This window comes from Coffea arabica, chromosome 1c (assembly GCF_036785885.1).
Source record: "Coffea arabica cultivar ET-39 chromosome 1c, Coffea Arabica ET-39 HiFi, whole genome shotgun sequence".
In the NCBI taxonomy this organism is placed as follows: Eukaryota; Viridiplantae; Streptophyta; class Magnoliopsida; order Gentianales; family Rubiaceae; genus Coffea; species Coffea arabica.
Window position 1 is genome coordinate 51578055 of NC_092310.1, and position 65112 is coordinate 51643166.

Sequence of the window (65112 nt, forward strand, 5' to 3'; positions counted from 1 at the left end):
ATATACATGAGTTTTAAAAAAAGTTATTCATGCACATGATCAATGAGAGATGAAAAAATTTATTTTATAAACTGTGAGGGATGGAAGAATTTATTTTGTCAAATATGTTGAACGAAAAAATTCATTTTATGAAATGTAAGGGACGAAAAAACTGGTACGTGTGTAATTATTGAAGGTCCAGATAGAGTGTCGCTAATACTGTTTATTTTTCTACCTTATAGCTTATTTTTTGTCTCACTAATTGATCTCATTAATAGCGTAGTGCCTGTATAAGACTTGCTTTTTGATTGATTATTTTAACTGATTATAGATTCTAATGAGTTTTTCCGACGTTTTTTTGTTACTTTTATATTCTGATTATAGATTTTTTAATGACCAAAAAAGCGTAAAAATTTATAATCACTTAGAGTAGTTTGTACTGACTCTGATTCTCCATAATCAGTTATTTTGTAAAATTTGAAGCAACTGTGAACAATGCCATAATGATTTCTTTAAAATTTTGTGATGAATCATGACCCGTAAATGAACTTCCCAACTAAATTATTGAGATCTTAATACCGTTTATCTTTCCTCAACCACTTTTCCTTTATTTCCCTTCCTCATATCAACTAGTAACCAAGAAATATACGCTTGGGATTCCCCTAACCGAACGTATTACAAATGCAGTCGTTATCACGTTCATAACTCGGTTCATGTGCCATATGACTTCAGCGTTCAGAAGGAAGCATACAGTATCTTGCAGGAATTTTCAGCCCACAAACACCTTGGGTACGACGATGACAGTGATGGGTCCTCCTGCGGACGGTTTCGAAGAATACGTATATCAGCAAAATCTGTAGATCAAATCCTGCAGGCGCCACCGCTAGCAATTAAGCAGTTGAGCCAGCTCTTGAATTGCTTCTTGCAATAGACGTTTCGTAGCTCTCAAGGCAATAGGCCAACATGAGCCCCCTTCGATTGCCCTTCCACTCATGGCAATGGAAAAGGTTATTTTCTTCAATAAATTTGCACAAATAGCAAACATTTAATTAAACATGATAAAATAACGATAAAATAAGTTTTACAGTAATATGTCTTTCATTCAGATGAATTGTTGTAATCTCATAGACCTATGCATGATGAAAATAGTTTGAAGAACCGTTAAAATTAGAGAAAAACAATCAAAAAACCTAGAGAATCAATAGTAAGCGAAATCAAAAGTAACAAATGAATTCAACCCAAGAGCCCATGAAAACAAAAATAGAGTTAGTGAAATGCCTTCAACTATCAAAATAATTTTGCATAACAGTTTGACACAACAGCGAGATAAAATTGCAAAATCCCTTTACAACAAGCTACGATGTGGAACTTTTCAGATAGAAAGAAGGGAGAAAAAAAAAATAAGAAAGCAATATGTGAAACCATTAGCTCATTTATTTACAGTTTGGTCGCATGTCGTAGTCACAAAATCAATCAGTTTTCTTCACATAAATTGCCAAATCTGTGGCTACTCTATCTTTTAGTTTTAGTCAGTGACTATATATATTTCTCTCCATTTTCTTGATTCCGGAACAGTACTGGCCGCTTGGACAGTTGTACTTTCAGGGCATCAGACTCGCGGTCTTATCATCTTTGATTGTTCACATCACATGTGCCTTGGCAGCTTGGCTTGCATACACGGCTGCTGGACCATTGCAACATCACATACACTCAAAATTGCTAATAATTTATCGATTGAATCTATTGCTTTAGAAAGTTCTTTGAAGAGTTTCTAATCCATGGACGATTAAAAAAAAATAAAGTTCATTTATGGAGTAAAAGTTCTTTAACCCAAACCTGAAGTACCATTTTATTTCAGCAATTGACTAATCCATAGTAATTTAGGACTTGGATCGGTAAAATAAAAGTTATAAATAGGTTCCTCTTCATCTCTATGCATATGTCTCCTTGCAAAATAGACAAACAAATGCAAGAATAACAACAACGTGTAGTTAATCGCTTCGGTTGTGTTTGAATAGCATTTTCCATGGATTTTTCGTTAGAAAATTACTGTAGCGATTTGATGTATGTGAGGTAAAAAGGTGATAAGGAAATGTGTTCACGAAAAACAAGGCCATTTATCTGCGGAGTTAGAAGCGAATATGAACAGTGAATAAAGCACACATGGTGTAGATGTTCAAATTCCAATTTTTCCTCCTCCTTGATTAAGCAACCATGGCCGCCTTCTTTCGACATGAATTCTAGTGGTAAGCCTATTTTGTCAAGTTTATATGTTACTATGAGATAAGGAAAATTGAGGTAAATTGAGGTAAAGTACTAAAAAAATGCTTACGTGGCAAGACTTGGGAAAAAAATGAGGCGTGAGTACATTTGCTGGATTATTTAACCTGTCCAAACATCCTAAGGCGCATTATCAGTAATTTATTCAGATTAGAGCAATCCAAACGCACTCATTATATTATTTACATTCCCATTTTTGTTAATCACATTTTGACTATCATTTTAATCATATAATTTTTATTCGTTAGACTAGATAATAAAACTTAATCACACGCTCGTTATCATTTTAATCGTATAATTTTTATTCATAAGATTATATAATAAAACAAATGGTGGGAGTGCAAATAACAAAAAAAAAAAAAAAAGAAGCGTACATATGTTTTGGACAAGAAAATTGCGTTGTTTTCTTTCATGTTGCTATCAAAACAGCCAGCTATTCATAACGGTGACAATTCCTACCACAATTACACAATATCTCATCCAAATCAAATTTTCCTCGCAATTTTAGTTGCAAAAGCCAGTTTTCACTTGATAAAGAAGACATGGTACTATCTTCTCCGAATCAAAATTTTCTTCCAACAGTCAATTTTCACTCCGTAGAGAACCAACGACTTTTCGAAGTTCATCCATATAAATAAAAATAAAATAAATACGTGCTAGTTTGTGAAAGGTTGGCTAAAACATTCAAGTAGACTCCTTGGTACTACGTAGGAAGACAAGAAACAAGAAACAAGAAATCATGGACAACTCTTGCCCCTCTTCCTTCCTCCCACGTAGTACTACTAACTGCTAATTCACCCCACTCCATTACGAACAGAAGATTTTACTATCATCTTACAAAACCCCAAAACCTGGAGCCGGTGGTCCGCTAACTGCTGCTGCTGCTGCTAGTTTTGTCCACTTCTCTCTGCACATATACACAAGATTCAAGTAAGATCAAGACATATAGCTAATAGCCTCCATGCCCCCACCCCTGGTTTGTAGGCCCCATGCATGCATCCGCCAAACCCTTCATCTTCCCTCTCCCTCCTTTCTAGCTCACATCAAAATCAAATTAAGTACTCCCAAGATTTTTTTTATTTTTTGTCCTACTACCCTCTCATACTAAAAACTCAAGAAAGAATCTTTCACTGAAATTCATAAACCCACCCCCCCCCCCCTTATCCCATCCTCTCCATCCTTATCTTTCACTTGTCACTCTTTTCCGAAAAATCCCATCTTCCATTTCACCAGGTACTTCACAAAAACCATAAGAAAAACAAGGAGGACTGTTTTTTTTTCGTTTATCACAACATGAAGAATACTAGTCCAGATATTACTCGGAACGGAAGAAGACTACTGCAGCAAGTTCCTGCAGTAGCATCAGGAGGTTTACATGGCTCTGATTTATCACCAGACCCCATTTTCGAACCCATAAACGCCTCTCCTTCAGATGCAACAAGTGTTAAAAGAAATCCCAGGCACCCCACTACACCGTTCGACTCATCAATGGCCTTAACAATCTTAGTCCTCCTAACAGCGCTCTTCTTCATGGGCTTCTTCTCAATCTACATCCGGCGTTTTGCTGAAGAAGACTCCACCGACCTCAGCCGCCGCCGGAGACACCCTCCGCGGTTGCGTGATGGCAATAATCAGAAGAACGGTGGTGTGGATCCTGCCACCATCAAGTCATTGCCACTTGTTTCTTACCGTGGGGGCGCCAAGCAGCTGATCACGGACTGTCCAATCTGCTTGAGTGAATTCGAGGAGACGGAAATTGTTAAATTAATCCCGCATTGTGCACACGTGTTCCACCCGGAGTGCATCGACAGGTGGCTGGGCTCACACGTGTCATGTCCACTGTGCAGGTCGACTCAGTTACTTGAGGTGGTCGATGATCATCAGGAGGTTCGATTGGCCGTGGAGGAGGAAGAGCATGGTAATGGAGGGAGTGAGCTGGGTGGAAGATCGACGGTTGATGATTGTGACACGTGTAGTAATCCTGGAATGAGAAGGGTCTGTAGTTGCACGAGCGTGGGCGATCGACTTGTTTTGCACAGAAGCATGAGTTTTTGATGATGATGATGATGACGATGATGTAAAAGGTCGATACTATAGATAGACACATTGGAAAGGAGGAAATAGAGAAAAAGGAGGGGTTTTCTTTCCCTTTTCCTTTTTCCTTTTTTTTTTTTTTTTTGTTGGCGTGGAGAGGAGGGGGGTGGGGTGGGGTTGGGGGAATAAAATAAAATAGGCTATTCTTTTGTAAATTTCTTGTATACCACTCAAAAATGACTTCATTAATTGCGTATCAAAGGGTTCTTTTTTTTTTTTTTTTTTTTGAGTGTTCGTATCAAAGGGTTCTTAGTTATTTTATTTTTGTTATAGTAGTGTTGTGCGGTGAATTCTGGATACAGCCTCCAATTCTACAGAAATCTGATTTGATTGATTGCCTAATGGTGTGCTATGGCAGCTGCTGGACTCAATTATTCCTTCCAGTCTCAGTAGCATTTAATTTTAAGGGTAATTTTTTTGTTGAACAACACCAATCGTCCCTAGTTTCATTCATACTAATCTACTACTAGTATGTTTATTTTTAACATGAACAGGCGTGGCATTTATACTTTTTTATCTTGTCTTGTGAACTTTAAAGTGTGATTAAGTTCGATTTTTTTTTTTTTTTTTTACCCATACTTTGGTTTTACAAGATGACCGAGATTGGATTTGCTAGTCGAGTCAAGTGGGAATGGACCTTTTCCTTCTGAGCAACACACGTAAAGAGTAAAGTCGCAGATCCAAACGACGGCCGGTGGCCACTACTAAACCATTTAAGGTTTGATAGATGGGAGGCAAGGTTTGTGGGGTGAAAGGCAAGCGTTCAAATCTTGCCTCCCACCGATTGTCACATTAAGTGACTTCTTAGAGATTTAGTCTTTACAGACTCACCTGATCCAGTTGAATCCTCCTTAGATTAGAATAATGCAGAATATTATTAAAAAAAAAAAAAAAAAACCCTTTACAGTTGGTTGGGAAGAAAATGTAGTGAAAGCTAAAGTTGTTCAGCATAAAAGAAGATCAGCTCTTAACCAATTGTTCCTCAAATTCAGGTGCTCATTTTCAACCACTTGAAACAGACCGTACAACAAGACAATTCTATTCACCAAACAACGGAAAGGAAAAGGCATGAATTGGGGTAACCATTACACTCAGGCATGTTCAAGACGCAACTAACAAGATAATTGAGGAAATGAAAAGGTATCCACAGCCCACAAGATTCTGTTATTAGATGCAAACGTCATACCAATCCTCTTGAAATTGTCCTGGAATACACAACTGTGTTCTAAGTTATCTGAATGAGAAGCCTAATCTTGGTTAAAAAGAAAAGCTAGTTTTTCCGGTTATGGAGCTCTACTATTCTGGTGGTTATCGACAACCAGAATGTAAAATATTCTGTACTCGAAGGTTCCTGAAAACAGAACAAAATGATGGCCATCTTCATTCAAACAAATAAATAATTCAATTACACAGAGCAAACCAGGGTTTTGGTCTCTGGGGTGTTAGAATACTGGTACAATGTAAACCATTCAGCAATAGTCATCAGAAAACAGTCTCCATGAATCTACAGCTGCATGAGGGTGGAGGATCCAGGTTTCTGCTTTTACTGGTATTACCAAGACTAATAAAACTGCTGCTGAATGGTGTACGATCTGGGGTTCTCAATGAGATCATTAACATGGAAGTCAAGTCAGGCTTCTTTTCAGCAACTACTTTGGGACAGGCCACCTATTTCAAGCATCAAAATAACTTAATACTGATAAAGCCATCACAAAAACTCAATGACTTTCCTCCCTAGAAACTAGTTGGCTGGTGTATGAACTGGATCGAAGTCCACCTTTGGAGGTAACATCTACCTGAAATAATGACAAACAAGTTGTTCTTGCTTATTTTTAGTTTGTATAATGACAAGGGTACAAAATACATCTTCAGTCATCTGCTAAACAAACTAAAAGAAGGAAAAAGTTATAGACTTGCTATATATGGGATTGATGATTTACCTGGTGAGACTACAAGAAGAAGAAAATTGAAAAGTCTACAGCTTGTTGGCATTATGTCCTATTTCAATTTGCATTCTATTTATTCTTGAGATTTTTTTTTTCTTCGGTTTCCCATTTATTTGGCACTCCTTCCATTACTGGACAGAATATGCTCGGACCATCTCAATCACTGGTGCCTGGCACATTGGACACTTCTCTTTTCCCTGGACCAATTTCTCTGCACATCTTGAACATGTGCACATGTGTCCGCACCTATATGGATGGATTCAGTAAGCAAAGAAGTGTCAGGATGCAAAAGGAAAAATACAGTTCCTATCTTTGTCAGAAGATCATCCTAGATGAAATTATAAAAATACTAATTTGGAGGTTAATTTGAATAGATGCTGCAATAACACCCAGAGATCATGGTGGGTCACCTGTACAGCAAGGAATCAATGTTTTGTTCACAACACATGCAGCAAATTCCTTTCCTCACAAAATCCCATTTGGAATCATCCTTATGTTGTGCATCCTTGCAAGTATCTACTTCCAAGTAATGAAATCAGCAACGTTGAACCACATTTGTCATATAAAGAGAAGGTAAAGGAATAAACTAAAAACTCAGGACACTTGATAGCAAGAGACACCACACGCACTCTGATGTTACCATTAATGATCTCTAACCTAAATCCTTTACCTGCTGAAACAGCTGACCTATTCAAAGCTGCAGAAACTTCTTGCCGAACTGAGCGTTGCAGTTCAAGTTGCATATCCATGCATGCCTCTAGCATCCTCTGCATATTGTCCATGCGCTGTTGAAGCCTAACCATGTCAAGCCTCAATTCATTAATGATCTCCCACTCCTGCTGTACACGGGCAAAAATAGGTTCAAGTTAGACCAAGCTGATTCCAGGGCAAGTTAAATCTTCAGTGTTAGCGCCCCATAAATGTCGGCATTCAGTACATCTTTTCCATATCTTAAGAACTAACTTTGTGATATAAAAAATGTTATTAAGGCTAGATGTGCACACATGCAAGTGAATGGTAATAAACTGGAAAAATGTACAAGATCGAGCCAAAAGCATTCTGTACATGAGTACTGGCTGATATGACAACTGCAACGGATGAAAAAAATGACATCAAGTGCATACAATTCACATAATAGATCAATATGACATCCACAAGAGTTCAGTTACTAAACAAATGGACCTTGTAACTCTAAGTTGACAAGTTTAAGAACCAAGCAGAGGTATGCGTGCGCTCACAATTCCTAACTGATGATGAGGGCTGTTGTGAGACCAATTTAGTCTATGCAAATCCTGATCCCAGACTGGCTGAGAAGCTGTGTCCGAAGCTGAGATTCTATCAACACCACCTGATAATACACCATCCTGTACCTGATCATCATTCTGCTGTTCCTGATCTTGCTCAATGAAGGCAGGTGAAGATGATGCTCCATCTGCCTCCCAGTCCATAGAAGCATTGCCTTGACGTTCCACGTATGACTGTATCAGCTGGTCAAGGCTTGCTCTGAAACCGCTCCGAAGAAGACTAGACACACGTCTCCTGAATCACAAGTAAACAGATAAATACGAAAGAACCCTTTGAGAATCCATCACTTTGAAGAATTTTCCTAAATGTCAATGAGACTCTCACCTGCTAAGAAGTTCTCTTAGCTCCATACTGTAAACATTATCATCCTCTGGAAAATAAAATGCATCAACCCTGCCACTAGAACCACCGACTCCCTGCCCTGAAGGCACATCTAACCAACTATCTATAGCCTCTTGTAAACCATCATCATGCCAATCTTCATTTGGTTCCTGAGTATTATGGTGATCTCTAAAATCATTATCTGGTCTTTCCTGATCCCACTGATGGGCAATGTTTTCTTCCCACGTTTCAGTAAGCCCTTCTTCATTACCATGTGCCCATTCATCGGCTTCAGTACTGGTTGGTTGTTGCCATTCAATTTGTTCATGATCCAAAAACAATTCCTGCTCCGCTTCAACTTGAGCTGAAGTTTCTTGCCAATTGGAATCTTCAGCTGCATTGGGCTCCCTATCTTCCACTTGACCAGTTATCTCGCGTACATCACTTGCCCCACCGTTTGGTGCATTTTGTTCTTGAACAATTTCATCAGTATCTACCAAATAATCATGCACACTGGTTTCAATCTCCGAAGTTTCACATAGCAATGGATTAGCTTGGACATCAGTCCTCAAGTTCCCAGAAACATCATTCTCCCCGCCTTGTTCCCTAGGCATGTAGTCAACATTGTTTAACAACTCTTGTCCTTCATCACCATGTCCTTCAGCTTCTTCGATAACAGAATGCTGCTGATTTATGTAACCAATAGAGGGAAAATCATTCCTCTCACTTTCCTCATCAGACGGCTCAAAGAGATCATAGATGTCCTCTAGCACCTCTTGCTCCTCATCTGATTCTAATTGACCATTTCTAGTATGGACCTCACTAGAAGAAGCATCTTCAGACTGATGATTGTTTGATGAACCACGAACAGAGTTGTCCAATCTGGACAGAAACCCTTCTCTGTTTCACAGACATGAGGTTAAGGTCTTTATAACTTATAACTGAAATTGGCTAAACTTCCTTGGAAGTAATTACAAGAAATATCTAGGCTACAAAGAAAACTCAGTACAACTTTCCATAACCATGCTAGATTTTTTCCACTTAAATATAGGACTTGACAAGTCAAATAGCAGCATATTCCAAAGTTTGTGACCAAAAAGAATAAAGGAAAAAAAAAAAGAAATAACGCTAGATACTGCTCAACAACTAAATAGTGGTAGAAAAGTAAGTCAGGGGCTTATGGAATTTGGAATTGGACTAGATTTTTGTGTCAAATTTCTAAATTTATCTTAGGTTGATGAATAGTCTTCATTTCAGCTGAACGCTCAATGTCTCCAATGGCAATATCTTTATGGTGGGTAACGTAACATGAACCACACTTTGGGGTTCTTCATGAACAACATGTGTGTAGGAGAATAAAATTTGACAGTGTCTCTTGTTGCTGGTTAACTTTGGTGTTGAAAAAAAGCAGTAAACAACCAAATTTTTTTCCAGAGGAACAAAGGGCAGGCTGATTAAAAGATCACACCAACTGCATCTACCAAAGGAGAGGAAATTACATTTTGAAATCCCAAGAAACAGGAAGATAACAATACATAAAGCATCAAGAACAGCAAGAACAGGTAAGTAAACTATTGTTAGCTAATACACAAAAGATGCACTGACAAGAGCAGGAATGTGACAAAGTAAGTTCCTTACTTATATACTTGTTTGAAGTCCAATTACCTTAAATCAGAAACAGTATTTCTCTGCCTCAACAAACCCAGTTCACTTGCTGCTCTGGAACTCTGTCTTTCATCACGACTCGTGCTTTCATTTCTCAAGAACCTGCCCCTGAGCAATGACTGCAAAAGTTTACTATTATTAGCACAGGCAAAGCTGAATAGTCATTTTGTCTAAATCATCTTTCTGGTGTTATGAACAGTTCCTCCTACATATTATCTAATGAAGGACCTCAAACACATTAATAGTTCAGTTGTAAGAATTAAATCAATGGAAGTCCTCAAAGTGACACTTAACCTGAATACGACTGCGATGAGTAAAGCTAGATACAGGCCTATGATCCAACAATTCTTCAATTTCTCTTTTCCGTTCACTCTGTGCTCGGGCAAGCAAATCAAGAAGAGCCTGCCTGCCACATAACCTTCGGATGGCCTTTCGCTCACAAATTTCACCATGATTTACCAGCAAGCCATCACGCACTAGCTCAATCTGAGGACCAATTTCAGAAGCTCCTTCATCCGTAGGAGAATCATAATTGCCTCTCTGTTGGCAGTTCACTTGCACCCACTCCATAATGATTCTAACCCTTTCGCGCTCATTTTCACCCAGCCACTGTGCCCTTGAATGATTATTTGTATGTGAACCATTGGGTGGATGGCTCTTTGCACCGCTGTTCATCCATTCACGGAATATTTGTCTTACACGTTCCCGTTCTACTTCTCCAAGATCTGCTGACTGCTCTGATACAAGACTATTGCTGTCATCATGCTCATTTTCAGAACCAATATGGCTCTGTGAACAAGTGCCATATTCATTCTGAACATAACTGGCCTCCAAGCTCTCATTGCCATTAATGCTTTCTGGTCCGTCTGACAGAAAGGTACTCACAGAGTCAGTATTTGACCGGTCACTCCTTTGGTGCTGAATCCTCTCTCCAAGTCTCGCATTGGGATGATTCACCGCATGCTCACCCTCAAGCTCCCGCCACATTTGCAGGAGAGAGGATGCCCGGGTGCTCTGCCTGCTTTGTTCACCCCATTGCCTTGACTGTGAAGAATGAGACTCCCTAAGAAATGAAGAATCAAACACAGAAACATTGTGTAAATCTGCAACAGCCATTGTACAGTCACAAATCAGAAATTTCAATTCTCAACCATGATAGTCATCACCCTGGATCTAAGACACCAGCCATCTTCTCATAATGCTTCCAAAAATTGTCTTGTTATCACAAGAACTCTCTTGAAACTTTGAACTCATCAATCGCCATCATCACCACAGTAGAAATGACAAGTTCAACTGATGCAAAAACAGAGGAACTTCAATACCTGCAAAAACTCAATACAGTTGAATCAAAAATCAAAACATTTTGAATTATAGTAAAACAAGTTAGACTAACATCAGTACCTCCATCCCTTCCAACAAGTAACTTAAAGATATGATTTCCGGAAGAGAGAGAAAATTTCATCTGCATACAGATCCTTCTTTTTCTTTGAAAAGCAAATCCCACCACCAGAAAGATAAAGCAAAACCTCTAACCATTGAACCATTCAAAATTGGAAAGGAAGAAAACATAACCTTGACCCAACAAGACTCACTGTTTCCATCAGAAAACCACTCTATCCATCAGAACAAATCATATTTTAACTCAAAACTTGGATTAAAGAACAGAGGAAAAAATCATGCCCGTGAATATACATGACACGTTAACAATTGACGACATACTCCATTAATATCTCATCTCAGGAATCTAAACTTAAAGAACACTCAAGCCCATTTGCATTTAGATCAAAGCGAATCAGATAAATGCACTAATCATTACTGAAACAAAAAGAAATAACCTTAAAAGATCGTTAAAAAAATTAAAAGACAAGAGCACATTATTCTTTTGTACGCAAGACTAAAAACAAGCTCACCTTTTTCTTTCTTTGCAGCTTGTGAAACCCCAGCTCAATGCTTTAACAAAAGGGTCACACGAATCAACCCTTGATGGCCAAAACAGTTACGTATAAGCAATTGTGAGCATTTCTTCTCGAGAGAAACGAGGCGGTGGGTTAGGGGAGAGACGGAGGTGGGATTTATGAAAATAATAAATGAGGGCACGTCACCGTTCTTCTGATGAAATCTAAGTGGTAATTTCTGAAAAGATCCCTCACGTTTGCATTTATTCTTTTTCCATCCGTTATATTTGGCACGATAGATTTTGGCTCCGAACATATGCAACATATAACGATTTGCCCCACACCATTTTTATGAAAATCCTTGTCCGCTAGGGCTGCAAACGAATCGAGCCGCTCGCGAGCCGCTCGCGAGCGGCTCGAGTCAAGCTCGAGTCGAGCTCGAGATTAATCGAGCTCGAGTCGAGCTCAAGCCAGCTCGAGTCAAACTCGAGCTCGAACTCGAGCTCAGAATATTAAGCTCGTTAGCTCGCGAGCCGGCTCGCGAGCTTGAGTATATATATTTATATATATTTTTTATTTTTATTTAATAATAAAATTACGTATATTATATATAAATATATTTTAATTTTTTATTTTCATAGTGAAATTACGTATATATCTTTAATATTTTATTATTTATTCAGAAAAAATTATTATTTTTTTTATTTTTTTAAAAATAAAATAATTTTTTTTTATTTTTTTCGAGCTCGAGCTCGAACTCGAGCTCGGCTCGACTTGATTCGAGTCGAGCTCGAGCTCGAAAATTGCCAGCTCGTCGAGCTCGAGCTCGAGCTCGAGCTTGGTAAAATTTAGTCGAGGCTCGGCTCGATTAGCTCAAAACTCGACTCGCCTCGGCTCGTTTGCAGCCCTATTGTCCGCACATCTAGTAATATTATTAATCTATTAGTAAACCAAGAGAAAAATTAGAACGGTATACGACTTTTTCTACATTAGTAAAGTGATTATACTTTTGGTAGAAGATATAGAAAAAAAGTTATATACTAATATATGATAACGGAATGTTTTTTTCTTTTTAAGAAAAAGATTTCAATTGTAATATTTGTACAATCTATTTAGTAGTATGTGGTATATATGAATGCCATCTTTTCAAGCAAACAAAATTTTAGTATTACAAGATTTGGAATCGCATGACAAAACTAATTATTGAATCAAATTTAAAGGTGCAAAATAATGAATATGACATCGAAGATATGTGCTTATGCACAATACTAGAAGATTTTTGCTCGAAGAATAAAAGTACTAATGCAATACACTTACAGAGGAGGAAATAAGTATGACAAATGAAAAAGTTAAATCCAATAACACGTGAACCTAATCTTTGTTGGATTATCTCCTTATCTTTCAACTGATTGTTGTTACCAAATACATCTCATTTAAATTTTTTTTTGTAAATATTTTATTCTCTTTCTACCAGCAAAAACAAAAGAAAATGAAAGTACTATGTGATGACATGAGGGAACTAAAATGCATCTTTTTAAATGTCAAGGCCAAGAAGGTAAAACTACAAACATGAGAGACTATTGCTGCAAATTTCCCGAAGAAGTGTCCAAGTCTTACCCGGTAATTTTGCCTTAACTCTAACGTTTAAACTTTTGTTGTCGTCCAATAAGGTGGTTTACACAGGGGATGACGCGTGTTAATTGTCGTTTTCACTCAACGAGATTATGAAACTTCCTGCCCCCAACAACGAGAGTCTTGAATTTAACGGTAAGTTGAGGGGCGAGGCGGTAGCTACAGTTCAGTGACCTCCCACGCTGTCGTTTTAATGCGGTAGGTGAAATTGTATGACACTCGAAGAAGAAGGGACTTGGAAGTTGGAAGGCTTGTTTGGCCGAATGGCTTTTATAAATTCTTTTTGTTTTCAGGCATTTAGATGTATTCAGCAATGAATGATCATTTTCCTTTTCTTTTTTTTTTTTTTGGTCTGTTGGTGATTATTAGTGGTATTTGGAGTATTGTATTTTGGATGTTTCTAGACAACTGTAGTAGAACAACAGGGGAAATATTGACTTTATAGTGAAATTATGATAGCCACGAGATTGACAGAGATTTTTTGCTGCTAAATCATCCAATCTTACGCCTTATTTGGAATGCAATTTTTCTTCAAATAAAATTTTATGATTTTCATGAACACATATTGTAATTATCTTTTTAAATCACATACATCAAATTATTACGATACAATTTTTCACAAAAATTTCAAAAAATAGCAATCCAAACAAGTTCCGTTGGCCTTGTTTGGGTTGCTATTTTTTAAAAAAAAAAATTACGTTTCATGTGAATACATTTTTTAAATGCCTTTTTACTTTACAGACATTAAATCCCTATAATATATTTCTGTATAAAAAAATCCAGAAAATAGGAATCCAAACGGGTTTGGACCTCCTACACTAAAGTCTTTGGCTAATTTTTTTTTTTTTTTTCTATTTTTGAGCTTAGGTTTATGCAAAGTTATTAGCCTCCTAGTTATTAATCCTATAATAAGTATATTAGGAAATTCCCGTAGCTATCGTCTTCATCATGATACAGTCCACAGGCATTTGAAAATTGTACCTTTTCCTATTAACGGCTAGGACGCATGTAACCTAAAAGCAACAGCCATTATTGACATCTATGCTCTGGGACTCAAAGCCGGTTGTAATTTATTAGGTTGTTAATACGCACATCTGAACACCTTTTTCCACTTACAATTCGAAATGGTTAGCAATTGATTAAGTGATTAAATCCATGTAATGTTCTACTAATCTCTAAGGACTTCTAATCATGCACAAGTCACATGAACAAGACCAAATTTTCCTTAAAACAATGATCAAGAAAGTAGGAGGAGTCATTTGTTGTGATCTGCACTGCATGTTCATTTCATCATATGACTTGGGAAAACAATCCGTTGACTAAAGATGAAGCACTAAATATCAATCCGGTCATGATCCTCTCTATTCTATACGTTGTATAATTGGATGAAAGAATTTTAAGGGGCACTGTCCCTTCAATCAACGACACATTGCTCCTTATCTAAAGGGCGTTAAAGTTAAAGACAGCCACAGTCCCACAACTTGAATAGGAGAAGACTCGTACCTAATCCATACTAATGCTATTGAGAAGTGTGATGCCCTGTATTTGGGGCACAATTAACTGCCTTAATGGGCATAATTGCATGACTTAAGGTTTGTTTTACAGCCCTAAAAAAATATTTAATGTTAGTCAATGTTTGTTCGTTCCAATTTTGCCTTCGTGTATGTGATTTTGTTTGAAACTCGTGCTTTTTTCCGTGGAATCATGTTCCAATTGTCTGTGGTCACCTGGACAACATCTCAAGGAAGAACGAGGTGATGGCGTCACTGTAATGGTTAGCCTGTTTATGGTTTTCTTTCATATCCACGGTCATCAATAAGTTGTACTTAACCATCAAATATCTCTCCTTTAATTTTTCGAGCAAATTATCCGGATGGCCACACTGAACTTTTAGAATCGTCGAGCTTTGATTGCTGAATTATTAAAAATCTGATTTTAGTCACTGAACTATCTAAAATTTAGATTTCGGATCATTTCGTTAGATTTGATCGCTAACTATGCCAGATCTGAGTTCCGTCGCATTATTCACGAGACCCAAAGAAAGAGACATAGTTAACGAATAAAATTTGACGGAATGACCTGAAGTTTAAATTTCAAATAGTTCAGTGATCAAAATCAGACTTTTAATAGCTTAGTGATCAAAACTCAACGATTCCAAAAGTTTAGTGACCATCCTGATAATTTGCTCTAATTTTTTTACGCCCATGGTTGAGCTGAATCATATAATAGTTACCCCAAGTTTCCCTTTTTGTGGCCACTTTCAAAGGACGACTAACTCATTAGAGAATTACTTATTCACGTGAGATGTAACAAATTCTTGTGAAATTTGTCTGACTGGTTAAACCAAAAAAAAAAAAAAAAAAACTGTGGGAGACATTAGTCCTGAATTTTGTCAATTAAATTTAACAAACCAACGCCATAATTCAGAGCCTCAGTTGATTTTGCAGCTATTTGGACTAGTACGTAGCACTAATCACCGTCAACCATTCGATTCAACAACTAAATTAATAAGGTGAGAATTCGGGCCGCTCATGTGCTTGAAACTTCTCGCAGGCTTCACTTTTGATCAAGTCCAGTTTACCTAAGCAATGAGACTCGTCAACAACCTTCTCGCCTGACAATCCAATATATGTTGACAGCCACGTACAATTTCTTGACATTGACTCACGATTCGTCCCACCAAACTAATTATTCGGTTCCAGAAAATACAGGCAGTTTCCTTTCACATTTGGTCCCTAATAAAAGATGCAATGCAGATATTTTACTTGAGACATGTATGTTCTGGAGCTAGGATCCTGCCCGAGCGCTTTTTGCAGAGATATTTTGTTGGTGGGGGTCGAGGAAGGAAGCAGATGTGTTGTTGTTTAAGATGAGCATTACAATTGCATTGTTGTAGTTCTTGTGTTCGGATTCGAGGGCTGTCTTGTCGGTTGTCAGGTTCAATATGTCAACTTGAGACAATGCACGTTAGGCAAAATGGGAAATTGATCAGAGGAAAACATTTTCTACAAAAATTAATTTGGAATCTCACTCTCGCCATATTCATTCGCCTTTTGCTAAACGTCCGACAGAGCCACCTATAACCTGGCTCCATTGGCCCAATTTTGGTAGTTTTGAGGCTAATACGTGTTTTATGTGGAGAACAGAGACACACACACACACACACACACACACATATATATATATATATATATATATATATTACAAAAACTTGCCGAGAAGAGTTTGGTTTAATGTTGATAAGATTGAGGTCCCAATAATTAGAGGCGGTAGGTTCAAGTTTCATGTAGTATGAGTTTATTCCAACTATAAGTTAGTCTTCATCTCACTCTTTGTAGATCATTAGTTGAATGTTAGTTGTTTTGATCCCAACAATTTCTAACAAATATATTACAAGGATAATATTAAGGGAAAATGACATGTTTCATCCCTCACATTTCGTAAAAATATTATGTTCATCCCTCACTTTTAAAATGAAGCAAATTCATTCCTGACATTTAAAAATTAAAGTTATTATATTCCTGAACCTAATTTTCAATCTGAATCAAACCACCCAATAAATAAATTTCGAAAATAGAATTAATAGATCATTCGGTCAATTTCATCATATTCACATGACATTTATTAAACAAAAAAAATAAAAATTATAACATAAAAGGCCATTCTTTATCTTGGAATAGTAGAGTTTTTTTTTTTGGTAAATCTTTTCATACACCGTTAGTATGCCTGCTTGCGAATCTAGATGTATATCATACATATAAAATGTGGTGTTTAAATTTAAATTAAAATGATATGGCGGTACATAAAACCGTCAGTGTATACAATGATAATGTAGAAAAGATTAATCTTTCTTTTTTATGTTATAATTTTTTATTTTTTATTTTTAGGTTAATTAAATTTCACATGAATATCAAATTGAGTTAACCAAGTGATCTACCAATTACCCCCCCTCGAAATTTGTAATCAGGTTGATTGGTGGTTTGACTCAGATTGAAATTTGGGTTCAGGATGTAATAGTTTTAGTTTTTAAATGTCAATGACGAAATTGGTTCATTTTAAAAGTGAGGGACGAAAAGAATATTTTTGTGAAATGTGAAGGATGAAACCGATCATTTTTCCTAATATTAATTAGTCTATTTCAAGTCATAAATTGCATCAGCAACCATTGCTAAGAGACATCCCGCTATATATATATTTAGTCATTTGAAAGTTAAGTTTCTTTGATTAATAATAATAAAAAAAGAGGTATATTTTGTACTCTATTTGTGTATCCCTTCTAAGTACTCTATTTCATTTGGTATTTCGTAGGTATGAATAAAAGATTGCTCTCCCACGACCCCGTTTTCATGGTTTAGGCTGCTCCCATTTCACTCGCCGCTACTACAAGAATCGCTTTTGCTTTCTTTTCCTCTAGCTACTAAAATGTTTCAGTTTAATTATAATCCATATCTTTTGATCCAACTATGTGGGTGATCTGTAATCAGGTTTTAACAAAAAGAAGGAAATAATTTGCTCCATTTCACCACTAAAGTTTTTTTGATTGATAAAGGAATCCAGAACTGCTACTCGAGAGTGTACATTAGGTAAATCCTGCCCTGTACAATAGTCCTTCGCGCTAAAGTTTGTTTGCCACTAAACTTTATTGGCTGTTTTGTTGAATCGTACCTCATAACCACTCATCTATCGACCAAAACATCTGAGCAAGCTGGAAGGATATATAGTCAGTAGTCAGACGCTTCTCAAATACAAAACGTTAATTCCAAACCAAAATAGAACAAAAGGGCAAAGGTTAGAAAATCAAAAAGGAACATTTTGATATCAGAGTTGAATATGGCACCAATGTACATTCAAACCAGGCTGCGAATGGTACATTAACAAAACGAACAAAATAGATACACTATGGGATTAACCAAATATAACAAATGACACCGAAGAAAACCAAACGATCAAAAAATGGAAAAAAAAAATAAACAAACCTCAATTCAAGAATAACATAAGACTTCAGAATCAGGGGCTGGGTATTAAGTTACTATATATATATTACAAATCAATATCACAGAAGGTCCTCTCGAAATTCCTGGATGAAGAGAAATGAACCACAAGAGGGCCACATAAAAGCCTTAAGGTACGATGAGATTTAATTGCTCCAACCTTGAACCTTATCTTCGCCTTCACTCGAACCTCAACTTCGATCTCCCCGGTACTTCTTTCCATCCTCAGGTTTCTTGCAGTCCCTGGAAACAGGCCAGCGTTAGTGGCGACAAGATCTAGCCCCAGATGAGTCACATTTCGTCGAGGCTGATAAAAGGGCTGGACATTGTTGAATGCAACAGTCGAATCATCGTATAAAACTCTGGTCTCAATTCTGTCATAGTAAATTGAGACCTTGCTGTTGGGGTTGTACGCTCTCAGCTCAAAATTGAAGGTGGCATTGAGATGATCATCGGTTAAATTGTAGTTATGAATTGAGCCAGACTCAATTGTATAGACAAGCTTTCGAGGCTTGACTGCTAACCAAATGACGATCACAGCTATGCCTACAAGGAGAATCAGAGCTAGTAAGATCATAGCAATGATTCTGAGTAGCGTTGAATGGGCGGGCGAGGCAGCAATTTGTCCGGGTGCTCGTGAATTGGCCATTTGCAAATTTGGTCGCGCAAGAAGAAATGCTCCTATGCAGGGGCTTGTGCTCTGGAGATGTCAGTTGTTTTATACAGATGAAAAGGTTGAGAATGTTTGCTTGGAGAAGCTACAGCAATCATCTTCTATCTGGTATTAAATTATCTTCTTTCCTCTATTCCAGGGGAGAAAGGTAAAGTGGATATGATGCCTCCATTACCTCTTCTTTTCCTTTTTACACTTTTTTCACTTTACATTTCTTGCTTGAAAATGAAGGTATCCTGCAACTGCAGATTCCAATTTGCATGAACTGGACATGAATGTGCTTGTCTTGCATAGCTGAAAAAGGCATCATAAGCTACCAATCAACTGCATTTGAGGGACTATCTTTGACGAGAATGTTGGTATCTTCATATCTCAGCTGGAAAGTTCTTGCTTAAACTCCAAGATGTTCGAATGTATCATGCGATTATTTTGCTAATCCTAGATGGTCTGTGCTTAGTAAAAAGCATTTACATCACAGGTTTAACTACTCCAAAATGGGCATTTTTTTTTAATATATCTTAAATAGGGGCCTGAACAACTGAGCTTCCCGAACCAGTAATTCTATTTGGAACATCACAAAAAGTTGCCATTGTTAGAACAGATTTCGGATATCAGAAAATGGTTAGGATATGTTGCAACATTTCATACTTATGAGCTTATACACCACTTGAGAAGAGAAAAAATTTGAAGAAAAAAAATGGCAGTCGAAACAGATAAACTAGGAAGTAAAATTCTTTGGGCTGCATCAAGGCATCGACAAACTGGCGCAAGAGCTTCCTTCGCCAATTATGATATGATGACAGGGGCTCTCATTCTTGTGGGAACATCGCACTTTGATTTCAAGAAACAGTTTTTACCCAAATTGGTCAATTTGGTGCAGTTATACATGATCACATTGCTTTAATTAGACAAACTTCAAAATAGCACATCCAACAAAATTGCGCCAAATTGAGAAATCAGGTGGAAAAAAATCCGGGATCTAAAAAATTAGTTGGATAATGGAAATTAAAGCAAGTTACTAGCCCGAGACACTAACTTAGCCACGAGTAAAAGGAATTATTGTAGTCATTAAGGCTTAAAATTGATGATCTAGCAATTTAGGACCAATTTAGCTTCGTCATAATTGTAAGAGCTCCTAACCTAAAAGATAAGGAAGAAAACCCTCTTTAATGATAGCCCTTGATTCCTTAATTGGCAACTAAATGAAGCCTAAAAAACCCATGAATAAACGATAAGAAAGAAAGGAGGCCTAAACTTTAGGATGCACGTAAAAGTAAACAACCATGTTAAATGATCATTATCTAATGGATATGAAAGCCGCACTCAGGTGCTTTGCTTCGGTCATTGGGGCAGGACGGTCACCAGAAAGATTGTCCTTGCACAATTTATGGCCAAGATTTGATCACAAAAAAATGTATAGTTCAAATTACGTCTTGTACCTCAATTTTCACTACGTGTGTAAGGCCTACAAAATTTTGTTCTAAAATTATACATTGTGCAAATAGAATTACGCCCGCGTGCAAATAAAATGCACAAAACCGCTGCCTGCCCGTGGTCCTGATTCAAGTATAGACGAACTCTTGAAATAAACGTGAGATATATCATATGTGGGTGGAAGCAAGCAAGCAAGCATGGGAGTAGGAACTGACACTTGAGACTATACATGCCACACCAGAAATTCTAACCCTCTATGTGTCCGTGCATGGATATAGCTAGGGTGTTCATTGGTCGGTAATCAAGAGTTTGGTAAAAAATATTTCGAGAATTTGGCAATCAGTTTGTCAAGACTAATGCTTGATTAATGTCCAAACTTTAGTTTGGCAAACTGGACATTGATAATTAGATTTTGGTTCAGTACGTAATATCCCAAATGCTAATAGTAAGTTAAAATATTTTAATATTTTCTAAAGAAAATAATATCCCATATGTTTTTTCCAACAAAATTCAATTAAAAAAAAAAAGCACCAGTACAACAGTCATTAACTCATCATCACATTAAGTAAAGAAAAAATAAAAAGTCTTAAGAAACAAATACTAACGACTAATTGGAGTACTTATTAGTCAATAACTAAACTAATCAGTAAATCTGTCAGTAGTAATTATATGTGTGTATGTAACTAGTTAGAAGTCACTAGTCAATAGCTAAGTAATTATTAATTACTAATTAGTATTTAGTAATATGTATGGATATAACTAATATATATATATATATATATATATAAATATAGAGAGAGAGAGAGAGAGAGTAAAATTTTGAAAATTCGACCTATAATCAGTAATATATTTTTAAAATCCATTTCCGAACCATTTTATCAAACAATTAAATTGGATGTATTTCGATTTTATCAAATTCTAAATTGCCGAAATCCCAAAATCCAATCTAGATTGTATTGGCCGATTTTTCAATTTTTTCCGAAATTTGAACACCCTAGATATAAGGGACTTTTTTAATTTTCATGAGGAAAAGAAAGACATTGTTATGCACTTTGCTTGATTGATTGTCACAATTCGATCACACTTCCATCCTTTTTGAGGGTTAGAATTTTAAATTTGCTTTTAAGTATGTGCTGGACTCAGAAATTTTAGGTTCAAAAAAAAAAAAATTCATTCTCTCTTCCTGGGAGGTAGAACCAATCTACTAGAAAAGAAAAACTTCGACTTGATTGTTTATTCTGAACTGTTAAGATCAACAGCCCTTGAATCTGGTAGGATTTTGTTTGGTGTGGTGGTGTAGGATTATCGTATTTAATACATATTTTCATAAACATCTGTATATATAAAGCATGAGTATTTTTTGGTGTTAGAATTTTCTATCATTTAATAGATTATCTAACATACGCACCATTCTTCTTTAAACTTTTACAATCTATTTCCCCTTATTTCTCTTACCCGCACTCCCTTCTTTCTCTCAATAATATGTGGTATAACTTCCTCCAAACTACCACTAATTTGTACAAAGTTTTCTCACCCCTTAATTTGTACTTGATGTAGGAGAAATACAAGCCAAATTAGTGAGCTCAAAGTCAATACAACTGCACCAAACCATAGTTGCATCTCCCTGTGTCCATATTACACAACCGGCTGACTTTTTGGAGCTCTGTGGTACGTTGATGTAGAAGAAATTTTATAGTACTTATTGATCCTTTTTGCCATATGCCCATCATATTGCGTTACCCATTTTTTTCCTCTGCCGGTAAAGCAAGTTATCATCTTCTAAGTCAATTGAATATTTAATTTACCTTAGGCTTAAAATCAGTAGCAGAAGAATTTAGCTGGTGTGATTCCCATGATCTCTATGCGATTTTCTTCCCTTCCCTTGGTTGTTTGTTCCCTCTTTACTTTGAGACTGATTTGAAAAAGCCACCCTCAGGAGGTGTAATAACACTACTATGATATCCAGAGTAGAATCCTACCAAATTGACAAGCCAAATTACATCATTTGGATTTGCAAAGAATATTATGACATTAGAATTGCACTGGATGCTGAACTCAGATCACTAGAATTAGGCATTGTTCTCATCACCAAATTCTGGGGTTTTGGGCTTAAGTCATCTTCCAACTCATATGGGACAGCTCAGGCACATGACGCATCAAATTTCTCTTCTTTTGTTTGAAATCTATTTGACAATTAAATTTCCATGTCTGGGAATTTACTTGTGTATACACTCAATTGCCTTATTTGACATACTTTTTTTTCTTGTTGAAGAGGCGATGCATATAGCAAGAAAAAGAGAGGAGCAACTAAAAAAAGTAAGTTGGTGAGACGTAAACTTAGTGCTATTGGTGGATTTTCCACAAGACGTCCTCTATAGCTATGAATTCCTTGATTGGGACACTTGTTATGAATTAGAAGCTGACCAATATTTTTCACGCCTGATTTTCAACAATTAATTCCATCTGTATTGAACCATTAAGTATCACAATTCCTAGCATTTGTGAATTACTTCAAGATCGTTTCTTATAATTTTAGCAGAAAAACAAATTTCAACTCATCAAATATTTATCCTTATTTGTTAAAAAAATGTATAAATTACAGCGAAAATACATAAAAACAGATGAAAGAAGTTTAAAAATCACGAATTGAGGCCCTCATTTATCATCGTTCCCAAGCAAGAAATGTCACCTTGTGCAGCAGAGACTGTAATTGTCGAAATTCAAGCCTGACAAAGATTAATTGTGCAAACCTAAGTCAGCAATCCCAAACACAACAAGTACATTAATTCTTCAACTATTCTCCTTAACACAAACAAATATCCCGAAATTTGCATATGGATGCTAGATAATTAAAACAGAGGGTGACCTGTGGAATTTCCAGTTGTTACAAGCTAGGAGGAGGGAAAAAAATTGTGGGCAGGCAAAAGCAAATGTAGTACGTGCTAAAAAAAGCGAAAAAGTGTAGGAATCAAATGTGGAGCAATGGAAGTGGTCGCGCATATCCCTTGGAAGATGCCATCCTTAGGAAAACCGTGGCAGAAGGAAGCATATTCTACCTACACTATAAGCTTCTCCACATGCACATATGAGATATAAATTGACCTTTAAACTATAACACTAACTATTACTCTCCTCAGCTAGCAACCCTTTTCAGTTGCATAAGATTTTTCTGTATCCCTGGCTAGCTCTTTTATATATATATATATACACACACACACATACAGATGTTACTTTTGCTTTTACGATCAAAAAATCCCTGCTGCTGCTGGGCTGTGCCTGGCAGCAGTTACAGGACTGCTTGTACTTTTTAGGCCATCGAGTCTTGATCGCTGTTGAATGGGAGAAATGGGATGATCAGTTGGTTTGAAGATTTCTTCTTTTCTTCCTCAGGGCAACTTCAATCCTTTGGCATTTTCTTCTCTCCTGCTTTCATCTTGCTGTGTAATATTCCGTTGGCTTTAAAGGGTCTTGGGAATATGATGATGGCAAGTTTGATTCAACTTGTTTTGCTATGAATATCACGTCTTAAATTCCTAATGTTGTTTCTTCTGTTCTCGTAGTGGTGTGTGAAATAAAAGATCACTGTATTAACTATTATGGTGATTGAACATATGGGTTTTCCCACAATATTCCAGGCTATGTATGTATTTGCAATATGATTAGCAGTACAACATCTTGTTTCTGGCTTGTACGTTGCATCTTTGGTTCTGTACTATATTCCTTATATTTCTTTATCTCTTTGTATTTGTCAAAGAAGTTGAAGCCAATAGCATATGAATGGCACACATCTTAGTGATATATATGGTAGGGCAATGCAGATTTGCTGTTGGACAAACCAATCCAAATGAGCAGTTGTGGCACTACGAATCTCCACCTTCGGACATGGATAATTTGAACCCCACTTAATTGGCATCCTAAGAGCACATCATGCCTTTACATGTATGTGAACATTAATAAAGTTTGCATGATAATTGGCTAATAAGGAAAAGATCATTGATTGTCATTATCTCCACCAAAACTGTCAGCTGTCTGTCCCTTTTAAATGGCTTGGCCCTGTTTACTTGTCATCCAACAGTTCAAATGGTATTGTGGATGAAGCCCTGATTTGTTGTTTTCAAGAAGGGAGGAGAACAGGATTCTACTTTTCCAGGATATAAAAGTAATGATAATAATTTTCTTTTAAAGCTTTTATAGTTATAACCATCTGATATCATATTTTGTCAAGGTACAACAACTCGCTAATCATCAATATCAACGGACTGGCCGAGGAATTCAAAGTTTTTATGTTCATCATCCAAGTAATCTGAGTTCTGTTCTACCTACTTCAAGGCTTCAAATCCCATCAATCTTTGACTTCTTGGTACTATGACTGAAATTTTTTACGTCATTTTCTGTTACATACTCTCTTGTCCATTAAATCAAAAACGTGGAAAACCAAATTGATTGGATTGCTTCAATTTTATGCCAAGGAAAAAAAAAGTTAGTCGCCATATCCGCTCCACATATATAAGGGAACAGTCTAATAATTTTCGCCTACAGGATGACAAATTATATTTGATTTCACGGTTCCAGTCATCAAGGAGTAGGTAGAAAATTACTATTGATACTCTTTGAAAAAAAAAGTTATATTTGATAAAAAAAAAATTATCAATTTTGATAGGGTATCTTGATTCTCCTTTCTTACTAGTCCATAAATTATCGTAATGAACACCAAAGGCCATAAAAATTAAGCCCTCTCTCACCTTATCTGATATGCAAAGGGAATCCCACATTTTTTTTCTAAGATAATGCCTGAACAGACTGTTAAGCGGTAAATCTCAATGTGTTAGAAAGAAAAGGAGCGAGGCCTAACAAAGTTTTGCATCCTCAAAATGATCTGGACTTTAGCTATATAAATAGGCGTGAGCTTAAACGCACTCGGCCCACAGAAAAGCCCAAAGCAGAGAGCCTTACGACCCCAAGTCCTATGCACCTAGGCCTGTCAACGGATCGGGTCCGGGTCAAAATTCATAATTTCGGACCCGACATATCAAATCGGATTCGAATTCGACCCATTTATTCGACGGGTCTTATACTCTATATTTCGGATTCGGGTCTACCCGAAAAAATTTATAAAAATTTACAATTTTTAATAAAAATGAGAAAATAATATATTTGTACACTAATTTTTAACTAATACAAAAAAAATCAAATAAGAAAATAAATCAAATTGACTTTACTCAAATACATCACCCTAATCAAATTATATTGATAAATATATATATTTTTTAAATTATTAATCCATTTATATTCGAATCCGGATCTAATACGGATGGGAATACTATATTCCGTATCCGACCTATTTTTTGTTTGATCTAACAGATCCGAATCCGGGTCCGGATCTAGATCCGAATCGTTGACAGGATGCACCTCCCCAAATTTTTGCTATTGGTGGATTATCACAAATCCCCTGGGATGGGGCCCATTGAATCGGAGCCGCGAAGATACAGTTCAGTTGACGCCCAAAAAACCAAAATTAAGAATTTCAAAATTGTGAGATCGATATTGAGGTTTAACTCCTAACGGTGTGTATATACCAAAATGCCCATCATAGTTCTTTTAACATCCAAGTTGTTCATTTAATGGAGAACTCAAATTTACAGCCTTGCATCGTTTGCCCCTCCTCATCACGTTATTTGCTTGTTTGCACGTTAAATGTTTTATTTACAACTAGTGGCTAAGGTATACACCGTGTGTGTATATTATAGAAGAAAATAATGAGTAAATAAATTTTGAAAAGACAAAGAATATCAAATTAATTAAAGGAACAAAGGGGTGAGAAAACTTTGTGCAACTTCCAGTTATCATTTTTTTTTTTTTTAAATATTGTATGAGTGTCAAGAGTTAGTGATAGTTTAGAAGAAATTATACTAAATACCATTGAGACGAAAAATGGAGATTCGGGATGAGAATGAAGAGAAAGTGTGCTGTAAAAGTTTAAAAGAAGAAGTGTTTGTTAGGCAGTCTATTAAATGACAAAATGTTTAACATTAAAAGTGCTCACACTTTATATATAAGGAGATGTGCCATTCTTTTTCTAGTTAATCTAATAGAACACAAGGAAACTTACTACTACTCATTAAAAAAACAAAATAAGCACATTGAAAGTTCAAATTTTCTTTATAATTTATATTTTGTTACTTGTTTTTTCCTTAATCGTTATTTCGTTTCTTTCTTATATTTTATCATCAAACAATACACAAGCTCACTATTAAATATGCACGAATCAATTTGAATGTGATGTATATGTTTAGGAAATTGATGAAAAGTTGAGAGAAAATGAATAGGGAAATAATGCCACATGATAGAGATAGTATAGCGACATCCAATGAAGAAGTAAAGTAAAAATATTTTTAAAATAGAAAAAATCGTTCAAAACGTCCCTCACGTTTTGTAAAATAGTTTTTTTCGTCCCTTACAAATTCACATTGGTCAAATTTGGTCCCTACTTAGATTTTCGACTAGTTTTTTGTCAAAATCCACCACGTGTCTTATACGTGATCATTTTTTAAGAGGTAAAATTATCAAATCAAAATTTACATAATCCGATCCATAGTCCCTCAAATTTTACAAAATAAAATTTTTTGTCGCTTACATTTTACAAAATGAATTATTTCATCTCTCATATTTTTACAAAATGAATTTTTTCATCCCTCATTGATCATGTGTACAAATAATTTTAAAAAAACTTATATATATATATATCTATTTGATTTCACATGAACAATACAAATAGCATATAATATATTTTTATTTGATTTCACCTAAACGTACTGTTCAAGTGAAATTAAATAGATATATATAGGGGTTTAAGATATTAATTTTTTACTCATGTTCATTTTCTTTTATTCAAAAATTGAAAACAAAGAAGAAATTTAATCCTAAACATTATCAAATATTTATATCAAATTAAATTTCGATAGAAAAAAAAAAGAAAAGTATGCCAAAAAGAAGTAAATGATTGCCACTTTTAAATTTTAAAACAATTACAAAGTAAATAATTCAACTATTGTTCTTAAAGGTGGCGAGTAGAAATTTCAAATTTAAATTGTAATTTGTTAGCATGACTATAAAATTTAAATTAGGACCGATTAATTAGATGATCTTATTACATAATTCAATAAATAAATTATTACCAAAAGAGAAAATGCTACAAATATTGAATCAATTCACATTGTGAAATCAAATAGATATATATATATATATATATATATATGAGTTTAAAATAAAATTGTTTGTTTTAAGCCCCCATGTATATATCTTTTGAATAACATATGTACGGCTACAATTAGTCTACTTAGGTGAAATCAAATAGAAATATATTATATGTTATTTGTTCTGTTTAGGCAAAATCAAATAGATATACATGGGTTTAAAAAAAATTATTCATGCACGTGGTCAATGAGTGATGAAAAAATTCATTTTGTGACATGTAAAAGAAGAAAAAATTCATTTTATGAAATGTAAATGATGAAACAATTCTTTTTGTAAAATATAAGGGATTATAAATCGGATTATGTAAAATTTGAACAATTTTGCTCCTAAAAAATGATTACATGCAACGCATGTAGTGAATTTCGACCAAAAACTAATCCAAAATCTAAACACGGACTACATTTGACCAATGTGAATTTATAAATGACATAAAATTATACTTTTAAAAATAATGGATGAAAAAAGTCATTTTACAAAATGTGATGGACGTTTTGAACGGTTTTCCTTTTAAAATATATATATATATAGGTAAAAAACAATATAAATACCATTCAATTTTTGTTTTCAAATAATAAAATTAACATTCAAGAAGTTGAATGTAATATTAAGCTGGATTAGGTAGTGTTTTCTTAAATTAAGTGTATCTTTTAATCTAACAGTCATCAAGTTTTATTATATTTAATCTAATGGTCAATCTGGATAGGTCCTAATTTGGATATGGATTAGGTATGGATCATAGAAAATCAAATCTTACCTAAATTCATGACTCTATTATAGGGTTTGGGCTTGGGTTTGATAAATTAAACTTAAATCGTACCTAAGTATATTGAGCCGGGGTTGGATTTGGATAAGACTCGACCCATTAAAATACGTAATCATAATTAATTGGGTTTTACCACTTAACTTAATCATACTTTTAAACTTTTCACTAATTAAAATTGGTATTATGCAAATTTTTACTCTTGTATAGATCATCATATGCACCTAAAAGTTACTAAGGTTAAAAAATTTATGACAAGAAAATTAAACTTTGAAAATAAAAGCGAAAAACTTGATTGGTTCTCTTTCCCTTACATATATAAAACGATTTGAAGTGTCAAAAGTTTTTTCTCATTATATCTGTAGTTGTTAAAACTAATGTATTTGAGTAGCGATAGCTTGATCATCATATGCACCTAAAAGTTACTAAGGCTAAAAAATTTCTGATAATAAAATTAAACTTTGAAAGTAAAAGCAAAAAACTTGATTGGTTCTTTTTCCGTTACACATAAAAAGCGATTTGAAGTGTTAAAAGTTTTTGGTCATTATACCTTTAATCGTCAAAACCGATGTATTTGAGTAGCAACGGCTTTTCAATTCATATAATTAAACCGGATGGTTCATTCATCTAGTGGTTCAATCAAATTCTACTAAGTTTATATATATACTTAATTAGGGTATCTTATTTCTTCTCCGCTCGGTCAATTGTTGTCTCCGGCGCAGCTTTCTCTTTATCCCAACATTTCCTACTTGTTTAGGTGAGTTTTAACTTTAAAAAAAATGTAATTTTCATTTCAAAATCAACTATGGAAGATTTGGTTGAAATCATGTTTAATTCTATACCCTATTTTGCAGGATTTTCATTTTTATATACTATTTATTTCGAGATCAAAGGTTGTGATAATATTTTTCTCTGATCAGCCAAGCGTCAACGAAGAATTTTAGGTAATCCAAACTTACTATTGATTTGTATTTTTAAATGATTTTTGGGTTTGATTTCTATTTAATTTGCAAAATTTGTCTATTTGGGTCTGATCAGTCAAACGTTATCTTTGAACAACGAAGACGTTTAGATAATCTAATCTTACTCCTGGTTTGTAGTTTTTAAATGATTTTTAGATTTGATTTCTATTTAATTTGCAAGATTTGCCTATTTGGGTATAGGAAATTGCATATAGAGGCAAATCTACAATTTAGATATAGAAAAAATCTAACTTTGATATAATTTCTTATGTTTTGATTTATTAGATCTATCATCTTGGCTATTTTTAGACATAGAGATTTTTTTTAAAATGTTAGATGACTATTAGTTAGGTGTAATATCTTAGATATTTATGGACCTAATAAGAAATTTGAGAACATTTATTTGGTAAAATTTATTAAAATTCTGTTTTTTTTTAAATTTGTGATCAAAAGAATTTTATCAAATAAATTATTTAAATATGATTTGCTATGTAATTTTCAATTTTTAAATAGAAAATAGGTATACATAACATGTACACGCATGTATACACGCTTACTTATATAATGATGTATGTATGCATTTTCATAGATATATAAGTGTGTAAATCTTATTTGTATATAAATGCATGTATGTTTGCAAAATTCATAAAAACGGGTTATAGATCAATTATATATTCTTAATTGATTTATTACAAGTGCTAGTCTTCATGTTAATTCGATTAGGTTGAAAAATTAAGAAAAAAAGTCTTTTCCCTATATTTTATCAAGAGTAATGAGTAGGCAAACATCATTATTACTATTATTTTAAATTGAGGTATTCTTTAACTTTGTATAACTTTTATATGAAGAATTTCTCTTAAAACTATTTTTTAAACTAACTTTGATCTAATAACTTTGGTTATTTATTAAATATCGAATAAATACAAGGAAATTAGTTTACTCCCTTTTTCATGAGAACATTTTTTTATTTAATATTAAAAAACTTTAAAGTAAAGAAATATAATTATATGCATGTCTTATGTTGCAAATTAATATAATAGTATTTCTGTTAAAACTTATGAAACTATTGGATTTTCAAGTGATATCTATCCTATATTTTCAAATTTCACAAAATTAAAACTTGATTCATCGATTTTTTTTGGTCAATCGTCATTTATTTCTAATTTACAGGGGAAATCCAATTGGATCTAGGGGGGCCGGTGGAGATTGAACCATCACCAGATCAGACGGGTATACTACGCACCCATTTGAATTTTTTAAGAAGCCACTTAATATGGTAATTGGTCAAAGGCAAGGGTTTCACCAAGTTTTAAATAGTTTAGTGGTAGCCATGAACCCAAAGGCCGGTAGTTTGACTCATTGATACTTGTTACGATTGATATAGACACAAACATTTTATTGGGTCCATGACACAAATATGTTTGGAATCTCCAAAAAAAATAACTAAAAAAATGATACAAGAACCTAATTAAACAAATATTAAAATCCGCTGTCAAAAGAAGAAAAATAGACCTAGATCCACTTCCGGCGTTAACCAAACATAAGGGACTGTGTGTTAAATTCTCTAAGAATTTCCCCACAGGGGTATTTATGGAATATTACAAAACCAAAAGTTATTTATGTGTGGGTGACTCTTCTGCTTCTCTCTCCTCTCTGTCTGTAAAATCTCCAATTAAATCTCAACGTATTTGATTGGAGTATTTTTCCTCGTTTCAATTCCTTAAAAAACCCTAAACTCTTCAATCCTTGTCTATCCTTTCTTAAATCCATTTTTTTTAAAATTTTATTCTGAAGTACACTTCATATGTTTGATAATATTAAGGAAGTATGTAAGAAATAGATACCTCATCTGTATCGAAATTGAATCCGAAGCTTGGAAGTTAAGAAAATTTGTTTTTTGAATACGTTTTTTGAACGGTTTTCTGGGTTTTGCTGCAATTTATGAAAGTTGAAGAGGGTTGTCTTTTGATTCTGACCATGTTACTTGTCTGTGGTGGTTTTGATTTGATTTGGTGACTAAATTAATTGGTGGGAGACATCAGGTATTGCTGCTGCAATGGCGAACGGGAATGGCAATGGTGATGGGAATGCGAATGGGATTGAGAGCGGTGAAACTGTGGTGTCTTCCATCAGGGCTGGAATGAAAAGGGAGTTTGCTATGATGATGAAGGCACAAGCTGAATGCGGGATTATTCTGGGGAAGAGAAGAGTTACCAGGTCTCAGAATAGCCCTTTGATTAGCAAGTCAGACGGGAACATTGATAAGCATAATATCAACAAGAAGAATAAGAAAGAGGAAAAAAAGGAAGTAGCTGAAGAGGAGAAGAAGGTGGAGTTGGTAGTCGTTGAGGAAGAGGAGGTTAAAAGTGATATTCTGGATGGAAACAGTGATGACGAGAAGAAAAAGAACATGGTACATGATGAATTGGAGAAAGAAGGGAGTGATATGGGAAAAGTCTTGGGTGAGGAAGGGGATAATGAAGGCGCTATGACTAAGGAACCTAAGGATGGGACCGTGGAATCTGTGAATGAAGACTCGGTGGAGATAGCAGAGGAGGAAAATGTCAAGGTGGATTCCTCTTGTGCTGCTGAAGTAGTCGGCATTGCAATGGATGTCGAAACTGAAGCTACAGTCAAGGCGGATTCCCCTTATGCTGCTGAAGTAGTCGGCATTGCGATGGATGTCCAAACTGGAGCTGCAGCCAAAATGGCAGCACCTGTGGCAAAGACTTATTTCAGGCGGTTCACTAAGTCGGGATTGAAACCGAAGGCGGAGGCTCTTGACCCGAAGACGGAGGGGCCTATGGCCCCGAGGGTGGAAGAGGCTCTGGAGGTTGTGGAGCCACCGCAAGTGGAGGCAGAGAAGCCGACAGAAAATGTTCTGCCTACCACGTCCAAACTCGAAATTAAGATGTCTAAGAAGACGCCAACGAAACTGAAAGAGCTTCTTGAGACCGGTTTCCTAGAGGGATTACGTGTGCGTTACATCCGTGGCTCAAGGGTAATTTTCATAGAACTCCTTTTAAATTTACTTGCAATTTGCAGTACAATGATGGATTGATACTTAACTGAATTTTGTTCTCCTTTTAACTTTCAGGGGAGTAAAGCTGGTGGAACATGTCTTAGCGGTGTTATTAAGGGGTCTGGAGTGTTGTGCTACTGTCGAGACTGCAATGGGAGCCAGGTAAGTGTTTTGATTGCGATGGGTATTGAGGTGATCTGGTGATCTGAAATGATGCATCTATTTAATTACTGGTTTTCTTTGATATTGTAGGTTGTGACGCCTAATCAATTTGAGTTGCATGCCGGAAGTGGAAATAAGCGCCCGCCAGAGTACATATACTTGGAGAATGGGAAATCCCTTCGAGACATACTGAATATCTGCAAGGACGCACCTGCTGAATCCTTGGAGCTCGCCGTTCAGAGTGCAATTGGTCAGGCGAGACCTACCTTTTGCCTGGGCTGCAAAGGTGATTGGAGTACAGTTTATTCATAAACATCAGTTTTTGCTGCATCATTTTCAGGAAATTTTAATGTGTTGTTTTCTTATAACACGTTCCAGCATTTATGCATCAAGCTGCCCCTGATGGACCTATGCTTTGTGCATCTTGCGTTGCTTTGAGAGAATCAGAAAACAAGACCACTGAATTAACTGATACAAATTCCAGGTATTCTTGTAAACTTTTGCGTTTTTGGCTGGTGAACAGATTTATTTTCTTACATTTCTGCAATCTGCATGTCCTTGAAATTCTACCCGTTGATATTTTTGCTTGTACTTTTGTCTACTGTTATGCTACCTGTATTTCAATGGTTGAGAATTATAGAGGTTGGTGCTTTATTATTTGGTCAAACATTTGCTAACAAACAAACCATTTTTTGCTTTATACATTATTACCACGACAGGAAGTCAACATACTTGGTAAGATGTAAATAAATAAGCTGGCTGCATCAGTTGGATGGCTTTAACCAGCTAACGAACAAGAGAAACAGAATGACAGAAACACCATGTTCTGCATAGCCTCTTATGGTGGCAATTTTATTTGTATGGCTGGAAAACCTTCTTAGGTTACACTTGAGGACAATAAGCTAGTGTTACCCTGCCGTGTGATAGTGGTGTATGGCAAGTTTGTTGTTTTCCCATGTCAGAAATTTGACAGTCAGTAGATGCATGTGGTATTCTTGAAGTTGTGCATGTGGTTATTTTTCATGTCAGATGACACAGCATGAAAGCAAAATAAATTAAGTTTTGTCCTACATACTACATGGTTATTTTTCTAGGCTGCATAGTAAACTAGACAGAATCAGTTTCACTCCTCATTTTCTTATGATAGTTGGCATTTTTCTCTCTGTTATTTCAGGCCCTCATTACCTGTCTCCAATATAAAGTCAGCTTCTAAAACATCCTCAAGTAGTCGTCCTCGAAATACGACCCAAGGGAGACTCACTAGAAAGTAAGTGTCTTTTTTTTTAATTTTTAATTTTTATAATAATTTCACTCTGGTATATTGTAGCATAATTGCTAACTATTTTGTTAAAAAATTTGGAAAACAAAAAATTTGGAAGATGGTTTGTGGTATACACGTCCTTTATTCCCCCATTTTGGCGTGTTCTTTAGTTCTTTTGTATTTTCATTTTCTTTCTCATTCTTCCTGCATAGGGATTTGCGACTGCACAAGTTGGTCTTTGGGCAAGCTGGTCCTGCTGATGGTACTCGATTAAGCTACTATGCGAAGGGGAAGGTATATGCAACTATCAGTTAGCATTTCATTGAGTAATTTAGTTTAGTGGAAAAAAATTAATTGTGTTGTTTCTAGAGATTTATCATGCACATATTTTGCAATTTCACAAATTTTTGGAGAACAATTTGACTACTTTCTGTTTAAATATTGATTTTTTCTGACTTAGTTCTTGTTGGACAGCTTCTGGGTTCAGGCTATAAGTCAGGAAGTGGAATCTTCTGCTACTGTTGCAATCGAGTGGTAAGTGATTTTTTTTTATAAATAAAGTGTAAGTGGGAGGTCTTGAACCCTGGACCTGTCACTTACACTCTCTCCCCCCATTTCACCCAACCCATCCCTCCCCCCAATCAGGTGGGAAGTTTATTTCTCATCTTCCATATTTTATATTTTATTTTTTAGGAATATTTACATTTCAATCATCATGAACAGGTCAGTCCTTCACAGTTTGAGGCTCATGCTGGTTGTGCTTCTCGCCGTAAGCCGTGAGTGCTTAATACATTTCTCGCCGTAAGCTTGTCTAGCTGGACATTTTGCCACTGCAATTTATGTTGCTTCATTGGATTGAGTTTTTACAATTTTTTTTACAATATTACATGATTGAATTGGCTGATCATCATCTGTTTTCTTGAATTTCGAAAAGGAAAAATCCTTGTTAACTTGAGTGATCATGTATCTGGCAGTTACCTCCAAATTTACACACCTGATGGGGTATCCCTCCACGAGTGGTCTCTAGCAATTAAAAAAAACATACAGTTATCTACAGATGACAGTGATGATGTCTGTTCAATTTGCCAAGGCATGGGGGAGCTTTTGTGCTGTGACATGTGCCCTAGAGCTTTTCACAAAGGTGAACATCTAGTTCCAGTATGCAAAGATTTTTTCCCTCCTGCACTTTTCTTTTAGCTAATATATCTTTCTGATCAAGTTAGTTCAATCATTTTGAGCCTCTTACCCTTTTTTCCTTGGTTAGATGGAATAAACTGGCTAAATGTACAAAGCCTGACAGAAGTTTTGATCTGTTATCATATTTTGACATTGTAAAGATAATCTTAACTCAAGATGAACATACCTCCCATTCCCCTCCTCTTAGGCACACACTCCATGGTTGTCTTAATAACTAGCATCCGTATTCTCTTTTTCACTAGATAAGTTATTCATTTGTTTCTTTGGTTTCTGTTGCAGAGTGTGTTAATCTTCCAAGCATCCCCAAGGATAATTGGTACTGTAGATATTGTTTGAATATGATTGAAAAGGAGAAATTTGTGGAGCACAATGCCAATGCAGTAGCTGCTGGAAGGGTTGCTGGGATCGATCCAGTGGAGGAAGTAAAAAAGCGATGTGTCCGTATTGTTGGAGTTTTGGAGCCAGAAGTTGGTGGATGCATCCTTTGCAGGTTTTCACTGCATCTTTTCTTTTTTAGTCAAAAACAGTGTTTTAAACTGCAAAGTATTACTGTATCTTTCCATTTAACTTTTGTGTCTCTAAAGGGTTTGGGCTAAAAAATTTTGTTTCCTGTTTGTCAAGGGCCTAAACTAGAACTGGATTAGTTTGATGGATAACCAAAAATAATACATCTTGTTGGTTGTGAAGCTCGCTCTTTGCATTTTCAGTTCTGAAAAACCTGAACTACTGACTTTGGAGAGCACTCTGCCAGACTGGTCCTTAATGCTCATCGACTAACTTGCTTGTGTTCTAACTATCAAGTGAATTGGATATGTATACATTAGACTGACATTGCAGATGCTGGATTTCTTATTCATGATGTCTTTGAATTGTTGATTGAAATCAAGGACATAAAGTTGTCATGTGTGCAATGTGAATTTGCCTTTTCTGCTGATTTTAGGAATTTATTTAGATTCTTTCTTGTAAAGTTGCAAAAAGATTCTGCTTAAAGACTTCCAAAGGCTGGTTACGTAAGGCATTTATCTTTGGCTCCCCAGAAAATTGTGAAAGATTTTTTTTTTTTTTTTTTTGGATTTTTGGAAAAAAGGGTAAAAGAAACGGGCAGTCCTGTGCCCCTAATGCACTGTTAATATAGATAATCAACTATCATCAGCCTTTCACTCTTCTGATTCCCTTATCGTCCTGCCCAAAAATTTTAAATAGAAAAATAAACACCTCCAATCATGCTCCTCTTTCCCCAACATAAATGAAAATGATATTATTTGCTCATTGGTGCATGCAGGGGTCATGATTTCAGCAGTTCAGATTTCGGTCCTCGTACAGTTATTCTCTGTGATCAGGTACCTGTAGCCTATTTTCTTTTATAATATTTTTTCCTTTATTGTTTATATCATATATCAATACTTTTATATGCCTACAACTGATGACTGCTTTTTCTTTTTTCAGTGTGAAAAGGAGTACCATGTTGGATGTTTGAAGGAGCATGGACTGGATGACCTAAAGGTTTGCAGATTATTTGTCATCTTTACAGCAATAATCTAGTTTGTTTTTTTGGCATCTATATATGCTTTACAGCAATAATCTTCTCATGATAGGCTGCCAAAAATGTGCCTTGCCTCCTTTAAAGCAACATAACATATCTCAAAAATTTCAGTTTCTCCGCAATTCCATATTCTCTGCCAAACTTGTGCAAATTCTGTGATGTTTGTAGTCTAACTATTCCTTCTTTTGTCCTTCCATATCTCCTAGGTCGATAAATATGCAAATAATTTTTGCAAACTAAGTCAATAAAGCTGCTTAATTTTCATCTGACATTTTTGTACAAACTAATTTTTATACATGCCAGGACATATATTTATGTGAACATATTTATCTAAATAGTTCTATGCATATTATTGCATTTTATGCTTGTACATCTGTCTTGATAAATAAGACTCATCATTAACTGCCTTATTTACTAGCACAGCATGGGGAATATCATTTTTACTTATCATTCAAGTTAGTATAACTGTGCATAATTTTCAAGTTCGGAAGATTGTCTCAAGCCTTGTTGTCTTCACTTTATTACTGTACCATGGTTAAAGGTTTCCCTTTTCTTTTCTTCAAACTTTAAATTGTGGGAATCTTAAATTTAAAACCAAAAAGAGTGTAGAAAGCAATTTGCACAATATAAGTTAGTATACCTGACAGTGGAATGAACTTTTCATGATAAATAAATGTAGTAGAAATTAAGATGAAACGAGAGTAAACTTATTACTACCTGTTATGCTCGTGCAATATAGACTACCATGTGATCATTAAGTTCTAGTTGTGCAAAATAACCTTTTCAAGTACATTTGGGAACTGGAAAGAGATATAAGTTATTTACTGGGTGTGGTGCTAAATGTTTGCATATTTCATGATTGCTTTGCACTGACAGTTTTCCCGCATGTTACAGGAGTTGCCTAATGAGAATTGGTTCTGTTCCAAAGAATGCAGCAGTATTCATTCTGCGCTTCAGCAGCTTATTAGTGATGGCGATAAGGAGCTTCCTTATTTTCTGTTAAGTATGATACAGCAGAAGCGTGAAGATCAGGGTGCAGAGGATAAAATTTCGTGGAGACTTCTTCTAGGGAAAGCGGCTTCTGAAGAAAATAGGAAGTGGTTGTCTGGTGCTGTTTCAGTTTTTCATGTGAGTACAGATATCCCTGGTATTTGATAATTGATATAGTTTACAGATGTGAAATTTAATTTTTTTTTTCTCTTTTAGGCTCATTTTCATTTCTAGTGATAGATAATCATGACTCTGGCAAAACTATCATCAGATAACTTCCACTAAGAGAATGTATACACTACTTACCAGTAAAAATATCCAAAACCAGGAGCCTTGAGAGGACTTCGCCATATCAGTCGATTCTTTTTAAGCAAGAGTCCCATGACCACTATTTGTTTATAAACTTGGATTGCAGCAGACATTCTCGTAAAAAGAATTTGTTCTGTTAAAGAGCGTCGTAAATCTGTGTTAAATCAATGTCTTGAAAATTTAGTTCTTTCAGAAAGTAGTATCTTCCAAGCATCTTTGATGTTGACATCTAAAACTGATGCATCATTGAGGATACCATTTTGTCTGCTGAAGTTGTCATGTGTTTTTAACTGTATATGCTGGTGATCCTGTGCGGGTTTCAGACAATCTTATGTCACATTTTCAATCTTGCATTGTGCTATAGGACCGTTTTGATCCCATTGGAGATTCCAACAAAGGCCATGATCTCATCCCTGTCATGGTCTATGGGTAAGTAACAATTGCTTTAATACATAATTATGGTGTCTTTTTTTGTGCTGTAATTTGGAGATAAGTTTTTGCTACTTATGGTGCTGTGCAGGAGAAGCAATAGAGATCAAGATTTTGCAGGGATGTACTGTGCTGTGCTAACAGTGAAGTATGTTTCTTTCTAAAAGACTCTTTCTCTCGGACGTCTTATTTAATTCCTACGCTAATGTTTTTTGATTGTGCAGCTCTACAGTGGTGTCTGCTGGAATCTTTCGTGTATTTGGACAGGACGTGGCGGAAGTCCCACTAGTTGCAACGAGTACTGCCTTTCAAGGCAAGGCAAGTTCAGTGAAGTATTTAGTGAATTTTACACATATAGCCTGCTGACTTCATTGAAGTCTTTTTTGTGGATCTATTGATATAAATTCAATTTTTGTCTCTTCAGGGATACTTTCAGTCGCTATTTTTTTGTATTGAAAACCTGCTGGCGTCTCTGAATGTAAGGGACCTGGTGCTTCCTGCTGCCCCTGAAGCAGAATGCATTTGGAAGAACAAATTTGGCTTGCAAAAGATAAGGGCGGAGCAGGTATGTCTTCTTCTGCTGTTGTAGTTCTATTCTTTTCCTTTTGGTTAAAGAAAGTTGCAAATTTCATTTAACTGTGTAATCTTTTGCCTCCCAGCTGAAGCAATTCAAAAAGGACTATCAGATGATGATATTCCAAGGAACGACAGTCCTGCATAGGAGCGTGGCCAGGGTTGGGATTTCTCCAGACTGAAGAATGTATGATTTTGTGTAAAGACAGTTTTAGTTATCAGGGCCCTTGATAGTGTAAATAGTTCAAAGTTGATTTTGGTAGATGTACAGAATGGAGCAGTATCAAGTCTGCTCCTATACAGAAACTGTAGTTTGTATTTGCGTTAGCGAACTTTTTGGTATAGAATCGAACAGGGTTGGAAAAAAAAAAAAACTTCAGTGATGATGTCTATAGTCGATAGGCACATAGTTTATAGGTTTAGATTATGGAATCTTTATATTTAAATTAAGAAACAGAGAAAGATTTCAAATAGTTCAGAATTTTGACAGTCATTTGATCATGCTGTATCAGCTCCAATTTTGCCAAACCTCTGGAGATGTATATATCATATGATTTTTGTTCCTGTCGGTCAATTCTTTTGATGCAATATCTGCATAATGCTTGAACAGATTTTGGGTATGACATATTTGGATTGTAAGTTATTTGGAATATTTTTACTGCAGCACTTTTCGTGACGTGATGTATGTGAGATAAAAAGGTAATTGGGAAGATAAAAAAGTGTATTGGAAATTATAATGATGATGTAAGCAAATAAAATTGAGGAAATAATACTCAATCCAAACAAACCCATAATTTGTTCTGATTTGAGCTTATACCATAATAGATGTAAAAACTATTATTGATTGCGCAAGTTGTGTTGTTTTGTAGGAAACAAATGTTATACTACTACTGCTACTAATATCTTCTTCGAAAAAAATGCTAGAAATCAAACAAGTGTTGCAGCAAATTGAGGAAATTGTTATAATTATAAGACACTAATTACTGCTAAAACGTTGTCGTGGGAACAAGGGGTCCAAACAGTCATCAGAAAAATTGTTCGGAACGATTTTGTGTAAAATGCACAAGATGTAACTCAATTTACATATGATGTAATTCACTTTGCACAATGTATAATTATAGAACAAAATTTTATAAAACTCACACGTAATATGAAAAATAATATACAAGATAAAATATAAGTTTCATATATTTTTTAATCAAATTTTGTATATTTTTTTAATCAAATTTTGACCATCAACCTTTCGAAACATTGCCTTTCCTTCATCCTTGTGGTGGGTTGGTTTATTCAGCACTGTAACAAGCACACAAACCACACACAAAAAGCACGCACCAGAGCGGGAAAAGCATTTTAAGATTTGAAATTCAAATTCCAAAATCATATTCTGTAATTTTCTTCCTACCTGAAATAGTGTCAAAAAAAATTAATAGTATATATTTGCTTAATCCGTAAATTCCCAATTCCGCCCTCCCAGTCTCAACCCATCAGAAAGGCAGAAACCTATCCAGTCTCTCACTCTCTAGTCTCTACTACACTTTCCTTATTTCCCACTATTTTCGTATCCATTTTCTCCCTCTCTTTATTTCTGGTTCTCGCTCGCCCGGGAAGGTATGCTCGATTTGAACCAATTATGCTTCATATTTATCTTTTTTTTTTCGTTTTTTCCGCCTTCAGTAATTGTTTTGTGGTTTATAGATCAATTTAAGCAGTTGATTTTGTGTTTTCCGACGATCGGAAAGTGAAAAATGGGACAGATCCAATATTCCGAGAAGTACTTCGATGATACATACGAGTACAGGTGAAGAATCATTTTTAAGTAATTATTATCCGTTATATGTGTTCCATTTTTTTTTTTCAGAAATGAATGAAGTTTCTGAATTGATTTTTTTTTTTATTGTGATGATAATTAAGGCATGTGGTTCTTCCTCCTGAAGTGGCGAAGTTGCTTCCCAAGAATCGGCTTCTCTCTGAAGTATGAAGTTTTTATGTTTAGCTTCTATATTTACTTATTAACTTAGGGTTTTGGTGTTTACCTTTCCCCCCTAAAATTTTACATATTTTCCCTGTTAGTCACTTGCGATAAATTAGGTGCTCTTTTTTGTTTTTTAAATTAATAATCGATCTATGGAAATGAATTATGTGAACTTTTTGGTATGGGGAAAAATGATTGTACTTCAGAGATGAAAATGTAGGTTCTCCTAATGCTAGATCGAAGTATGATATTTTTTGTAATTTTAATTCATTATATAACGAGAATTTGAAAATCGTCTCTCTAAGCTTCTATGCAAATCTCAATTCAGTTGTATACTTGGAAATTATATTTACATTTCTGAGCTTATACTCGCTGATGAAAGCCCAGAACTTGGAGCAGTTGGTTTTCCTGATGAATCAAGATGTTAAGTTGCAGTCTGTCTTAGAATTATGCTTTACTCAAATGACATTAATACTGTTGTTTCTGTTGTTATTGGTCTCTATATTGCTTGTTTGAAATTGAATGGCTTTACGGGTTTCTGGACTTCAATCAAGATTAGTATCTAATTCCTTTCTTTTTTTCCCCATTTCGTGTTGCTACTAGAATGAATGGAGGGCAATTGGGGTCCAGCAGAGCCGAGGGTGGGTCCATTACGCTATCCACCGACCAGAGCCACACATCATGCTCTTCAGGAGGCCACTCAACTATCAGCAGCAGCAGGAGAATCAGGCTCAGCAGGGTGTGGTTGCTAAGTGAACAACTGCTGCTGTTGTTCCTTTGCATCGTTGAATACTTGCCTTCATTTCCTCTAGAAATGAGCCTATGGCTATATAAAATGCTATCATCTTCTTACTGTGTTGTTCCAGAAGTTGTTTAGACATGTTGGAAATGTAAACTCTAGTAGTATTACTTTATACTCTTAAATGTGGATTCTTGGATGTTGAAACCTCGTTTTAATGTCTTTAACGTCTTTCTTTTTTTGGTTAACATCTTTAGTAGTTGGAAAGTACTTAATACTGGTATTTGGATGTTGTACTGAAGTTTGATTCCAAATGTACTGCTTTGCGTACTTTGGATGACACCAGTCACCACAAACCCATTGGGGCTTCGCTGAACTGTGGTGCGTTGTTGCTTTGTCGTGTTTTTGTGTTTTCTGGTGTTGTTCCTCTGTTGATCTATCATAACATGCTTTGTCTTTTTGGTCAGTTGAATTTTTTTCTCCTTTGAGTGTAAATTCATTTGTGTGCACAGATGGATAGGTCCAAAAGGTTCTCTATTACTATTTACCTTACATTAGCACTTGCATTTTTGGGGTTTGGGTCCAAAAATCTTCACGGAGAACTATTATATTTAACTTCTTTGTTGAAGAGACTTTGTAATGTATCCACTTCGATGGTGATTAAACAAAAAACAGGCCTGATAGATTTTTCTGAATTCCATGGGCGTTAAGAAAGTGCTCTAGCAAGAAGCTGCAGTTGGATACTTTTCCTGCAATACAATAGTTGTTATACCTTCATTTGCTCTTGTTGTCTTACTCTGCTTTTGTTGTGCTTTTCTTCCTCTGTTTGGTTGCTGATGCAAAGGAATGTTGAATACACTCGACCTCCAAATGAGCTATTCTTAACCCGCAAACACATCGGATTGGAATTCTTTTAATTTGTTTTTAACCCGAAAATATATAGGATTGGGATTCCTTTAATTTGGGTAGACTATTGTGATTTCTTGTGTAGAATCGGTGGTTGGTTTTACCTTATTTCTGCTGGATGGAATCAACTGATATGCCTGGGTATGTTTATGGCAAAACATACGGTAAGTGCCATTTTTCGGAATGGTAATAGATTGCGAAATAATTAGGTGCCAGTTTTCACCACAAAAGAGGGGAAAAAAAAAAGATGCTATAATAAAGTCGAGACTAAGGGAGTAAGTCAATTGCTGCAAAAAATATCAGATTCATTTTTTCATGCGATCTCTTTTACAACCGCTTGCCAAATATACTTTTTAATAGACAAAGTACAACAGATGCATTTTTTATAACCTTAGGCCAGATAGTAAAATTAAAAACAAATATTTTTAACACGAGAAGTTCAGAACTTAAATGGAATATTTGTCATGAAATTCAGTCATTATGATTATTCAGATTGCAACAAAATCAAGCAAAGGAACTACAATAAAACAAGAAAATTTTGTCCTTTATTAATTAGAACTCTTTAACGAGCTGACGCCTAGGGGTGCTAGCAAGTCAACTTACGAGCAGCTTGATCAAAAGCTTGACTCGAGCTCGAGCTACTCGTTAAATTTAACGAGTCGAGTTCGAGCTTAAGAAATAAATACTCGAGTGCTCGTCGAGCTTAATCGAGCTTTCATATTTTATTTATATTATATATTATATATTTTAAAAAAAATTATAGATTTATTTCAAAACTCGAGCTCGAGCTCGAGTAGCTCGGGCTTGATATTTACTCGAGCTCGAGTTTAGTTTTATTTCATCGAGTCGAGCTCGAGTCCAAATTTTTTTACTCGATCGAGCTCGAGCTCGAGTAGCATAAATTTTGATCGAGCTCGAGCTCGACTCGGCTCGATAGCACCTCTTCTGACGCCTACAAATTTGTTAAATGCGGTTGGCAAAAGCCAGAGGAAAAAAAATAAGTAAATAAAAGGCTGGCAAAAGGAGACGAGGAAACGTTGGAATATTTGGGTGGGTCGGGTCAAAGAGGCGAGGGAGCAATTCTTGTTAATCGGGCCCCAAACATTTAACAATAAGGAATGTGGATTCAAGATTTTGACAGCGGCTGAGTCCTAGCGACCGTCACCGGCGAAACGACGTCATTCAACACCTTCGATTCTAACTCCAATTAAGTTTCCAGGTAAATTAATCTTTGCAAACACAAAATATATCGAAAATCTGGATTTTTCATAGCGTAATTGAATGTAATGATTTCTTCTAGTTGATCCAAACGAAATTGTTGAAGGTAATAATTGAAATTAGGGATACAGGGATGTCGTGAATAGCTAGCTAGCTCCTGATTGGCTTTTCCCGTTTGCTTTTCATTTTCAGTGGGTGGTTTTTGACTGTTGCTAAGGGAACTAGTAGTTCCTCCCAACATGATGTCGATTACTATTAGAACCTTAAGACATTAGACCTTATTGAAGATGTTTAAATGTGGGCACTAGAACGAGGGTCTTGCTGAAGGAGACAGATGGTTTCTGGATAGGAAATTTTTATTGTCTGTTGCTGCGTCTGATGATGGTTGTTGTTGGGATCATGGTTTTTCGCTTGCTGTAGCGTCAATCCGTGTTTCTAGCTACTTTATGTTGGATAAATGCAGCTTTGATCGGATGTGATCTGACATTTCCTGATAACTAGGTTCCGCTAGTTATTTTGCTCTGTCCAATAAGATTGCAAATAATGGTAGTTATAGGCAACAAGCATATCTGATGAAAGATGGCAGTCTGTTCTTTTACTTACATTTAGTACACTATTTTTATCATGTACCCTTTTAAGGGATGTTTGCTAGGTGGAAATACCATTTTGAGTTGCCCTTTTTTTTTGTGTGCATTATCTGTCAATTCTGTTGGTATGTGTATTTGGATGATCGTAGATAATATCGAGCATTAATTTTTACTTGGAGAATTTGATACTAAGGTTCACGAGTTATTGTCTGCTTAACCACGAACACTCTTTTAAGTTTGCTAGATTTACAGAAATCAGAGTCATTTTGAGTTTTCCGGGGTGCCCTTTTCTTATGTTTTGCCTCTTTTTTGCTTTTGTCTCTGTTATTCCCTTGTGCTTGTCTGGTCAAGGGCAAATAGTTATGTGTACAAACTGCCATTTGATGGAGTTCTGTGCTGTATTTGTTTGACAATCATGTTGAAGTACGCCCTTGAGTCTCCATTTCAATGGAATAATGGCATCATGGTAACATCTTTGCATTGATGTAGCCTCTTAACTTTCTTGTTCCCCTTACATAAATAGACTGCAGTATAGTTCCTGAAATATCTTTGCATTGACATGACCTCAAACTTTCTTGTTCATCTTACAGCTACTTTCTTTGAACTGCAGATCTTTTTAATTTCAGTCTGGGAGCAATTTGCTTTGTTAGTGTTCTTTTGCTAATAGCTTCAAATATTCTAGGATAGAAAGCAAAAATAACCATGGTGACTCGAAAGATGTTGTACCCCTAGGTGAGATCCTCAAGTTTTGGTTCATCAATTTGCCTCTAGATTTGCGGCACAAACTTTATACCCTGAAAATTTTGAAGGTTTTATGCAATTCATTGAGGACGGGATTTGCTAGTTGACCTGTTTATGCATGTTTCTCACTTTTTAGAACCTTACCAAAGTTAGTTATTGCTTTGGTATTTTCTTGTTTCTTTGCAGGTTGCTCTTTTTCACTTCTGCAACCTTGATGTCCCGGAAGCGAAATGCCGTTGTTGCTACAGGCCTAGTGGTTTTTGCTGCTGCAGGATTAGCATTTCCCTTTTTCATGGCGTAAGAAATATCACTGCCTATATAAGAAAATTAACATGTTGTAAATACCAAGAAAATCGCTTTTGCAGTATGAGTAATACTAGCTAATTCTGCTGCTGATTTGCTGGTTGACCTGTATTCCTGTTTCATACCCAGATCTAGATCATCGAAGATGAAACCTGTTATTGATTCATCAAAGCCTCTACCACCTCAGGCAACCTTCCGTGGACCGTATATCAACACCGGATCGCGCGACATTGGACCTGATCATCAATCTTACCCGAAGAAATAATATGTTTTGTGGGCCTTTTACTATTTTGAGTAGAAAGCTGTTATTTTCAGGTGATGAAAAGGCTACTTCTTCCATTGATGGAGAAATGTATTTGCATTTTTGCAAGATGTATACATTTATTAAGGGGCCCTTCTTCTGTCTCTGTGTCACCAGAATCTTGGAAGTGGGGAGCAAATTGACCACATTATGGATTCTGTTGATAATTATTTGTCGCCTTTAGACTTACTTGTACGATCTTGTAATAAAATGGTGATTGGTGAGTATTTACTATTTAGTGTTTACTAACACAATTTAAAATTTTTAGAGTAAAACTAAAAAAAGATCATTTTTTAAAAATAAGGTCCAACCAATTTCTCTTTGCCTGGAAGATTTTTAAAAAAATGAAAAAAATTTGTAATGCCTTTAGCTTTATAATTTAATTAGACTTTATGACGGTGAGCAAATTATGATAAAATGCCTTGTTTGGATAGCCATTTTTTGCCGGAAAATTGCGTCGTTTTTCGTGATCATATTTTTCTATTACATTTTTTTCTCACATACATCAAATCGTTACAATAATTTTTTTTATAAAAAATTCTAAAAAATGCAATCCAAACACAACTAAACACATTGATGTGACAAATTTGTGGCCAATTGCTATACAATATGATTGTAAACAAACCATACGTGATGAAACACGTTTATCACCACAGCTACAAAGAAGAAAAATCATACAAAAATTAACATCTATAGTTTACTATAAAGATAAAAGTACAAATTTGATAATTTTATTTACTTCTTACTAAGTCAGTTTAACATTATTGATGAGACTCTCGGTCTGTCATTGTTTCCCGAGAGATAGAAGTAATTACAATCGTCATCCCACCTAAAATTCGAGAAATTAGTTGAGAGTTAAAATAAAATTTCGGAATTCTACAACAAATGGTTAAAAATAATATTATGGGAAGAATACTCGAGTTTTTTTTATTCAAACTCGACTCGATTATTTTATCAAATTGATTGAACTTGATCAATTCCACATTTTTTTTTTATCAAGTGATCAATTCCACATTTAAATCAACCTTTTGACCAAATTACTCGCAAATCCAAAATTAATAACTGGGTCAATTTACACCCCTGCCTACCTGTGTTGAAACCAAAAAAAAAAAAAAAATTGACACAGCCACTCATACCAGATGCTTTTATTATTATTATTTTTTAATAACAAGAGAAGGATAAAATTTATGAAACCACGAGGGAAAAGGACAATTCGAACTCGCAGATGGCTAAATCCTGGGTCGAGATGGCTGCTTGCGGATGCAACTCTGGCCCTTTTCACATCTTACACCTAATTTACCAAAATCAGGCGCGTTAGAAAATGGCCAAAAACAATTATCCAGTTAGGAGGGGTTGGCAGTGAATTCTGCGGTGCATGTGTAAAACCGTTGAAACAGTTGAATCAATGCCATCTCTGTAAACCACATTTTGCAATTCTCCTTCTGGAGAAAAAGCATATGGTTCTAGAATACTCATCATCACTGATGAAAAAAAAGCCTTGCACGCAAAGGCTCCTTCCTTGGCCTTTCTTAGTCATCCCCCGTAGCACACTGGGCAGTGCTTTCAACCATTTCCAAACCCGCATACAAATTTTCTGTATTTAGGACTCTTTGAGCGAGTTAATTAACCAACCAGAATAAAGAATGGATTCTTTACTCCTTTTCCCAGCACCATTTTCCACAGTTCCTTCTGCCACCAGGAGCTGTCAACCTTCCCGTACATCTTTATATCCAATCCTAAATAAGCCTGTGTTTCATGGTAAAAAGGGGAGGTTTCTTCCACCTTTAAAAGTTGCAGCTCCACCAAACCCAGCAATAACGTCTCCCCAAGAAGACGAAATAGAAGAAGCCCGGGGTCAAGAAACCGGAATTGGACTTGAAACCCAAGATTCAGAAGAGGATTCTTCTACAAAATTCTCCTGGAGAGACCACTGGTATCCTGTCTCTCTTGTGGAGGACCTCGACTCAAGTGTGCCTACTCCATTTCAACTCCTCAATCGTGACCTTGTGCTCTGGTTCGATCAATCCAATTCCCAGTGGGTTGCTTTTGATGACAAATGCCCACATCGCCTAGCCCCTCTATCTGTAAGTTGAAATTTTATGAAAAGTCAGCTTTTTGAGGATCAATTGTGGCGAAATTTTAGATTTTTATGATGTTTGAGTACTTGAGGATTTTGTTTGTTTGGTTGTAGGAAGGGAGGTTAGATGAGAATGGGCACTTGCAGTGCTCCTATCATGGATGGTCCTTTGATGGTTGCGGGTCATGTACAAGGATCCCTCAGGCTGCATCAGAGGGTCCTGAGGCTCGGGCAGTGAAGTCTCCTAAAGCTTGTGCTACTAGGTTCCCTACTTTGGTCTCTCAAGGACTTCTCTTCGTTTGGCCTGATGAGAATGGGTGGGACAGAGCTAGTGCCACTAAGCCCCCCATGTAAGGCCCTGTCTCGACACTGCATTTATATGCATATTAGCAGTATACGTTTGTTTAGGTTATTAAATATTCTAACGAATAGCCACATGGATTGACTAATATAATAAAATTTGTGTACTGCAGTTTGCTGGGTACGTTGTGGATTAGAGTTTGCATAATTTATTCCGTGTTCTCATTTTTTAATTGGTCATGGTTTGTATAGGTTGCCGGCTGATTTTGATAAACCTGAGTTTGCAACGGTGACAATTCAGCGTGATTTGTTCTATGGCTATGATACTCTCATGGAGAATGTTTCTGATCCTTCCCACATTGATTTTGCACACCATAAGGTGCTTATCGTTGACTTCAGCAATTATTTCTTTAACTTATGAGTAATATCAGAGAACTGACGGATTCATCAGCTAAGAAATACTTACAGGAGCTTCACTGATGTTTATAAGATGAAGCCCTAGTTTGACTAACTAGTTTCCTACATACCGTGCTTAATGGCCTTCTGACTATGCTAAACCAAATTAGTGGCATCTTAAGATGATTCTCTTCAGTTCAATGTATCAGATTCACAGACATCCAAGAATCATCAGTGTCAGTGTATGGTTTTCACTCTTCTCTGCCAAAACAACAGTCTTCAAGCACCCATCTTGCACCCTTACAGATTTAGGTGTTGCATGACTGAATCTTACTTGAAACACTTGTCAATCAAAGTTATGTAGCTCGATATAGGATACTATTGACATATGATGTATATATTTCTCAAGGAAACGGAAATTGCAATCCATAACATGTTACTGCCTTAGTTTCAGGCTTCATCAGCAACTTTGATAATGAGTCTAATTTCTTCTTAATGCATGGCTATGAAGAACTTACCTTGGAGTTTAGTAAAAATACTGAATCCTGCAAGCATTTTTCTGATGTTAAATGTCATTCATATCTGTCATCTACATCTACTGTCATGGTCAAGAGAAATGTCAATCTATGAGCTAGTTTTTAAAGATGTCAAAGTATTTTTTCTTCTTATTGGCCCTTTAGTTGCAATATAATGCTTTGATTTTCAATTTATCATAGCTGTGGTACAGTTCTTCATTTGTTGACAAATTTGTGAGGTCATTATTCATATTGTCCTGAGCGTCTTTGGCATAAGAAATATATCTAAGTAGAATGGTAGATAGAGGATCCGTGCACTGAAATTGGTGCCTCTTGTTGTTTGATTGCTTAAACATTTTGATGGATGATCACTGATTAAGAAGCATTTTCAGTGATACCTTTGGTGAATGTTACTGTAGAAATATATATATGTGTGTGTGTGTGTGTGTGTGTGTGTGTGTATGCTTGTCATTCTATACTACTTTCAGACCCACTTCACTAACAAATATATTCTGGCATTACTTGTAACATATCACGAGAATCTCTATCACCCTATGTGCTGAAATCATTTTTCAGGTTACTGGGAGGAGGGACAGAGCCAAACCCTTGACATTCAAGATGAAGTCTTCTGGGCCTTGGGGTTTTGCTGGTGCAAATGATGATAATCCCATAATCAGTGCTCAATTTGTTGCACCCTGTTACTATATGAATAAGTAAGCTCATGACTCTCGTCTAAATAGCTGAACTTTCATATGCAGCCTAACTGATTTTTGGGTCCCCTACACATAGAATCCTTTTAGGCTGAGATTTCAGAATTATGTGTATGTCTTAGGAGACAAAGGTTTTCTCCTAAGAGTGCCTATCCGCCAATCTGCCACTGAGGCGCTAGGATTTCTCGGTTACCTGAAATATCAAAAAATTATTCAGATGAGGCACTACGAACTCATTATCACCACAGCACTTAGTATTACTGCAATTTGTATTTGGTCGTGCGTGGCCCTTGTGCATGTTACTGCCGGTATGAGGATATGAAAGCGCATTATTTTCAGCTGCCATTTATCTGTTCTTCTGCTGTCATTTTCCAGAATTGAGATTGACACCAGTCTTCCAATTGTGGGTGATCAAAAATGGGTAATATGGATTTGTTCCTTCAATGTACCAATGGCTCCTGGGAAGACCCGGTCAATTGTTTGTAGTGCTCGAAACTTTTTCCAGTTCACAGTACCAGGGCCTGCCTGGTGGCAGGTAATGATGCTTACCTGTTCTTTTTAAACCAGAGTTCTAGAACCACAGCTGTAGCATAGGCATAAAAGTTTTCCTCAAGCGTGTGCATTGTCTTCATATAATACCTCCATGCATTGTTTATCACTAAATTAATTAATCTCCATACAATTATGGAAGATAGAGGTAGCTGGCAGTTAAGAAGATGAATTAGCATTCAGAAACAGAAGGGACATGTTTACGAAGACTGTTAGTTTTGAAGAAACATATTAGCATTCATCTTGGGCCATTCTTTATTGAAATGCTAAAGCACTAACTTGTTTTCCTTTTCCCAATTTAGTCTCCTGAGGCAAAGGTAAAGGAAAGACCTTTCTGTTCTATTTCTCCATTTTCTTCTTTCCTTTGCCTCTAAAAAGCACTAGTATCAGACTGGGGACAAGGGGAGGGGAGTGATGGAACTTTAGAGAGAGAGAGAGAGAGGCCACAATAGACCATGTAAAAAGACTACTAAAAGGGCAAAACTACAATATTCTGCCAAAGAATGGGACTGACATGGAAGTGTTGCAAATGGTAAAGACCAAGTTTAAGGAAATGACGTTCTGTAAATCATGTTCAGAAACTTGGACCACATTGGCTACCTGAATCTAAGACAAGTCAAGAACAAACTGAGAATCCTTTAGATTGTTGCATGCAAATTTTTGGTCATGCTATCTTATTCAACGCTGAATATTATATTTGTTGGAAATTTTTGGTGTTGAGTAATATGAGCATCTCCTCTCCTCTTTGTGTTTCCTATTGATGCGTTAAAGATCATCCACAACTGTGACACTTCCTAGTATATTACACCTTCAACATTCCTACTGTAACTATTAGAGCTATCTTGGTGAATTTCTCAAGTGATGCACTCCTCTATCTTCTTGGATATTGAGCTTGCTTCATTTCTGACCTGCAAAAACAGCTGGTTCCCAGATGGCATGAGCATTGGACGTCAAATAAGGTGTATGATGGAGATATGATTGTACTTCAGGGTCAAGAAAAGACCTTTCTTTCGAAGTCCAAGGAAGGTTCTGCTGATATTAACAGGGAATACTCAAAATTCACATTTACTCCTACACAAGCTGATCGTTTTGTCTTAGCATTTCGGAATTGGTTGAGACGGCATGGAAACAGCCAACCTGAGTGGTTTGGTGCCACTGACCAGCAACCATTACCATCCACTGTCTTATCCAAACACCAGGTACTGGAATTAATCTTTGGAATATCTATATGTTGTGAATTTGTACAGGAGATAGACGCCTTCGCTTATCTGGGATGGTGTTATATTGGTGAGGTGGATTTCTGTTAAGTTGGGGTTTCAAGGACATGTTTTCTGCTAGTGATACCTTGATGCATCTGGTCTGCGGCGTGTTGTTAATAGAAGGAACGGAATTAGGCTTGATTGGCATGTGACGCCTTTCATCTGATAGATTAGGTCTTTCATGTGGCTGTGAGCTCCAGTCAGATTTCCATGCAACCTGTGTTGTTGCTCATCCTAAGTTACTTTCTCTTGTGCTGGATTTTGTGTCTCAGATGTTGGACAGATACGAGCAGCACACCTTGAAATGTTCATCTTGTAAGCGAGCCCACGACACATTCCAAACTTTGCAGAAGGTTTTCGTTGGCCTTGCTGTTATCTTCTGTTCGACAGCCGGGATCCCTCCAGACATGAAACTGCGAGTTGTTTTGGGTGGACTTGCGATTTTAAGTGCCGCATTGGTGTATGCGCTGAATGAGCTGCAGAAGAATTTTGTTTTTGTTGATTATGTACATGCAAATATTGACTAAACTGCTACATTACCTGTCAGGATAGTATCATATACAGTTGTATAGGTAATTAAACTACAGTTTGCAATTACAGAGCCTAGGATGGCAATTAGATCCTGAACCAAAGACTTTTGGAACAGAACTACTACGCATTAGGAAATGTAGGGATTAATGCATATATTCCAGTTTTTCCTGCTTTATGACACTAAAATATCAAAGGGTCCCCTCTTTCCTGTTTCTGTTCTTTTTCCCTGGCAATGATCCTATTGTACTCTGTTATGCTCGATTCATCTGAGTTTCCATTTTCTGATTTTCTTTTTCTTCTACTTGATGGGCTCTTATAATATCAAAGATCGAATTTCAAGGGCATCTTTAAAATTCCGATGTAGTCTCCCGCAATACATAGTTGAATGGGTATATAACTATTGGTATAGAAAATCTTAGAAAATCTTATAATCTAAATTTTCAGAAAGTTTATTTTGCCTACACGATTCAACTACAATCTTACCAGAAGAAATCAAACACAAATATTAAGAATCATCAAAACAAGACACTATCACTAAACATTAGACGACGATAATTAACCATGAAAGAACTGAGATACAAGAACTTGGTCATCTCCATTCATTAAGCAGATCCAAAAACAGCCCATTACGTACAATCAAAAACCCACTGCCTAAATCAAGAACTACTAGTAGTTGAATGGAGTTTACTTTCTTTACAGCCACGAATACAACCCTAAATTCTAAAACCCGAACCTAAATCATGAACCACTTGTAGTAAACTTGGTAACAGCCTTAGTCCCTTCAGAAACAGCATGCTTGGCCAACTCCCCGGGCAAAACCAACCTCACCGCCGTCTGAATCTCCCTCGACGTGATGGTCGGCTTCTTGTTATACCTCGCCAGCCTCGAAGACTCCTGAGCCAACTTCTCAAAGATATCGTTGATGAAGCTATTCATTATCCCCATTGCCTTGCTCGAGATCCCGATATCCGGATGAACTTGCTTCAGCACCTTAAAGATGTACATCTTGTATGTCTCGGTACCCTTCTTTGCCCTCTTCTTCTTCTTGTCTCCGGCTGCCGCTGCGGCTGCTCCAGCATCTTTTGGGAGCTTTTTGCCTGCTTTTGGCTTCTTTTCTGCCGCCGGAGACTTCTCTGCTGCTGCTGGCTTTTTCTCGGCGGGTTTCTTCTCTGCCTTTGCGGCCATTTTTTGGAGGGATCTTTCGGGAACTTGCTTTTGAATTTGGGTTTGACTGACTTGGGGAAAGGAGTGGCCGTGGCTTTATATAAAAATGGGCAGGTGGAATTTGATTGGTGGATAGGAATTGACAAGGATTGTAAATTAGGACCGTTGACTAAAGATGGATATTGACGGTTGAGATTGACCTACCATGTTCCTCATGTTCACGGGGATTGTGGATCTGGACCGTTCGTGATGGGAAGAATAGAGGGAGGAGATTTGCTTTATTCTACGACGTAACAATTGAAATTCATCGCGAAGAATAAATCGACAAATGCTGAATTGTTTAATCCTTGGCCATTTAGAGAGACATGAATTGCTTCAAAAAAAAAAAAAAAAAAAAAAAAGGAGACATGAATGAATATGTTTATGCTAGTGATATGCAAGAAACAAATTATCCTTCAAAGTAGAAATTATGATGAAATATTTTACTCCCTCCGTCCCACTTTGATAGTTTTGTTTTCCTTTTTTTTATCCCAAATTGTAGTTCACTTTTCAATTGAAGAATGTAGTTGTCTTTTAATTTTTCTAAAATATCCTTATTTAATATAAGTTGTTATTATTATAAACTATCTTTATTTAATATAGATTGTTAGTAGTATTGAATATAACCTACTCCATTTAATGCATTTACATTTTTCAAAACATATTGATATATGAAAAGCCAACTTTATTTAATGCAAGGGTATTTTAAAAAAATAGCAATTTAAATTTGTTTTTCCAACAAAGTTAACTACTTTTTATTAAATTGTGTGAAAAAAAAATCAGTACGATCAAAATGGGACAGAGGGAGTATGAAAAAGCAAATGTATGGTGAAGCTCCTCCTATAACCTAGATGGATTACAAAAACAAAACAAAAAGAAAATCCGTTAAAATAAAAAAGAAAATCTTTCCCAAATAGCATTTGCTTTATAAGTAAATATTTTCAATTTTTAAACAATTTTACTGAAGCCTCAAAAATCAAGTTCAAGTGGCCAGAAATACATTAGTGCCACTGATTTATTTATCTTTTTGTATGATCAATACATTTTTTAATTATTTTTTTATTTCACACACGTTACATCGAAGGAGTGTTTAGTATAACTAGTATTTTTTTTAAAAAAATTATTCTAAATAACACACTCGAAATTTCTACAACCTGGAAATTGGAATTGATATTTGATAAATCTGTCATCAATAAAGAGGTCAGATACTTGAACAGACTCGTCTGTAGACTTGCTTTATCTTCTTCTCTAGGAATTAAAAGGGCATGACCTATGGAAAACGTGAAGGATCGAGTATCAAGGTGATTTTCTTATCTCGAACGTTAATGAGTTCTGCTTTTCCACTTCCAGTGTAGCGACGGTTTGTTCTCCAATGGAATACACCAAAATTTGGACATTAAAATAACAGGTGATGACTAAAGTATACAAATTTTAATCGGCATACACATAACTGTAGTACTACCATGAAATAAAGATGGAAAGCAAGCTTCTAAATTGCTTCCAAAAAAAGAAAGAAAACTTCGCAAGTTCGGGTTCCCAATTCCCGTTACATTTTAATGATTTTTCTTCTTTTTTTTTTTTTGGATAATGTTATTTGCACTCCCACTATCCCATTTTTATTTTGATAAGACTATATTATCCCTGTCCTAATTTCTTCTCCTACCCCATCTTGTGTTTTTTTTTTCTGCAACAATAGAATTTGTATTGATAAACAAAAAATGTACACTTATATGAGTAAAGACTCAAGTGATTCCATACAAAAGTGCTAGACACGTTGAGGATTGATCCATTCCTAATCTTAAAAGATGCCTAAAGCATAATCACTAATCAATTTACCCCTATCTTGTGTTCGCATACAGGGAAGTTGAACACAATCGTCGCACGTGTCCAAAAGATCAAAAAATTTAACTTTTACTTCTCTTTTCCTAAATCTACATAACTGTTTTTTAATTTATTTTGTATATTCTCATTCAAATTTGCAGATTTTGATGAGCACAATTGAGGTTCCATTGCATCATCTGGATACCTTATACTGTTATGCTTTTTTTGAAATATACTAGAAAGCTCCGTTCCCACTATGGTGGCTATATGAGCTATTCATTGTTGAATTTTTGAAGTATTAGTATCCTATTTATAAAACATCGTAGTTATACTTAGTTTTTTTTTTTTTGTCATATTTGAAGTTTGGAGTTTTTTATTTGTTTATTTTTTTGAACTTGAAGTTTGGAATCTGTTCATATTACATTACTAGATTGATATTTGGCATCATATAATTTCGTAAAGTTTTATAGAAAAATACATAATACATATTAGTAACAATTTTAAATTAGCCATTATAATGTGTAATGGAATAATTAATTGATTTTGGAACGTAAGAGAAAATTTAATAAAGTTAACTCATAGGTAAGGAGAAGAAATTAGAGAGGGAATAATATGGTTTCATCAAAATAAAAATGGGATAATGGAAGTGCAAATAACATAACCTTTTTTTTTTTGGCAAAAAAAATTTGGGTGGGTTCGACTTCATTCACCATAATAGTTCAGAACATGTCTCAGAAACTATAAGTCACTTATATAGACATTATTACATATCACTTACTAACATAGTGCTCATTTCGTATGCTGGTCTTTCTTCCATGACTAAGAAGCCCTATTGGTCTCTATCCATCTTTTTAAGTTAATAAAGTAAATGGTGAGCTTCCTATGTGGGGACTAGCCTGGGATCTGAAGTTTTGTAGAAAAATAAATTGGAGCGATTTGAAGTTTATAAAATAAAAAAGTGATTTGAAAACATGTTCAACATAATCTCAAAACATTTTCGAGGAAAAATTGCAATCCAAAAGTGTGTGACTGTTATGTTTGATTACTATAAGATTTAGTTAACGAATAGCAGCAGCAGCAGCAGCAGGTAGTGCATAATTGACGAAAGATGATGCGGAAATGCAACCAAAAGGCCGACAATCTTGAGAAGCCAAAACCAGCAAATCTTGAAAGAGAGAACAATTTTCACCACGCTGTTTATAGTTTAGTAGGACTAGTTCTTCGGTATTGCATCCAAAAAAAAAAAAGGATTAATCCTGGACTGGAGTTAATGAATTCCAAATTATATTACTACATAGTACTACAGAACATTCATAATTACTCAGCAAATTTTAAAGGTCATTCTTGAAATGTTGCCTGCATACGAAGTACTAAGCCAGCAGTAACCGTCAATAGACATAACTGTCAACATGTGAAGAAATTATAGACTAGATTTTTGATGAGATAAGCACCTGCTAGGACGCAGTTTATGATAATGCTGTTTTTACAAGTTATTGACCCTTCAGGAACTAAGATATCAACTGCCCGTGAAACGACTACTTGAAGGTAGGGATCAATTGACATTCCACCTAGCTGACCCCAAAAAAAAAAAAAAAAAAAAAAAAAATCCCAGCATATGCGTGAAGCTTCAGAAACATGACTGCTTTTGGATTTTGATGTAAATTTCTCGCCCAATTCTTAGTCGATGACGCTAGGGAACAAGATATAAAAATGTTGAATTCCCTTCTCCGATGATCAAGAAAAAGTTAGTCACGTTCGATTTTTATTCCGACTCAATGTCGATATATAGATTGAAATAACTACAGTTTAATCTAGTAATGATTCTGGCCTGCATGGCAGGAACTTATTTCTGTTGGTTCCTGAATATTTCTGGAGTTCTGCTCCGCAGTAGCTGTATCGATCATCATGGTCAATATTCCATTAAACAATATAAGAAGAGGTCCTGGCCACTTGAACAGTATATGTATGAAGGCAACGATTTATCTGTAACTACCTCTGATACATTGACATCATATGTAGCCGATTCATCTATCAATACATCAACGATTAAAAAATTTACAAGGAAAAGGAAGAAAAAATAAGAAAAGGAGAGGGCAAATTTTTTATTACAACATTACCTATCATCTAGTTGCATTTGTGCAGCATTCTGATCAGCTTTCCCCATCTTTGCCAAAGAACTAATAGCCGGGGTATGTCCCACGAACAAAGCAACATGTCCCATGAGCTTATCTTTCCTGGAAAATGTGGTGCCACAAGAGCACTGCCATTTGAGATCCCCACAGTGCTTCTCATGAGTTCTCAGGTCGGACAACACCGAGAATTGCTTCCTGCTGCAACGTTTGCAAACATACATCTTGGGACAGTGGCTTCTCTTGTAATGATTCTTCACACAAATCATGGACTTCAAGGGCTGAAACTTGGCATGTTTCTTATTCCATCTGCAGCCTTCATGGGGGCATGAATATTTCCTAGGCAATTTTGGCAAGCCTTCTTGATCTTTTCCATTAGCACCCAAGTTGTTCTTTAGAGGGTTGCTCAAAGCAGCGGTAGACTTGTATTCATCCCCATGTGCCCTCATATGCATTCTCAAATTGGCATCCCTTTTGAACCCTTTACCACAAACTTGGCAATAGTGTGTATACTTTGCTAATAAATCAGCAGCATCCAATTCCACAATATCATAGCTTTTTGGTGAAAGCTTCTCTAATTCTCCGCTAGCTTCACCTTTTTGAGGCAGTAGTTCCCTTCTTCCAACTCCAACTTCATTATTATGGTTGCTAACCGTAACACTACTTGTTCTAGTATTATTATAAGTTGTGCTACAATTATTAGTATTATAGCTGTCACCATACCAATTATCAAGCGCATCATTTGCATAAAAACCCTGACCTCTATCTTCTCCAAAATGCGTAACTCGATTGCCTCCACAATTTTGTTGAGCCACCGGCAACTCGGGGACCTTAACACGCTGGTGGTGGTGTCCGTGTCCATGGCCGTGGCCGTGGCTCTGGCTGTGGTGGTGGTGGTACAATTCATTTGAACTAGTCCTATTATTATTTCCTGAAGGCCCTCCAGCTCCAAGAGACACCTGTTGACAAGCGAACATCATAGAGGATGCAGTAATAATAATTTCTTGAATCAACGTACCCATGCTAGCTACAGCTATGGGCGTTGACTCGGGAGGTTGATTATGATCAGAGGAAATGAACGTGCTAGCCAAAGATTGCACCTGATGAACCTTGTCTTTGAGAATTGACAGATTATATAAGAAAGAACTGGAATGAGTATCCGGGGCTGAAGTAGCAGCTTGAATAGAAGAAGAAGAAACAACATCTTGATCAGAAACACCATAAATTGATATCCCTTGTGGCCCACTGGGGAAACAAGAGTTGGAGGACCCTTGGATGATCATCCTGGGAGAGTTATGTATGTCTTGTGGTCTTGTCCCCCTCCAAAGATGCCTAACCTAGCACAAGATGTCTTGTGGTTTTGGATGATCATCTTGATTGTTTCTGGTCGTCTGTGATTGGTTATATAGAAAAGCATTAAGAAATTTGATGAAATGTGCAATTTTAGCCTCCAAAGGTGACGTCTATACTCTGGAGAGAGATGAGGAGAGGTACTGAAGTCAACTTTCGAGGTTAAATTCATCACCAGTTGACACCTCCCTCAAATCCTACCTTTCTCGTATTTGACACACAAAAAATTTGCTAGACAGAGTCTTCAACGGTTAATAGATGTTAAAAAAAATATGGTAGACAAGGATTTAATTATTAATTTGGCTCAATGCTGTACATCATCTGTGTTGATGAATTGCAATTCTTTAATTATTTATCTATTTGGAAAAAAAAAAAAAAAAAACTACATCTAATCTTGCGTCAACCACCACGCATTGACGCATGAGTTTTGTTGAGTTGAAGCAGTCAATTATAATTACCAGCACAAAATAACTACAACCCATAGGTTCTGATTCTACAGCTTTTACTTGCCATGTCTTCGTTACGTTGAAAATCAAGCAACAGCAAATTTGTGGCCAAACAAAAACGGCTCGCGTGCAAAAGTTCGGATTAGTACGAACATCTATTGAAGATTCAAATTCACCATTTATGGAGTTAACAAGCAGAAACGGCGAAGATTTGTCATTTAGCTCATTGTTTAAGAAACTCATCCTCATCATTATTTCTCTTCTAATTAGTACTATTCTCTCGTTCTATTACCAATCGTCTAATCCATATGATGTTTTATTCATCTCTAACATGAAGTGTGAGAGGTTATTTGTGGAATACTTACTGTTTTTTTTTTTAAATCGTCCCATCCCTTGTTACATTTTTTTTATCTCTCAACTGTCGGGTACATGATTCGGATTTTAAACTTGACGACCGAGAAGAGTGAGAGAAACAAATTAATGTGGCTTTAATGATGAAGACAAAGTGAATTGATAGGGCGGATCAAATGTTACCTTAAAAGGTTGAAGGTTCACAGATTTATGGACTAATTTTCTTGAACGATGGACCAGTTGTCACTATTTTAGAAGAGTTATAGGATTTTCGTCTTCGTACTTCTATACACTACCTTATAAACAACGTGAACTACTCTTAAGTACTTCTTGAACCTCGTGCACAGAAAATTTTACGTTAGATACTAGATAATGTCAAAAAGAATTAGTTGTCCTATTCTTTCTAATCCTTTTCTCTGGAAGCAAACATTTGTTTATGTTGATTCCAAGGCGGCTTGAATGAGATAATCTTCTGCTGGTCTCCAGAAATGAATGTCAACCAAGCAACTGCATGGTTATAACCAGTGGGAAAGGCTAATCTAGACTGCTGCATTGAAGGAAGTTCTCCTTTCCTGCCATGCCAAAGCATACGAGGCTTCAACTGAGGCCGGTTAACTCCAAATGTGCCGAAACTTGAGCATGTAATCCTACGTAGGCCACAAGGCAAACCTACGGCAGTTAAATCAAGTTATTTATTTTCAACCTGAAATATTAATTTTCTCGATTCTCTTCTCTGGTTTTCTTTAGTTTCTCTTTTATGTCTTGCAACTCACTTGATTCAATGAAATTTTTCCATATTAAACTCGGTTCTATTTGCAGGTGATCATGCACCCAAAAGTTGCTAAATGTTACTAAAGATTTTACTGCGCGCATGATCTTTATATGTAGGTAGACTTGTGTCATAAACAACTAGTGGCAAAGCTAGAATATATTTTCAATGGGGGCACAAATATGGATAGTTATTTTACTGCATTACAATAGAGGCAGAAAATAATGGCGATTACATAAAAGGGAGTAGCATCTATAAGCAAATGTAACAAAGAACATAAAATGATGCTAGAAACACTCGGAGGACCAAATTTCTTAAAATACTAGGCTCGTACGTATAGTCGTCATCAAAATGATAGGTTAATTGGGTCACTAATTATTTTTTTGTTAAGAATTATTATCAAATTATTTGTGATTACATGTATCAATTGACTCTTTACAAATTATTAGGAACAAAAATCTATTCTTTTAAAAACTAAATACCTAAAAGGAATTTTTTATCTGGCTAGTGGGGGGGGGGTACAATTACTTATTTGTGGGTGAAAATGGATTCTTTCACAATTTTTTTCCCACCCAAAAAATGAAGTGCTTATTTGGCCAGTGAGGACAAGGCCAAAGAGGAGCTCCGCCAGTGTAAACAACTACTAGCTTGTATCTATGGCCTAGTTTGGCAATCAAATTTTTGACCAAGTTTGTCTGTTACAAGTTTTTTAATAACTTTAGTTAAAGTAACTTTAAAAAAAAAATTTCTCAAAAATTTTGAACTATATACGTTTCAAAATATTAAAAAATTTACACACTTTAAAAATTTTTTCTACAACTTCTACAGTAAAGTTACAGTAAAGTGTTTTAGACAAACACCCAAAAAATTCACTTGCCAAATGGGGCCTATGCAACAAGAACTTCCAACTTTGATTCATGCAAACTTAATTACTAGCTATATGCTAGGAACTTCTTTGATAGAGTTCATACAGATCATGCAAAATATTTTCGAATAATGCAAAGCTTAGGAAAGGGAATCAAGGGATCATATGAATATGCAAATCATAATTAGAAAAGAAAAAAATTGCAAAAGCAACTTTTGGTCGGATTATTTCTAGCCTTAGCTGGGGGTTATACACTAAACAATTGAATGGGCGGTCATGAACAACGTCAAGAAGTAAAATTGGTTCAACATACATACATGCTTTGTCCAGCTGCGTATAAGCACTGAATAAATCACGAGATAAGGATAATAAGCAATTGGATGAGAGCATCCACAGCCAAAGCTCTGCAGGTCAATCAATAGGATAATGATTTGTAATATATCCGCTACATCCAGGCTCAACTGAATAAATGCTCATAAGTAAATCCAAACCTTTATGAGCTTGAAAAAAAGACCAAAACCAACTCTCATGGATTTTGGTAACAACAGGTATTCATGAATATTCTTATAATGTGCAATTTAACTGCTAAAAAAAATATCAAATACGGATTTCAAAGATAACATGCATGAATATGATCTAATTACTATTTTCAAGTAAGAAAATTTTCAAGGACCGCAAAAATTGTGAACTGAAATCATGAGATATTATCCACAATTTGCTCGTTTGAAATTAACTCATGTTTAGGTTTGGATCAGGCGATATATGAAATTCAAATTCCACTCAAAATTCATGATTCTCTCATAGATGATAGAACCAGGGTCAGTAAGAGTCCGAATTTCAAAAAGATTTAGACTAGACTCGCATAAAATATGATCAGTTTGGATAAATCTCGACTCATTAACATTCTTACTCTCGAGTAATTCAAGCCATCTCCCCATAATTTGGACTTGAACAAAAATATTCCGTAGACTTTGAATGACTTGGTAAAGAAAAGGTCTTCATTCAATCATTGTTTAGTTAAGAAAAGTTTCAAATGTTAATTTTTGAAATAACCAAATTGAATTGGCTAAGTGTCTAAAAATTAGGGGCCAACAAATGTAAGCATGTGCATTCAAATATTATCATTTATTTAAAGAATGACTTAATTGTTGTTTCCTCTAAACTGCGGTTAACGACAGCCAATAGATGCAACAAGACCGAGCCCATATACAGTAGAACTTTTATATTTGTTTACATATAACCAAGGTTTGAAAAATCGGGATCCTACGTAGGATCGATTTTAATTTCACAGGATCGGATCGTAGAATCGTAAGATCCTACCAAAAGCTCTTAATTGCAATTAAAGGTTGCAATTCTTTGATAAATTACAAATATAACACAAATATTTTCATTTATTTGCAAAATGGAGCTTCGTATTTCACAAATTTACAAATAAATTGTAGGATCGTACGATCCTACCGATCATACGATCCTACACGATCCTGCACGATCCTGCTACGATTCTATGCGATCCTGCAAAAATTAATATGATTTGCGACTCTGCATACTATCTGGATCGATTTTGGTTATTCGGATCGTAGGATCGTACGATCCTACGATCCGGATCACGATTTTGACAACTATGCATATAACTACGTAAACGCAACAGCTTTCTCTCTAGCCCCTTGGTTAGAACCTGGAAAGTCAAATTTCATAAATGATCCATTCATTTTTGGCCTCTAAGGAAAGTTTTAATCACTGATTTCCACGTCTCCATAGTAGTCAAACAATAGGTATTCAGCCCCGCAAGGGATCTTCTGTCCCACACCCTGTGTTCTCACTTTTTATTATATTACTATTTCTCCTACATAAATATCATGTTTTAGTTCTTTTTTGTTTTTTTAAGATTCAATAACTATTAATTCAGTTATACACAAAATTTAACGTACTCAAAAAATCAAAATGCATAAAAAATGTGATTTTTTATGAATTTTTTGCTGTATTTTTTAAGTTTTTATTATATATTACTTTTTTGAAGCTGCTGTATTTATTTTTTACTCAATTAATAGTTATTAAATTTTAAGGAAACCAAAAAGAACTAAAATATGATATTTATGTAGGAGAAATAGCAATATAATAAAAAGTGCGATAGAGAGTGGCACAGGATATAAAACAAAATAGAAAATCCGTTGCTTATTCAGGCCCCGAAGTCTCGTGTTTAAACCATCAATTACGCATTTAGGTATTAGAAAAAGAAGCAAATTGCATTAAAGAACTTGCAATTATTCATGAAACACTCCGCAATGATGCCTTCGACTGCAAGTAGTTGACGAGACTTTGATGAGTTCAATGAATGCAAATCGTGTTGGGAAAAAAAAAAAAAAAAATTTCCACAAAAAAAATGTCACAAATTGTCACACCTAGGGTCTCTTAGAGTGGGCCCAATCATTCTAATCAAGGGGATTGGTTTTGATACTACTATAAAGCTAAATGGCATAATCAAGCGCATGTTTAGCTATGGTTTTTTTCTTTTTTTTTTTTTGGGTTATATCTGATAGAAAGCAAATTAAGTAAAATTCCCTAGTCCTTGTACAAAGAAATTTAATTTAGAACTTCGAAGTTAGGGTTTCATGTCGAGCACACTCTACGTGGGCTCCACTTAGGCTTCCAATGAAAGTTTGATAACGCAGTTATTTTTGCCTTTTGGTTTCCTTTTTTTCATTTGACGCATTCTCCCTAAAGAAAAAACGGCCACCTTCCCATCATAGGTGACAAACCAATCCATTTAACTAAATTTATCTATATTCGTTCATGAATAAAGGGGTATAGGTATGGGTATCTTAAATTTTTATAGATGGATAACCCATCAAACCCAATTAACCCATTTAAAATTTTCTTCTCCCAAGTCTCCTCTCTTCCCCTACCCTTTTTTTTTTTTTTTTCAAATTTTCATTTTGTCATGATGTTAACTACTTTTGTTTCATTATTATTATTATTTGTTGGTTTTATCTTATCATTTTATTTTCTCTTAGTTTGTTAACTTGCTGATTTTTCAACATTACCAATTTATGATAAGTTTTAGCCTCTTTTTGCTTATCTTTCCAAAATGAAATCTTAAATTTATATATGAAAAAAATGTTAGGGGTTCAAAATTTTTGGATTAAGTTTTTATATTAACTTTTATGGTACTTAGTTCAAATTTTTATATTCTTATTATTCAATTATTAAATAATATATAATTTTGAGACATAGAGTATGGATGGGAAAAAACTGGTAATTAGGCTTATTGAGCATTATAAGTAAATATTTAAAACTAATGATGGGTGCAAAGAGCGGTATAAATTGATAACTTAGTTTGCAAAAATGAATTTAAATGAGTATACAAAAGGTTAAAATAAATGGGTTATAAATGGGTAATTAGGTTACCCAATTCATTTTTTGACTTACCCATTTATACCCATCTAATTAAATGGATATAAATGGGTTGACTCACTTATACCCATTATCCATTTTACCCAACCCAAACCCGCCCAAGTCATCCATTTTGACACCTCTAGTTCCCACCCTGTCTAAGGCCCCTTTTAAGGGTTGCGATGCATTTACAAATAAAAACGCTTCTAAGATTAAAAGTATTTCTAAAGTGGTTGGTAATTAATTTTTGTTATAATATAAGGAATTTAACTTTTAATAACTTAAAAGCGATTCCTCAAAAAAAAAAAAAAAAACTTATAGGCGCTTTACAAATGTTGCTTTATAAACCACTACAACATAGGGTGGCAATCAAGACAGTGATGGATTGACGGGTTGAGTTGAGACCAAAATACAATAGAAACTCATTGAGCCGGACATGACCCGCTAATCTATGGTAGGTCAGGATGCCTGACATGAACACAACATTTTCTGATTGGCGGGTCACTTAAATAACCTAATATGACCTGAAACATAACTTCAATTTACTAAATTTTCGCTGTTGTTCCTACCAGAACCAATTTTGTACAAGACTAATTACATAATCAAGTAATAAAGACCCTGATAAAACAATTCCAAATTAAATTTGAAGTAAATTAAGACACCATAAAAATAAAGAATAATGTAATACGTCATCTGTCCAAACATAACAATTCCAACTTCACATAAGCCAAACAAATTTAGTAATCAATCTGAAATCTGATTTCTTCGAAGGTGGCACACAAGTTCGAAAATCAAAAGGCAGTGGCTAAGCTTAAACTCGAAGAAGAATGGTCGTCCGATGTTCCACCTTGCTGCTGCCCAGCGTTTGTCAGTAATAGATGAAGGTTGGCGACAGCGCGAGGTACTGAGGTTTAGAGGAGCGTGAAGAAGCCATCAATAAGGATTTAAGGTTAAGTTGCTAATGACTTAGTGCCTTTGGGACAGCGTGAGGTACTGAGGTTTAGAGG

General features: G+C 35.7%; 9 protein-coding genes and 1 long non-coding RNA gene across 18 annotated transcripts; 6 read left to right on the forward strand and 4 right to left on the reverse strand.

Annotated features, from left to right (window-relative positions):
* Positions 1 to 3028: 3028 nt before the first annotated feature.
* On the forward strand, positions 3029 to 4372 carry LOC113742173 (RING-H2 finger protein ATL57-like). The gene has a single exon (XM_027269927.2). It carries the CDS (start codon positions 3553 to 3555, stop codon positions 4312 to 4314), a length of 762 nt encoding a protein of 253 aa, XP_027125728.2. The 5' UTR covers positions 3029 to 3552; the 3' UTR covers positions 4315 to 4372.
* A 1341-nt stretch (positions 4373 to 5713) lies between these two features.
* LOC113742182 (uncharacterized) lies at positions 5714 to 11640 on the reverse strand. Of its 3 annotated transcripts, none has more exons than XM_072076430.1 (9): positions 11501 to 11640; positions 9885 to 10912; positions 9591 to 9709; positions 7929 to 8825; positions 7538 to 7838; positions 6970 to 7135; positions 6710 to 6815; positions 6294 to 6545; positions 5714 to 6149 (listed from the first exon to the last, which is right to left on the reverse strand). In XM_072076430.1, the coding sequence occupies exons 2-8, from the start codon at positions 10704 to 10706 to the stop codon at positions 6428 to 6430; spliced, it is 2529 nt and encodes an 842-aa protein (XP_071932531.1). In that variant the 5' UTR covers positions 10707 to 10912; positions 11501 to 11640; the 3' UTR covers positions 5714 to 6149; positions 6294 to 6427. The 3 variants fall into 3 exon arrangements, with proteins under 3 accessions (XP_071932531.1, XP_071932527.1, XP_071932532.1); XM_072076426.1 differs by having other exon boundaries at positions 6970 to 7138; XM_072076431.1 differs by lacking the exon at positions 11501 to 11640 and having other exon boundaries at positions 6970 to 7138; positions 9885 to 10653; positions 10742 to 10878.
* A 6319-nt stretch (positions 11641 to 17959) lies between these two features.
* LOC113727137 (uncharacterized protein At1g08160) lies at positions 17960 to 18871 on the reverse strand. The gene has a single exon (XM_027251145.2). It carries the CDS (start codon positions 18755 to 18757, stop codon positions 18158 to 18160), a length of 600 nt encoding a protein of 199 aa, XP_027106946.1. The 5' UTR covers positions 18758 to 18871; the 3' UTR covers positions 17960 to 18157.
* Positions 18872 to 23312: 4441 nt separating this feature from the next.
* LOC140035434 (uncharacterized) lies at positions 23313 to 25860 on the forward strand. Its single transcript, XR_011839663.1, has 2 exons — positions 23313 to 24575; positions 25577 to 25860. It is a non-coding gene; the product is annotated as an uncharacterized lncRNA (long non-coding RNA).
* Positions 25861 to 28782: 2922 nt separating this feature from the next.
* LOC113727147 (uncharacterized) lies at positions 28783 to 39251 on the forward strand. Of its 2 annotated transcripts, XM_072076441.1 has the most exons (21): positions 28783 to 28986; positions 29084 to 29173; positions 30362 to 30421; positions 31234 to 32192; positions 32289 to 32375; positions 32466 to 32661; positions 32754 to 32859; positions 33550 to 33642; positions 33849 to 33930; positions 34111 to 34170; positions 34360 to 34412; positions 34611 to 34777; positions 35113 to 35323; positions 36116 to 36173; positions 36280 to 36336; positions 37271 to 37504; positions 38040 to 38104; positions 38196 to 38252; positions 38329 to 38422; positions 38529 to 38669; positions 38764 to 39251. In XM_072076441.1, the coding sequence occupies exons 4-21, from the start codon at positions 31248 to 31250 to the stop codon at positions 38857 to 38859; spliced, it is 2802 nt and encodes a 933-aa protein (XP_071932542.1). In that variant the 5' UTR covers positions 28783 to 28986; positions 29084 to 29173; positions 30362 to 30421; positions 31234 to 31247; the 3' UTR covers positions 38860 to 39251. The 2 variants fall into 2 exon arrangements, with proteins under 2 accessions (XP_071932542.1, XP_071932548.1); XM_072076447.1 differs by lacking the exon at positions 30362 to 30421.
* An 890-nt stretch (positions 39252 to 40141) lies between these two features.
* On the forward strand, positions 40142 to 41636 carry LOC113727154 (cyclin-dependent kinases regulatory subunit 1). Its single transcript, XM_027251167.2, has 4 exons — positions 40142 to 40285; positions 40373 to 40475; positions 40589 to 40649; positions 41253 to 41636. The coding sequence occupies exons 2-4, from the start codon at positions 40423 to 40425 to the stop codon at positions 41403 to 41405; spliced, it is 267 nt and encodes an 88-aa protein (XP_027106968.1). The 5' UTR covers positions 40142 to 40285; positions 40373 to 40422; the 3' UTR covers positions 41406 to 41636.
* A 1693-nt stretch (positions 41637 to 43329) lies between these two features.
* On the forward strand, positions 43330 to 45675 carry LOC113727165 (uncharacterized). 5 transcript variants are annotated; one of them, XM_072076460.1, is made up of 4 exons: positions 43330 to 43513; positions 44782 to 44831; positions 45027 to 45137; positions 45273 to 45675. In XM_072076460.1, the coding sequence occupies exons 3-4, from the start codon at positions 45055 to 45057 to the stop codon at positions 45406 to 45408; spliced, it is 219 nt and encodes a 72-aa protein (XP_071932561.1). In that variant the 5' UTR covers positions 43330 to 43513; positions 44782 to 44831; positions 45027 to 45054; the 3' UTR covers positions 45409 to 45675. The 5 variants fall into 5 exon arrangements, with proteins under 5 accessions (XP_071932561.1, XP_027106985.1, XP_027107001.1 ...); XM_027251184.2 differs by lacking the exon at positions 44782 to 44831 and having other exon boundaries at positions 44990 to 45137; XM_027251200.2 differs by lacking the exon at positions 44782 to 44831 and having other exon boundaries at positions 44994 to 45137.
* A 1102-nt stretch (positions 45676 to 46777) lies between these two features.
* Positions 46778 to 51995, forward strand: LOC113727191 (pheophorbide a oxygenase, chloroplastic-like). The gene is made up of 7 exons (XM_027251223.2): positions 46778 to 47528; positions 47636 to 47871; positions 48074 to 48200; positions 49309 to 49445; positions 49818 to 49977; positions 50912 to 51190; positions 51523 to 51995. Exons 1-7 carry the CDS (start codon positions 47088 to 47090, stop codon positions 51775 to 51777), a joined length of 1635 nt encoding a protein of 544 aa, XP_027107024.2. The 5' UTR covers positions 46778 to 47087; the 3' UTR covers positions 51778 to 51995.
* Positions 51996 to 52357: 362 nt separating this feature from the next.
* LOC113727200 (histone H2B.5-like) lies at positions 52358 to 53023 on the reverse strand. The gene has a single exon (XM_072076477.1). It carries the CDS (start codon positions 52964 to 52966, stop codon positions 52520 to 52522), a length of 447 nt encoding a protein of 148 aa, XP_071932578.1. The 5' UTR covers positions 52967 to 53023; the 3' UTR covers positions 52358 to 52519.
* A 3760-nt stretch (positions 53024 to 56783) lies between these two features.
* LOC113742193 (protein SENSITIVE TO PROTON RHIZOTOXICITY 2) lies at positions 56784 to 58336 on the reverse strand. 2 transcript variants are annotated; one of them, XM_072076484.1, is made up of 2 exons: positions 58035 to 58336; positions 56784 to 57893 (listed from the first exon to the last, which is right to left on the reverse strand). In XM_072076484.1, exons 1-2 carry the CDS (start codon positions 58215 to 58217, stop codon positions 56919 to 56921), a joined length of 1158 nt encoding a protein of 385 aa, XP_071932585.1. In that variant the 5' UTR covers positions 58218 to 58336; the 3' UTR covers positions 56784 to 56918. The 2 variants fall into 2 exon arrangements, with proteins under 2 accessions (XP_071932585.1, XP_071932584.1); XM_072076483.1 differs by having other exon boundaries at positions 56784 to 56833; positions 56923 to 58331.
* Between the last annotated feature and the right edge of the window lie 6776 nt (positions 58337 to 65112).

What these genes read in the sequence shown, in the direction of transcription:
- LOC113742173 (XM_027269927.2), top strand. Translation starts at nt 3,553, where the DNA reads ATGAAGAATACTAGTCCAGATATTACTCGGAACGGAAGAAGACTACTG.
- LOC113742182 (XM_072076426.1), bottom strand. Translation starts at nt 10,706, where the DNA reads ATGGCTGTTGCAGATTTACACAATGTTTCTGTGTTTGATTCTTCATTT. An exon ending in AATACTGTTTCTGATTTAAG is followed by an intron (nt 8,826 to 9,590) that starts GTAATTGGACTT and finishes TCTGTGAAACAG; the next exon opens with AGAAGGGTTTCTGTCCAGAT. An exon ending in CTCATCATCAGTTAGGAATT is followed by an intron (nt 7,139 to 7,537) that starts GTGAGCGCACGC and finishes GCCCGTGTACAG; the next exon opens with CAGGAGTGGGAGATCATTAA.
- LOC113727137 (XM_027251145.2), bottom strand. Translation starts at nt 18,757, where the DNA reads ATGGCCAATTCACGAGCACCCGGACAAATTGCTGCCTCGCCCGCCCAT.
- LOC113727147 (XM_072076441.1), top strand. Translation starts at nt 31,248, where the DNA reads ATGGCGAACGGGAATGGCAATGGTGATGGGAATGCGAATGGGATTGAG. An exon ending in CTTTTGCCTGGGCTGCAAAG is followed by an intron (nt 32,662 to 32,753) that starts GTGATTGGAGTA and finishes AACACGTTCCAG; the next exon opens with CATTTATGCATCAAGCTGCC. An exon ending in CAAGGGAGACTCACTAGAAA is followed by an intron (nt 33,643 to 33,848) that starts GTAAGTGTCTTT and finishes CTTCCTGCATAG; the next exon opens with GGATTTGCGACTGCACAAGT.
- LOC113727154 (XM_027251167.2), top strand. Translation starts at nt 40,423, where the DNA reads ATGGGACAGATCCAATATTCCGAGAAGTACTTCGATGATACATACGAG. An exon ending in GATGATACATACGAGTACAG is followed by an intron (nt 40,476 to 40,588) that starts GTGAAGAATCAT and finishes ATGATAATTAAG; the next exon opens with GCATGTGGTTCTTCCTCCTG. An exon ending in AGAATCGGCTTCTCTCTGAA is followed by an intron (nt 40,650 to 41,252) that starts GTATGAAGTTTT and finishes TGTTGCTACTAG; the next exon opens with AATGAATGGAGGGCAATTGG.
- LOC113727165 (XM_072076460.1), top strand. Translation starts at nt 45,055, where the DNA reads ATGTCCCGGAAGCGAAATGCCGTTGTTGCTACAGGCCTAGTGGTTTTT. An exon ending in GCATTTCCCTTTTTCATGGC is followed by an intron (nt 45,138 to 45,272) that starts GTAAGAAATATC and finishes TTTCATACCCAG; the next exon opens with ATCTAGATCATCGAAGATGA.
- LOC113727191 (XM_027251223.2), top strand. Translation starts at nt 47,088, where the DNA reads ATGGATTCTTTACTCCTTTTCCCAGCACCATTTTCCACAGTTCCTTCT. An exon ending in AGTGCCACTAAGCCCCCCAT is followed by an intron (nt 47,872 to 48,073) that starts GTAAGGCCCTGT and finishes TGGTTTGTATAG; the next exon opens with GTTGCCGGCTGATTTTGATA. An exon ending in TTGATTTTGCACACCATAAG is followed by an intron (nt 48,201 to 49,308) that starts GTGCTTATCGTT and finishes ATCATTTTTCAG; the next exon opens with GTTACTGGGAGGAGGGACAG.
- LOC113727200 (XM_072076477.1), bottom strand. Translation starts at nt 52,966, where the DNA reads ATGGCCGCAAAGGCAGAGAAGAAACCCGCCGAGAAAAAGCCAGCAGCA.
- LOC113742193 (XM_072076483.1), bottom strand. Translation starts at nt 58,217, where the DNA reads ATGATCATCCAAGGGTCCTCCAACTCTTGTTTCCCCAGTGGGCCACAA.